This window comes from Microtus pennsylvanicus, chromosome 11, assembly GCF_037038515.1.
Source record: "Microtus pennsylvanicus isolate mMicPen1 chromosome 11, mMicPen1.hap1, whole genome shotgun sequence".
In the NCBI taxonomy this organism is placed as follows: domain Eukaryota; kingdom Metazoa; phylum Chordata; class Mammalia; order Rodentia; family Cricetidae; genus Microtus; species Microtus pennsylvanicus.
This window is the reverse complement of record NC_134589.1, coordinates 52,805,847-52,868,499: the sequence shown is the minus strand read 5'-3', so window position 1 is coordinate 52,868,499 and position 62,653 is coordinate 52,805,847. Positions and strand designations below refer to the sequence as shown.

At 48.7% G+C, this 62,653-nt stretch overlaps 5 protein-coding genes across 11 annotated transcripts in view; 1 reads left to right on the top strand and 4 right to left on the bottom strand.

Moving 5' to 3' along the window:
* Positions 1–2,073: 2,073 nt before the first annotated feature.
* On the bottom strand, positions 2,074–6,467 carry Odf4 (outer dense fiber of sperm tails 4). The gene is made up of 5 exons (XM_075941812.1): positions 6,421–6,467; positions 6,004–6,305; positions 2,892–3,065; positions 2,459–2,593; positions 2,074–2,255 (listed from the first exon to the last, which is right to left on the bottom strand). The coding sequence occupies exons 1-5, from the start codon at positions 6,465–6,467 to the stop codon at positions 2,074–2,076; spliced, it is 840 nt and encodes a 279-aa protein (XP_075797927.1).
* A 7,874-nt stretch (positions 6,468–14,341) lies between these two features.
* Arhgef15 (Rho guanine nucleotide exchange factor 15) lies at positions 14,342–29,102 on the bottom strand. Of its 4 annotated transcripts, XM_075992091.1 has the most exons (17): positions 29,017–29,102; positions 28,538–28,669; positions 26,630–27,288; positions 26,038–26,370; positions 25,738–25,792; positions 23,869–23,927; positions 23,579–23,790; positions 23,332–23,492; positions 23,069–23,221; positions 22,385–22,514; positions 19,216–19,290; positions 19,017–19,109; positions 18,779–18,939; positions 18,525–18,677; positions 18,087–18,169; positions 17,874–17,978; positions 14,342–15,835 (listed from the first exon to the last, which is right to left on the bottom strand). In XM_075992091.1, the coding sequence occupies exons 3-17, from the start codon at positions 27,237–27,239 to the stop codon at positions 15,684–15,686; spliced, it is 2,535 nt and encodes an 844-aa protein (XP_075848206.1). In that variant the 5' UTR covers positions 27,240–27,288; positions 28,538–28,669; positions 29,017–29,102; the 3' UTR covers positions 14,342–15,683. The 4 variants fall into 4 exon arrangements, with proteins under 4 accessions (XP_075848206.1, XP_075848208.1, XP_075848207.1 ...); XM_075992093.1 differs by lacking the exons at positions 28,538–28,669; positions 29,017–29,102 and adding an exon at positions 28,084–28,155; XM_075992092.1 differs by lacking the exons at positions 28,538–28,669; positions 29,017–29,102 and adding an exon at positions 27,412–27,494.
* A 10,334-nt stretch (positions 29,103–39,436) lies between these two features.
* Slc25a35 (solute carrier family 25 member 35) lies at positions 39,437–44,549 on the top strand. Of its 4 annotated transcripts, none has more exons than XM_075992088.1 (6): positions 39,437–39,561; positions 40,830–41,276; positions 42,760–42,825; positions 43,239–43,391; positions 43,694–43,828; positions 43,977–44,296. In XM_075992088.1, exons 2-6 carry the CDS (start codon positions 40,902–40,904, stop codon positions 44,148–44,150), a joined length of 903 nt encoding a protein of 300 aa, XP_075848203.1. In that variant the 5' UTR covers positions 39,437–39,561; positions 40,830–40,901; the 3' UTR covers positions 44,151–44,296. The 4 variants fall into 4 exon arrangements, with proteins under 4 accessions (XP_075848203.1, XP_075848201.1, XP_075848202.1 ...); XM_075992086.1 differs by lacking the exon at positions 39,437–39,561 and adding an exon at positions 40,056–40,406 and having other exon boundaries at positions 43,977–44,527; XM_075992087.1 differs by lacking the exon at positions 39,437–39,561 and adding an exon at positions 40,333–40,412 and having other exon boundaries at positions 43,977–44,549.
* Positions 44,521–45,853, bottom strand: Rangrf (RAN guanine nucleotide release factor). The gene is made up of 5 exons (XM_075992090.1): positions 45,712–45,853; positions 45,506–45,622; positions 45,173–45,326; positions 44,998–45,083; positions 44,521–44,779 (listed from the first exon to the last, which is right to left on the bottom strand). Exons 1-5 carry the CDS (start codon positions 45,786–45,788, stop codon positions 44,659–44,661), a joined length of 555 nt encoding a protein of 184 aa, XP_075848205.1. The 5' UTR covers positions 45,789–45,853; the 3' UTR covers positions 44,521–44,658.
* Positions 45,854–58,540: 12,687 nt separating this feature from the next.
* The window catches only part of Pfas (phosphoribosylformylglycinamidine synthase), a 20,035-nt gene continuing 15,922 nt past the window's right edge, over positions 58,541–62,653 (bottom strand). Inside the window, exons 21-28 of the mRNA XM_075992085.1 lie at positions 62,344–62,499; positions 62,049–62,168; positions 61,287–61,432; positions 60,798–61,005; positions 60,601–60,692; positions 60,401–60,515; positions 59,236–59,559; positions 58,541–59,145 (exon numbers count right to left, since the gene is read on the bottom strand). Of these exons, the coding sequence (XP_075848200.1) occupies positions 58,835–59,145; positions 59,236–59,559; positions 60,401–60,515; positions 60,601–60,692; positions 60,798–61,005; positions 61,287–61,432; positions 62,049–62,168; positions 62,344–62,499 (1,472 nt within the window). The 3' untranslated portion in view covers positions 58,541–58,834. The remainder of the gene's footprint in view (positions 59,146–59,235; positions 59,560–60,400; positions 60,516–60,600; positions 60,693–60,797; positions 61,006–61,286; positions 61,433–62,048; positions 62,169–62,343; positions 62,500–62,653) is intronic.

Below are 62,653 nucleotides of genomic sequence, written 5' to 3'. Positions count from 1 at the left end.
AAAAGACATTTCAACATGACCCAGTATGAAGCAGAGTTGGAGTTCATTAAAGAGGTGTTTTTATTTTCTTCAAGACAGGGTTTCTCTGTAGCTTTGGAGCCTGTCCTGGAACTAGCTCTTGCAGACCAGGCTGGCCTCAAACTCACAGAGATCCGCCTGCCTCTGCCTCCCAAGTGCTGGGATTAAAGGTGTGCGCCACCACCGTCCAGCTCATTAAAGAGTTTTTAAACATAAATTTAAGCACAGAGATGAGCAGAGATGGAGCCATTCAGGGAATGAGTAGACACAGCCAGGATGACTTCTAAAGTTCCGTGTCACTGAGTTGCAGAGGAGCCTCTGCTTTTTCCGTGCACGAGACCCTAGAGCGCTTCTGGCTGTGCCCTGGATGGCATTACAGCTGGTAAAATAGAACCCAGCACCAGGGTTGTGGGGGAAGTTAATGTCTTCACAGTAAACAAAGCCTTAGCCTTTCTGTAATAGGGCACCAGACTTTAGTAGGTCCGCAGACCTTAGCACAACTGACTCCATGATGAAAGTACCATTCACCATAAAACTCATCATGTAAACAGGCACCACCCGCTAAATAAAACTGAAACAAAGACCTAATCCATCAAAGTCCATCGTGCTGGGAAAGTCTGTAAATGTACTAACCTTGCTTTTTGGCTTTTGTAGTTCTGCTTCTGGCTGACTGTTCTTGTTAACTGAAGTGTGTCAACCCAGGGCATGGTTTTTGTTCTTAGAAGCTCACCCTGAGAAAGGCGCAGGGCTATCCTGAATATTCAGTGTAGGCCCTGGCTGGCTAATGAAGACTTTCTATTGTCTAAAAACAATCATCATGACACAAGTTTAATTTGTCAATTAAAAAACAACACCCAAGTTTTGGGACTGGAGAGATAGATCGGCGGTTAAGAGCACTGGCTGCTCTTCCAGAGGTCCTGAGTTCAATTCCCAGAAACCACATGTTGATTCATGACCATCTGTAATCACTCCATCTATAATCATATAATCACCACCATCTATAATGCATACATGCAGACAGAACACTGTATACAAAAGAAAATCTTTAAACAAAGAAAAGTAACATCCAATTTTTAAAAAGAACTATTTAATTAAAGTGCTTCCAGATTCCTGTTCCTCAGACTCTATATAAAATAATTTTATTACTTCACAGCAGGGCTGGAGAGATGGCTCAGAGGTTAGGAGCACTGACTGTTCTTCCAGAAGACTCAGGTTCAATTCCCAGCACCCACATGACAGCTTACCCCACCCACAATATCTGACACTTTCACACCAATTCACATAAAATAAAGTTAAATAAATTATTTCAAGGCAGTAAGTTGGAGATAAGTTTTTATCCAGCAATGAATAGCTCATAAACTGGGTCTTACTAAATGGGGTGGGTTATACATAGACTTAGAAAGTGCTGTCCTGGCTAGCCCTGGGATATTTGTCTGTGATCCCTGTAAAAGCTGCAGTTGATTTTTTCAACCAGATGCATGTGTTGTTTGGCTTGTTATATTTTAATTTTTCTTTTTGAGGCTCTAGTCTCACTATGTAGCTCAGGCTGGTCATCCATCCCCCTGCCTTAGCCTCCTGGGATTATAGGCATGAGTATATATACTTATTCCTATACCAAGCCTGGCTAAGTTTACTTTTGTTTTTCTCTTTTCATTGCTATTGCGTCAAACTCAAATTCATATGAATGCCAGGTAAGTGTTCCAGCACAGAGTCCCTCCTACCTTCCCACAGGTGTGCTATGGTAAGAGCCAGGATGAGTAGGTTTAGGGACCGAAGGGTATTGCAAAGTTCATAGACAGGAAGAACTGGGAAGCAAACATAACAACAAATTTTGTTTTTCTCCCTTCCTCTCCCTCTTCCTCAACGACCACCACACATGATGAAGAGGGATGGACAATTTATTCCACATCACCACCTGAGCCACAGACAAGGCCAAGTTGAGGGAGAGGAATGCAAAGCTGGTCCCCAAATCCTCCTGTGCTCATTCTTTGTCATGGTGAGGACAGACTTAGCCCAGGCTGGAGGGGTAGGGTCCTGAGAAGCTTTTAGATAAACCTAATGGCTGTTGTTATCCTTCTGCTCATCAGTATCGGGGATGTCCTCTTGGCTGTTGGAGGGCTGTACAGTGCTATTCAGAGACCTTGGCCACATACTTTTGCCAAGACTGCTGATGATGGAAGAGGAGCTGTCCGTAATCACGCTCCAGAAGTTTTTATGGTTGAGGTAGCAAAGGATCCCTGGGGGGGGGGGGGGACATAAGAAAAAGGAGAAAGGAGAGCTGCATGGAAGGTGAGGTGAGCCAAGGGGAAGGTTAAGTCCCTATGGACCCTTGTGGTGGGCGTGAAGCAGAGGAGAGGTCGCCTTGCCCCTCCTTCCACACATCCTCTGTTCTGACCCACCCAAGTCCCTTCCTTCCCCAGGACCCTCCCTAGCCACTCACCACAGCTGAGATACAGGACGAACACCAGCCAACCAATGAAATAGCTCCACCCGATGGGGACCGATATGTTCTTCTTCAGCTCGTAGATCCAGAGGTTAACAGGGAACAACAGGAGGGTGAGGAAAATGAAGGCGACTGGGAGGCAGGAGTGGAGAGATTTACTCTCACCTAAGAATCGCACAGGAGTGCTGCCTCATCTGCTGACTACAGCCGCCAACCACTCACGCCACTCACAGTCTCACAGCGAGTCCTGGTCCTGGAGGCCTGAGGACATCAGCCCTCCTGACTCCCGGGTTCCAGACATAGTTTATCTCCACTCTCACTCTCTCCTCCCAGCGCCCCAAACGCTCGCTCCACCCCTAGAGAAGAGGGAGACATGCCCAGGATGATGTGGGTTAGGGAATTAAGAACCTTTTTCAGAGCTGGGGGGCACCTTCACAGAAGCTCAGGATGATCCCAATCAAGCCAAAGAAAGGCATTCTCTGCAGGCGGGGCAGGTACGGCAGGTGCAGCCAGGCGGTAAGGACAAAACCCAGCCCCATGGCCAGGGTGAAACTAATCTTAGCTATCCCCAAAACTGGATGGGTTGTCCACAGCTTATAACTGTCTGGGAAAAAAATAACAAAACAAGAACTCAGGATTGACAAACATGAATTGCAATCAAATCAACAAACATGAGGGAAATACTCAGGTTATTCAAAACCAAAGAAATGCATCAGGTTATTCAAAACCAAAGAAATGCAGAGTTAAAATCATAAAACAAAAACTTTCGCTCAAGTAAGACTCCTGATCTAGAGACTGCTTGGCAGTTCCAACCACTTGAACATATGAACAAGAGTCAGGTGGCTCACTCCTATGAGCTCAGCACCGGCAATGGGAAGGCCGAGGTAGGAGGATGGACCTGGGTTTGAGGCTATCTTGAGCTACAATGGTGAGTTACAGACCAGGCTGAACTGCAATGTAATGTTTCAAAAAAATAAAAATAGCCGGGTGTGGTGGCTCACACATTTAATACCAGGACTAGAGAGGCAGAGGTAGTCCGACTTCTGTGAGTTCAGCCTGATCTACATAGTGAGTTCCAGGACAGCCAGAGCTGCATAGTGAGATCCTGTTTCAAAAAAATTGAAAAAACTAGAAAAAATTTAAAAAGCCAGGCATGTAATCCCAGCATTCCAGAGGCAGGCAGATCTCCGTTAAATTCAAGGCCAGTCTGACATATATATATAATATATATATATATCATAGCAAGTTCCAGGACAGCCAGGGCTACAGAGAGACCCTATCTCAACAAACAAAAGAAAAAAAATCGGGACTCAAATAGCAATTCTTAAAAGAAAAAAATGTGCAAATTGTCAGCAGACTTACAAAAGCGTTAGTGGCTCTTCCTTTTCAAAAGAAATCTTGCAGATGCTCTTAGAATTTTAGACCCTGAAGCCTGGAATGAGTGGTAACTGGCCAGTTTCTGCGGTTGCCTTCAAAACATCTTCCCTTTGTCCCCATGCAAAGTGGCTGGCTTCTTCTGAATGAGTCTAGTTTCGTTGGTGACCATGGCATCATGGGCCGGGCCATGCCTTTCAAGTTGCTTCTTTCCTCTCACGACCGCATGTTTTTCAAACCCTTTACTCTGTTTTTGCCACTCCCAAGTCTCACTACAATCTGCCTAAAAGAAGCCAGATTCCTCCCGCAGACCAGTTCTAACCGCTTCCTTCCATGTGAGCAGATGTGGTCACAGCAATGACTCCCACCCTCACTCTTCTGTTGCCTCTTCATTTCTGTGGCTAATAACCCGATGGAAACAACGTAAAGTGAAAACATTTATTTTGGCTCTTGGCTTCAGGATTCAGTTCATGGTCACCTGGCTCTAGATAGTGGGGCTATCATTGTGGCAGGAGCATGGGGCAGAAGCTGTCACTTGTTAAAGGACAGAAAGCACGAGATGTGGTGGCACCCACCCTTAATCCCAGCACGTGGGAGGCAGAGGCAGGAGGATCTCTGTGAGTTCTTGTCCTACTGTATAAAGCGAGTTCCAGGACAGCCCCTAGGGCTACACAGAGAACCCATCTCCAAAAACCAAAAACGAAACCAAACAAAAAAGCAATAAGTGTATAAGTCAAGTGTGCTGGCTCATGCCTGTAATACCAGGTCTCAGGAGGCTAAAGATGGCTGCCAGTTCAAAGTCATCCTGGGCTACATAAAGAATTCTAGAATAGCTTGGACTACAGAGTGAGGCCCTGGCTCAATTAAAAAGAAAAAAAAAGAACAAACAAAAACCAAGCAAACAGGAAAGAATACATACAACAATGTAAAAACCTATTTTAAGCTTCCTTTGGGGATGTGACTCACTGTGGCGCTCGGTGTGTGCGGGGGAACTAGGCTAGGTTCACAGCACCACAGAGCAAGAAGCATAGAATCCCATATCTGCCTTTATGAAGCTTGTGCTTTCTCCTGTATGTGAAAAGCACTCAAATACTGCCATTTCATGTGCCAGGACCCTGAGCAATGTACTAAATCTAAGCTCCAGTCTTCCCATCTACAAAATAACGCCAATTATCTCCGTCTCTTGTGGCCGGTGGACAATTCGGCTGGAAAAACAGCAGGCCATAGATGATATTTTTTTTAAAAGATTTATTTATTTATTATGTACACAGTGTTCGGCCTCCATGTATGCCCGCATGCCAGAAGAGGGCACCAGATCTCATTACAGATGGTTGTGAGCCACCATGTGGTTGCTGGGAATTGAACTCAGGACCTCTGGAAGAGCAGTCGTTGCTCTTAACCTCTGAGCCATCTCTCCAGCTCCCCATAGATGATTTTTTTTGTTATTCCACATTTGTCCTTAAAAAGCTATGTGCTCTAGACCTGCTTTTGGCTTATGTGAAGGAGAATGAGCAGGTGGAGACTGGCGTCCAGAGCTGGACCCTTCTGAAGTGGTGAGGGCAAGAGCATGAAATGGAACTTGACTCAGATATAAATTCAGGAAAGGAAGCCAACAATCAAGGGGAAGTGCAGAGCTGAACCACAGAGGCATGACGTCAGACGGAAGGGAAGGAAAAACGGCAGGAACTGGGGAATGATTGCAAGACAACATTCAGGGGGTCATCTCAGGGCTCTGGGTACAAAAACCAGGGCACAGCAGAGCCTAGGTGAAAGATGATGTCGAGCAGAAATGATCCAGACATCTCTCAAAATTCTGCATAACAGCTTTGACTGCCTTGGAACTCTTTCTGTAGAGCAGGCTGGCCTAGAGTTCACAGAGATCTGCCTGCCTCTGTCTCACAAATGCTGGGATTAAAGGCGTGTGCCATTACCATCCGGCTCATGTTGACATTCTTAAAGCAAAACCCTTTGGGGTTTACCCAAAGAGATGACATCTTCTGCCGGGTCAGGTGAATTAGCCAAAGAAAGAACATGATCCCTAGAGATCACCTTGCCAGCAAAGCCATCTTGCAGTGCAGACGAAGATGGCTGATAGGAGGGAACAAGACTGCGGGGGTCACCACTGAGGTGAAGGCAGGCTGGACCTGGGCTGGGGTGAAGGGACTCACCTTTCCCACTATCTGAGCTGGAGCAGCTTTTAGACATGCAGGTGTACAGGAGCCCTGTGGACATTATATGGATCGAGGTGTAGAGTCTATTGGTGATGTTTTTGGGGTAACGCTGATGGAAACGACTCTTAGAGGGGTACAGCCATTTTTTGGAGAAGACCATGACCAGAAGCAGGAGGAAGGCCACCAGGCTGAATTCTGAGGCCACCACCTGGGCTATCCAGCGAGAGCTGTGCGTAATTCTCCACTTAAGGGGTAATTGGGAGTTGCGGCGTTGCTCCGTAACTGACCGCCTGTTTCTGCTGGGAGAAGGGACAAAAGTCCTGCACTGCCCAGCCTACCCCTCCTCCAACCCCCTCCCGGCCTCCTTCTCTTTCTAGGCCTCTGGAGCCTACTCTCTCCCATCTCGACACTCACCTGGCTCTTATCGTCTCGATCTCTTCCTCGGTCAAATCAGTTTCCATCACAGGCCCAGTGTTTGAGGAAGAATGGGGGAGCCTCTTTTCATGCACCTGATCTCCAGATCCAAGAGAAGGCCTCACCCCATTCCACTGAGCAGGCCTAACTGCCGTGGAATATTGCTGGGGAGCAGTGAGATGGGGGATGGGCTGTGGATTCAGCTCCAACCCTTCCTCGAAGTTCTATTCCTCTGGCTCCAGCCCCCTAACTGTGGATCAGACAAGATGCCTCTTTCCTGGCTGCTGCCTCCCTTTACCCAAGGTGATGATTTCTGAGAGAGCCCATTTCTCTTCCCTAACCCCAAAGGCTCACTAGCAGGGGAAGGAAGGGAGAAAGACACGCCTCTAGAAAAACCCCAGTCCCTCCTTCCTTCTTGGACCGCTCCTCCAAACCTGTGTCAGCCTTCCCACTACTTCCCCAGCCTCTCCCCTCTCCCTGTCTCACCTTTCTATGAGTTCCAGACAAAAGTGGTCAGCAGGCTCCCCCTTCACTCCCTCTTTCTCTTGGCAGGAACTTCCTATGGAGCCCAGACTGGCCTGGACCTCCCTATATATTTCAGGATGACCGAATTAAAAAAAAATAAATAAAAAGGAAAGGACATGACTGGTCCTAGATATGGTGGAGGAGAAAGTTTATTGTAGATAAAAGGGAGAGCGTAGGCAGAGACAGGGACCTCTGGGAGAATCCAGAGTGTGACGAGACATTGGGAGGAGAAGGGAGAGGGAGAGAAGGGAGAACCAAGCCCAAAAGACAAGGGATAACCAAAATGGCTATGCTATATAGGGAAGGGCAGCCTAGTCCCTGAGCTGGAGAAGTTGGGGGTGGGGTGGGCAATGAATATAGGGGCTGAGGGGTGCTGGAAGAACCTGGCAGCCAGTGTCTGCTGTGATGTGTTAAATGGGCAGCACAGACATTTATCCTGGTTTGAGACCTGACAGTGACCTCATAGCAATCCCCTTGCCTCTGCCTCCCAAGATGCTGCTGCTGCTGCTGCTGCTGCTTCTTCTTCTTCTTCTTCTTCTTCTTCTTCTTCTTCTTCTTCTTCTTCTTCTTCTTCTTCTTCTTCTTCTTCTTCTTCTTCTTCCTCCTCCTCCTCCTCCTCCTCCTCCTCTTCCTCCTCTTCTTCCTTCTTCTTCTTTCTCCTCCTCCTCCTCCTTCTTCCTTTTTCTTCTTCCCCCTCCTCCTTCTTTCTTCTTCTTCTTCTTTCTTCTTCTATTTCTTTTTATGTGCACTGGTGTTTTGACAGCATGTATGCCTGTGTGAGGGTGCCAAATCTTCTGGAGTGGAGTTATAGATGGTTATGACATCTACAACTGGAATTATAGATGGTTTCCTGTCATGTGGGTGCTGGCAAATGAACCTGGGTCCTCTGGAAGAGTAGTCGGTGCTCCTAACCTCTGAGTCATCTCTCCAGCTTCATCCTCGGCTTCTTTACTTCTTTTCTTCTCTGTACAGAATGAAGGTAGACCTGAGGTGTCACATAAACTGACACCTCTTGAGTATATGCACACATCTCCTCCTTGTTAGAATATACCCGTGTTCTCCTGAGAATTAATACTAACTGGTTTTCCTTCTGTGCGGTTACACTCTTGGATCTCTTCTTTTTTGTTTGTTTGGGTTTTTGTTTTTGTTTTTTGTTTTTGTTTTTCAAGACAGGGTTTCTCTGTGGCTTTGGAGCCTGCCTAGAACTAGCTCTTGTAGACCAGGTTGGCCTCGAACTCACAGAGATCCGCCTGCCTCTGCCTCCCGAGTGCTGGGATTAAAGGCATGTGCCACCGCCACCCGGCTGATCTCTTCTTCCTTTTTCTGTTCCTAGCATTGTCTTCAGGACCCACTTGTGGCTCCTCCAGCTCCAGGTGGTACCTTCAGCATGCTCGTGATGCAGCCGCACAGCCTCCCTCCCCCCCCAGTCTATTCATCTGGAAGGCAGACAGTAGGCTTGTCTCAAGGACTCCATTGACTTCTGAGTGAGGTAAAGAACTGAGCCCTTGCTGGCTCCCAGGCTATGATATTGTTTCTGTTAAATTCCATTTATAGTTGTTTTGAAAGTCTCACCAGCAAACAGAGAAAAGGCACAAGCACAGAGGACAATTCCTGGCCAAATCCTGTGTATTAGTTACTGCAACAGAGTTCAGTGAGTGTAAGCAAAAGAAGTGTTAACTCCGAACCTCAAGGTTAAAGGAGCAGCCAGATACCAGGAACCAGGAACAGTTCCAATCGGGGACTCGGTCCTCCCACCCTGACCTCCCCACTTCCCTGAGTAGCCTGGTGCCTCTCTGCGTGCACACAGTGAGAAACCCAAGCTGTGCCTCTACCACTCATAGCCCTTACAGTGGAAAATTCTCTATTTCTTCTGTAGCCCTGTGGGGATAAGGGCTGTCCTCAGAACAGCCAGCCAATCCGAGGCTGAGCCCTGAAGCTGCCAGGTGGGGACAGCCCTTACATGCAGGGGCTATCCAGATTTAGATGGTCGCTCTGCAGAGCCAGAGATAGTCAGTGTTGTCAGATCCTTTGGGGGGTTTCCTCAAATTTCCAAGTCTTTCTAATAATAACAAGCAGGTCTCACAGCAACTCCTGGAAGACTCTTGGAAATGTGTTTCCGAGGAACACACTCCTGGAAGATTATGCCATAAATACCACTTTTTATAGAGCTTACAAATAGCACCACTAGACACAACACGGTTTACACACACACACACACATACACGCATGCATACACACACACAACCACACACACGTGCATGCACACACATCATTGCATAGTATTTTTTTCAAAAGCAGTGGAAAATAAGCAAAAGTATCCTACGATGGTGCCTTTTCAGAAGAGGCAGAAGAGCGGACCAAGCGGCCACCCGGGCATGTGCATGCAATTGCTAATAGGCTAGTTCCTGGGTGACGTGGCAGGCACTCACACACAGAGACTATTGATTATTGAGATTTATTTGTTTTTATTTTATGTGTATGAATGTTTGGTCTGCATGTATGTATGTGTGCATCTGGTGTTCTCAGAGGTCAGAAAGGGGCATCAGATCCCCTGGAACTGTTGCTACAGATGGCTGTGAACCACCATGTGTGTGCTGAGAATTGAGCCCAAATCATTCTGAAGAGCAGCCAGTGTAAACCACTAAGCCACCCCTCCAGCCCATAATTTTAAAAAAAAATTTAATTTTTCAAGACAGGGTTTCTCTTTGTAACTGTCCTGGAACTCGTTCTGTAGACCAGGCTGGCCTTGAACTTACAGAGATCCATCTACCTCTGCTTCCCAAGTGCTGGGATTAAAGGTGTGTACCACCACCGCCCAACTAAAAAGAAACGTAATCATTGTTGTTCAGTGGACCAGCAAGACGGCTCAGTATGTAAAGACACCTGCTGCCAAGCTTAGAGACCTGATTCTGAATCCTATGGCCCACACAGTAGGAGAGAACCAACTCCCGTAAGTTGTTTTCTGACCACACTTACTCATGCAGAGTGATGGAGAGAGAGAAAGAATAAAATGATAAAATGTAACTTAAAAATAAATATATGTGGGTGCTGGAGAAATGGCTCAGTAGTTAAGAACACATGCTGGTCTTCCAGAGGACCCAGGTTCAATTCCCAGATCCCACACAGCAACTTATAATTGTAACTTCAAGATTTGACACCTCCAAACAAGCAAACATGCAGGCAAAACACTAATGCACATAAAATAAATAAATGTAATTTAAAATTTTTAAGAATTACCTTTCCAAAGGTAACTGAAAACAGCTCAGGCCAAGAACGCACCCATCATCCCAAGGCAGGGGAGATGAAGGCAGGGCATCAGAAACTCAAGATGGTCCCTGGCTAGGTAATGAGTTTGAAGCTTTCCGAGCCTACAGGAGACCCTGTCTCAAAAGCCAAGAAAAACCCAAGCGTATTTCCACACATCTTTAATCCCAGCACTGAGGAGGAAGAGGTGGGTGGATCTCTGCGAATTGGAGGTCAGTCTGGTAGACATCGCAAGTTCCAGGCCAGCCAGGGCTACATGGCATGACCCTATCTAAAAAAAAAAAAAAAAACAGGAGACGGGTGGGGGTGTGCAGGAAAGAAAGAGGACAGTTCAAGAGAGGAAATGTAATCTTAGCAGCTTCCAGCTTAGCGGCAGAAGGTTTATGTAGTCACAATACATAAGGTAAACACTGGTGGATGGATTTCCACTCTTAGCATCAACAGACAGACAAAGCTTGGAAAATAAAATAAGGACAGACACAAGTAAACACAGCAGCCTCCACATTACCCAATAAAAAGTCTGAAAGAGTAAAACAAGGAGATCGGGGAAGGGATAGATGGCAGATTCAGGCTCAGTGAATACATTTCCTAAATTTTTCAACCCCTGACTGGAGTAAGTCACATATCCTATAACAAGAGCTGGACATTTTTTCTGTAAAGTCCAGATAATAAATAAGCAGGTAGCTGGGTGATGGTGGCACACACCTTTAATCCCAGCACTCAGGGGCAGCGGCAGGCAGATCTCTGTGAGTTCGAGGCCAACCTGGTCTACAGAGTGGGTTCCAGGACAGCCAGAGATACGCAGAGAAACCCTATCTCAAAAAACCAACTGACCAAACAAACAAACAAATACTCGGGGCTGGAGAAATGGCTCAGCAGTTAAAAGCACTTACTGCTCTTTCAGAGGATCCAGGTTCAGTTCCCAGCACTTGCACGATAACTCGCAGTTGTGACTCCAGTTCTAGGGAGTCCAACGCTTCTTTTGACATTCACAAGCTGCTCTACACAGATGGTGCCCAGACATACACTCAGGTACACCCCACATACACACTCACACATACACACACACACACACGCACACACACTCATACACACACACACACACATACACACACACATACACACTCTCTCTTAAGCTTTTTGAGTAAGTCTCTATAACTACCCAACTTGGTTAATGTAGTCTCGAAGTCATCACAGACAGCTGTTCCAATATATAAAACGTAGTTTTATAGCCTGGGACTATACTTTGTCCTCCCCAATCCTTTGTGTAACCTCCAGCTCCCAGTGGGATTAGGCTCCAATTGTCCTGGTTGCCTCCGGTTTTGATAGCCCTTGTTGATCTTTGGCCCGTTCCTGTCTCACTTCCTTATGTCTCTCTTAACTGTGTCATGGGTTCACCTCCCCCCATAACTTCCTACACTCTGATCTTTGTCTAGTGGTCTGCTTCTGAGGAAATCCGAATAATGACATGCCACGTTTTAAAATACTGTACTAGCTAATACATAGAGGCATGGCTCTGTGTGGGTACAGGAAATACAATTTATTTATTTATTTTAAAGCATATGAAATGCAATTTAGAAAACATACACACACAGGAACAACTCAGTTTCTTTTTGAGCAGAATGAGCTTCCACACTGATTTTGTGTGGCCTCTATTTTATGCAGCTTCTACTCAGACTTAAAACCAAGGGTGAAGTTAAGATTTTCTCCCTCTATGTCAGATAAACTTAGATGACTTTCCCCAGCTTGTACTTTTAAATACCTTTTAAATAAATATATAAATATTGGCTTTTTCTATCTTAAGCTTCAGGTCTCCTAACTTAAACTGGCTTTTTTAGGCTCCATTGGAGGACCCTAAAAGTGGATTCACCTGGGCATATATTTCTGCAGGATTTATAAAAATCAGGCCAGGTTTGGTAGGTCACGTCTATAATCACAGGACTTGGGAACCTGAGGCAGGAGGAATGCTGTGAGTTAGAGGTCATACACAGAGGGAGACACTGTCTTAAAAACAAACAAGCAAAACCCAAAAAAACAAACTAACAACAACAACAAGTGTAGTAATATGGAGTGGTGGGGCTGCGTCCCCAACACCCCAGCAGCCTGCTCGGCTAGCTTTTGCCCCGAAATAACAACACACAAACTGTATTCATTTAAATACTGCTTGGCTCATTTCTACCTAGCCTTTTCTAGGCTAACTCTCGCACCTGGACTAGCCCATTTCTTATCATCTGTATAGCACCGGTCTTACCGGGAAGATTCTAGCCTAAGTCCATCCTGGGTCGGAGCTTCATAGCGTGCATCTTCCCTGGAGCAGGGAGCATGGCGTCTCTCTGAGGCGTCCGCTCTGGAGAGGAGAGCTGTCGAGTCTGACCTCACTTCCTCTTCCTCCCAGCGTTCTGTTCTGTTTACTCCTCCCACCTATCTTCTAACCAATGGGGACCAAGCAGTTTCTTTTTATTTAACCAATGACCTTCCTCCATCATTTGAGGCAGGAGGAGTGCTGTGAGTTAGAGGTCATACACAGAGGGAGACACTGTCTTAAAAACAAACAAGCAAAACCCAAAAAAACAAACTAACAACAACTAACAAGCAAAAAAACAAAAACAAAAACCCAAAAGCTAGGTATAGTTGTTATGTACCTTTAACCCCAGCACCCAGGAGGCAGAGACAGGAGGATCTCTGTGAGTTTGAGGCCAGCCACCCTGGTCTGTATAGAGTGTATCAGACCAGCCAAGTGACATAGTGAGACCCTGCCTAAAAAGAAAAACAAAGCAAACAAACAAAAAGAAACGCAATCAGTTATTGAGCTCTAACTGAAGGAAGATGAGTTATAAGGAAGCTTTCGGCTCACCTTTAGTGACTACGGTAAGTGGACTTCAGTGATCCCCTGCTTTTGCTATTCATATGTTTATATAAGAGATATTACCTTTTGAATACACACTTAGTGATTGAAGTGTGTGTGTGTGTGTGTGTGTGTGTGTGTGTGTGTGTGTGTGTGTGTGCCTATGTGTGTGAGACACAAGCAGTCTGGCTGGCCTCAGACTTTCTGTTAAGTCAGCCGTGGACTCTGGATCTTCTTGCCTCCACCTCACCAGTGCTGGGGTTCGGATCGGTACCACCGCACCTCATTTAGTGATTAGGTTCTAATGAATGGCCAAAGTGATGGGCGGCATGGCCGCTACTCGGTTAGTGGGGGAACTAAATGCCGCCAACAAGTCGGTGGGTTTGGAAGCAGATTCTTCACATGAGAACCCAGACCCTAGGTTATCTGCTCGACTCCGCTTGGCTTGACCAGGGCTATTTTGAGCTCCATTCTGGTTCAGATCTTGTTTGCTTGGTTTATTTGAATCTTGCTAGGAGCTCAGGATGACACTGAACCAAAGACTACCCTGCTTAGCCTTCTAAATGCAGGGAGTCCATATCTGTGCCACCATCTCCCACCGGTTTGGTTCTTAAATGTCCCCTGAAAGGCATATATTGAAGGCGTAATTGAGGTAGGTGGTGGGAGGAACTTTTAGCACATGGGGTCCAATGAGAGCATGCCTTTGAAGGGGATATTGGAACCTCAATCATTCCTCCTTTGGTTCCTATCCCTTACAAGCTGTGTTTGTCTGGGTGCTCTGGTCAAACCATGCAAAGCCAAGTGAGGCCGGACAGTCATCACAGGACTGTTCTGGATTACCTCGTCTGCTTTCCTGGTAGGCTAGAAGCAGGGAAGAACAGCTAGGTGGTCTGTGGAGTTTATGACCAGGAGGTGGTCAATAAACAGGTGCAGAATGGAATTAAACACAGAGACACGTGGCTAGTCGGTGAAAGGCCCTTGTTGGTGACACTGTGCTCTGATCTCTTACTGTACCCTCTACACCGCTCCAGCTGTGCTGAGCCTGCCCTGCCTTCTTTTCCAGCCTTCAGCAGCCCCAGCTGCAGCTGCTCGAGTCCACCACAGGCAAAGATCTTAGGAAGCTGTTCAGAGGCCGACACACTCCGAGCAGGCCTTGCTCCGGGTCTCTAACCCTAGTTCCAGTGGAACCGACGCACCTGTTCTTGGCACCGCTGCAGCCAGCCCTATCCCCATATAAAGCCATTGTTCATAGACCATTGCCCGCTCAAGCCTTGACGAGCCTCTGGGTAATGCCACCAACATTTATTGAGAGTTTCCCATGTGGTTGGCACTTTTCTGGGTGAAAGTGTGGACATGCCAAGTGCCCTCTGCCTTCAAGTCCCCAGAGTCATTCCACATCCCACAGCCACCAAGGCAGGTTCTGTCTGGGCAGGTTGTCATACATGAAGGAAGACCACTGCACAGTTGTGAAGAGGGAGCCTTTGCCCAGGCTTGAGCTCCAACCCTAGCAATTGTCTGTCCTACTGTGGTAGCCCTCACCTCTCTAGCATGAGGACAGGTTCTCAGCATCAGAAACTGGTTGAGGCTCAGAAATGCCACCAGCTCTCTGGGACTCATTCTGTAGCCTGCTGCTGAGGCTGGCTGACGTGATGACAATTCAAGTTGGGAGATATGCAGAGAGGCATGGAATATGGAGGTCAGTGTTTGGGATAGGAAAATACCCAGACTGCAGAGGTTCTTTCATCCCAGCTACTTAGTTCCTCAGCGACGTGCCAGACCATTGACTGCTTCAACTGTCATGGAACCCAGGAGGACCCAAGAGACCCAGAATCCATGGCTCTCATCCATGGCCCTAGGCTCTGGCCAAGCTATACTCAGCACTCTCTTTAGAACTCAGGCCAAATGTCTTCTTGGGAGAAAAATAACAAGGAAAATGAAAAAGAAGAAAAAGAAATGAAGTTTCCAGTCACTGACATGAGTGGTTCTCTCTCTCTCTCTCTCCCTTTCTCTTTCACACACACAAACACCACCGCATTCAGCAGAACTGCCTTCCTAGATACACATACACATGAATGTGTACACATGTCCTCTGAGACACACTCTGGATTTTTCTGGAACAAAGGAAGTGGTTTGGAAGGGTATAGGAAGTAGTCCAGAAACAGAAGGATTAGATTAATTTAACGCTTTCTATACTCAAAGGGTAGGATCAGTGGCTTCTGTAGAACCAAGTAGAATGACTACTGGTCTCTTGGGTCCAAACCACCATCTTCTTTGGCTGAATGGGCTCCTACCCATCCCTGTTGTCTTCAGGACTGCTCCGGTAACGCCATTTCTCAATGCATTGCCCGGCTTCTTCTTTGGTGACAGTCGACAGCCGGGGTCTCAGCCTTGGACACTGTGCTGTCTCCATTGGCAGCACATCAAGCCATCCTCATTCTTCCCTGCTGTGGGCTCAGATGGCCTGCTTCATTAGCTGCTCGGTCCTGAAGCTCTAGCTCTGTTGGTGCCACTAGAGGTAGTGTTTCCATTGAGAGCAAACAGACGGTGGAGGGATACGGATAGATGGGCACACTTCGTCTTCTCCATGCTGCGGCCAGTGTCCCAGTCCGTGCCCTCTCCCTAGCCTGCGTTAGGGCTGAGGGGTGTCAGAAGTGCCTGGAGAGGGTCCCACAGCCTCAAAGAGCTTCTGATGCTGGCGAAGATGCTTCCTCCTTTCATGTTCTCCAGTGACTTCACACACCAACTGGGCAGGGAAGGCTCCAGGAAGCCCTTTAAGCCAACCTGGGGAAAGAAAAATAGGCTTGTGGGGAGCAGGGGCCGAGGTTCGGTGGCTGGGAAAGCAGGCCCTCTGGGGTCTCAGGTCATGGTGGGTTGGGAAGTAGTGGAGAAGCAGAGTCGAGCATTCAAACTCAGTTACCACCTCTCTCAGAAGCATCTGGAAGGGGCTGTGACAGTTCTAGGTCAGGTCCTGTCATGACTGCTCTTGTTACCTCAATCAGAAGAACTTCTGGGCTTGAGAACTGGCTCGGAAGTTAAGAGAAATTGGTGTTCTTCCAGAGGACCCAGGTTCGATTCCCAGCACCCACATGGAAACCCACAACCATCTTTAACTCCAGTCTCCAGGGACTCTTCTGACCTCGGCAGGCACCAGGCATACACGTGTGCACAGACATGCATGCAGGCAAAACACTCATACACATAAAATAATAAAAAGATAAATCTAAAAAACAAATAATAAAAATAAATCTAAAAAAGAATTCTTGCAAGGGGCTTCGGGATCTTATCTGTTATTCCCTGTGACCTCATTTGTTTCCAGCTCCTCTTCTGGATCAGTCTAGGCACACTGGCCTCCCTGCAGCTCCTCTTCTGGATCAGTCTAGGCACACTGGCCTCCCTACAGTTCTTCTGGATCAGTCTAGGCACACTGGTCTCCCTGCAGCTCCTCTTCTGGATCAGTCTAGGCACACTGGCCTCCCTACAGTTCTTCTGGATCAGTCTAGGCACACTGGCCTCCCTACAGTTCTTCTGGATCAGTCTAGGCACACTGGCCTCCCTGCAGCTCCTCTTCTGGATCAGTCTAGGCACACTGGCCTCCCTGCAGCTCCTCTTCTGGATCAGTCTAGGCACACTGGTCTCCCTGCAGCTCCTCTTCTGGATCAGTCTAGGCACACTGGCCTCCCTGCAGCTCCTTTATTGCACACCAGGTCCTGGGCCTTCGGTCAGCTCGTGCCCTCCAGCTGGTCTACTCTTCCTACAGGCACTGAACACCTAGACCGAGCACCCTGTCAGGCTCACACATTGCCTCCTAGTGAGGTCTGTCTCACCTGACTATTTGAGATCCTACCAAATCCCAGAACTCCCTCCTGCCTTACTCCATGCTTTTTCCAGGGCACTTATCCCCTTCTAACATACATAACATATTATTTATACTTACTTATCCCATTTAGACTTGTTTTGTTTGAGACAGTGTCTTGGTATCTAGTTGTAACTGGTTCAGAATTCACTATAAAACTCAATCAAACAGAAATCCTCCTGCCTCAACCTCTTCAGCACTGGGACTACACATACGGGCTGTAAAAAATGAGTTCCTATTATTGGAATTCTTTTTCTTTCTTTTTTTTTAAAGGAAGGGTCTCATCCAGGCAGTGGTGGTGCATGTCTTTAATCCTACCACTTGGGAGGCAGAGGCAGGCAGATCTCTGTGAGTTTGAGGTCAGCCTGATCTAAGAGAGTTCTAGGACATCCAAGGCTACACAAAGAAATTTACCTTGAGGGGAAAAAAGAGAGCAAAAGAGTCTCACTGTGTGGCTCTGGCTGTCCTGAAACTCGCTGTGTAGAACAGACTGGCCTTGAGCTCACAGAGATTAATAGCCTGTGCCTCTCAAGTGACAGGATCAGAGACCAACATCAGTGCCCCCATGCCCGGCTCACTTAGCCTTTATTGTCTGCTCCCTCTGTTAGGAAGTATACTCCAGCGGGGCGGCGGTGGCATGGGCCTTTAATCCCAGCATTTGGGAGACAGAGGCAGTTCCATGAGTTCAAGGTTAGTTTGGTCTATAGTGTTAATTCCAGAACAGCAGAACAGGTTCCAAAGCTACAGAGAAACCCTGTCTCGAAACCACCATCCCCTCAAAAGAGTATACTCCAGGGCTGTGGGGTGTAGCTCAGTACAGCACTAGCCTATCACGTGTAAGGCCCTGGACTCGATCCCAGCGCTGCCAGGGGAGAAATGCTTCTATCAGCAGAGCTTAAAACACTGTGTTTGGCTCATGGTGCTCAGTGAATATTTGCTGAGCGAGTACATGAAAGGCTCTCTCACCTTCAGGATTCTTGTGGGGATGCTTGCGGGGGGCCTTGGAATCCAGGCTTTGCCCCTCTGTCTTGGAAGGTGGGGGTGACTCTGAACTCAGCTCCTGGGAACACTCTGGTGGAGAAAGGGTAACACTACAGTGGGATCCCCTTTCTTTTCAGTTGTTATCCCATATCCCCCTTAGGACTCCCATTTTCCCTCCTCCTCCTGGGAGATACTTACCACAGTCTTCATAGATGGTGTCTGGGGAACAGGGAAGGGGACCTGGGGTGGGAAAAGCCCCCAGCCAGCGCTGCATGTCTGACCTAGTGGTGAACATAGGAGGTTCACAGTTGACCCAAGAACACTCCTTGGGGATAAAATAGGGGCCATGGAGGACAGAGAAGAGCAATAGAATATAGAGAGATCAGGTGACCGTCCTAGGGTGGCTTTCTTGTTTGCGGGTTTTGACAAGGCTGCTCAGACAGGCCTCAAACTTATGGTCCTCCTGCCGACTTCAGTCTCCCCGGTGCTGAGATTATAGAGATACGCCACCATGTTGGTTTGTTCTCTCCTGCAGTGCCGGGGCTGAATCCAGGGTCTCATGCATACTGGGCAAGTTCTCTACCACTGAGCCACATCCCCCAACCCCCAAGAGTGTTTTCTAGAGTCATGACTCACAGTGAGGCGGCTTGGAGTAGCCTGTGGGTGGGGCGACCCTGGTGGTTGCTTAGAAGGGAGAGGCGAAATGTAGGGGGTCCAGATGGGTCAGGAACCTGCTGGGCCTGCACCAGGGAGCGATGGGCATAATCCAGAACCTGCAACCGCTGCCCACTACCCAGGGAAGAGGGCGTTCAGAGGAGAGCAGGTGCGTCCCGCTAGTTGCCTTTTCTCCACTCTAGCTTGGGCTTGCTCCCCTCCCACGCAGGACCCACCTCTTGGGCTGAGTGATAAGCAGCAGATCGCTGAAGAGCAGCAGGCAGAGGGGAGTGAAGCGGGGGCGGGAGGTGAAGAGCACACCCCCCCTCCGACATCCCAACTCTGTCAGCTCCCCCTGTAATTCCAGGCGCCGTGACCAGGAGACCAGGGGTAGAGCCTGAGAGGAGAAAAAGAAGGGTTTAGCCTCGCAGCATGGTGAGGAAAGGCAAGACCGAGAGTCTGAGCAGAACTAACCTTGACCTTGTGGAAACGCAACCTTTGGGTGAGGCGGATCAGTTCTTCTGTCTGCTTCATGCGCCCCACCTCAGCGCTGCAGCGCTCAATGATCTGGTGAGGGGAACTGAGTCACCTATCCCAGCCAGCAGCCCCCTGCTCCCTTCCACTTCCCCTCTACCACTTGGCACCTTCCCTCCTCGGTTTCCATCCTGCCCACCTTGCTCACGGCACCCAGAGCCTTCTGGGCGTTCTCCTGGCGACTGGACCCCTCCTCTGTCTGGCCCAGGATGTTCTGGAAAGAAAGAGGGAAGGGTGACTGAGATCTCCCGTTGTCCTGAAATTCTGAGGCACTGTGGACCCGGCCCAGCTTTGCCAAATGTTCCATTCAGGATTCACAGGTCTCCCAAGATACCCCTCAGCAAGGCCATGAGACCTACCGCTTACCAGCTGCCAGAGCCTGAGCAAAGTCCTGTTTCTTGCTTCCCCACTTATAAGATGCAGCTGATATCTATTTAGTACATTAACAATATTGTGAGGATTCGAGGTGATATTTAAAGAGGACTTAGCACAGTCCTTGGCACAGCATAAATGCTTGGTGGGGGGTTCTTTTTTTAAAAAAAAATAATTACTAGCATAACAAAATAGCAGGGCAGTTAGAAATGCCTGGATTTCTGCATTTTTGCTAAACAGCCCTGGCTGGCCTTGAACTCTAAATCCTTCTGTCAACCCTCGCAAAGCTGGGATTATAGGCATGCACCACCACTTCTGGCCCCATCCATTATTTTTGCATGGCCTAGGCCAAGTTACTGAAACTGCACCCAGTTTCCTCCTTATAGAGTCACGTAAATAATGGTTCCTGGGCCGGGCAATAGTGGCACACGCCTTTAGTCCCAACCCTCAGGAGGCAGAGGCAGGCAGATCTCTGTGAGTTCAAGGCCACCCTGGTCTATAGAATGAGTTCCAGGACAGTGTCCAAAGCTACAAAGGAAACCCTGTCTCAAAAAAACTAACTAACTAAATAAATAAATAATGGCTCCTGCTCTCATACACTGTACACGCCTGTTATCCCAACACTAGAAGCTGAGGCAGAAGACTGCAAGTTTGAGGCTGGCCTGGGCTGCGTAGTGAGTTTTAAAACAAATAACAACAAAAACAAAAACAAGCAAACAAAAAAAAAAAAACAGCAACAAAAAGAAAAACCAACTGTCTCATAACAAAGAAAGAGAAAAAGAAGACAATAGCAGCAGCAGCATCTAGTTGAACACTCTTTGTACTAAGATTTCAGTACTGGAGCTGGAGAGATGGCTCAGCAGTTAAGAGCATCGGCTGCTCTTCCAGAGGTCCCTGTGTTCAATTCCCAGCACCCACATGGTGGCTCACAACCATCTATAATGGGATCTGTTTGATGTGGGATGCCCCTCTGCATGCTGTGAATGTTTTATTACCATTATTAATAAAGAAGCTGCTTTGGCTTCTGGCAGGGCAGAATAGAGCTAGGCAGGAAATCAAAGCTGTAGGGAGGAAAAAAGAAGGCGGAGTCTGGGAGATGCCAGCTGCTGTGGAAAAGCAAGATGTGAGGTAGAAAACACGAGCTTTGTTTTTTTGGGTTTTTTTTTTTGGTTTTTTTGGGGGGGGGGGTTCAAGACAGGGTTTCTCTGCGGCTTTGGAGCCTGTCCTGGAACTAGCTCTGTAGACCAGGCTGGTCTCGAATTCACAGAGATCCGCCTGCCTCTGCCTCCCGAGTGCTGGGATTAAAGGCGTGCGCCACCATCGCCCGGCCAAAACCACGAGCTTTGTGGTAAAACATCGAATAATACAAATGGATTAATTTAAGTTGTAAGGACTAGTTGATAATACGCCTGAGTTAATAAGCCAAACATTTTTAATTAATATTAAGCATCAGAGTGGTTATTTGGGAACTGGTGGGCAGAAAAGAACCCTCCAGTTACATCTGACACCCTCTTCTGCCTATCTTCATGCAGATAGAGCACTCAGACATAAAATAAATAAATAAATAAATCTGAGGGGAAAAAAAGATTCCAGTACTGCCAGGCACGGGTGCACACTTTTAATTCCAGCACTCTAGGGGTGCTGGTGAAGATCTCTTGGAGTCAGGCCAGCCTGGAATACATAGCAACATAGCACGCCAGCCATAACTACATAGTGAGATTTTTGTCTAAAAAAGAAAAAGAAAGAGAAAATTCCAAAACTGGAGGAGGGAGCTAGAGAGATGGCTCAACAGTTAAGAGCACTCAATACTCTTTCAGAGGACCCGAGTTCAGTTCCCAGTATGTACAGGGTAGCTCACAACTGTCTGTAACTCCAGCTCCAGAGGATCCAGTTCACGTTTCTAACCTCCATTGGCAGCAGGCACGGATACATACATGCAGGCAAAACACACATAAAATCAAAACATAAAAATCTTTTTTTTTTCCCTCAAGGCAGGGTTTCTCTGAAGCTTTGAAGCCTGTCCTGGAACTCATTCTGTAGACCAGGCTGGCCTCAAACTCACAGAGATCCACCTGCCTCTGCCTGTAGAGTGCTGGGGTTAAAGGCGTGTGCCACCACTACCCGGCTCATATAAATCTTTTTCAAAATTCCCATACTAGGTGAATTAGTCAAAGGGAAGTCTATACTTTGGGTTGAAAGGTGTTTCTCTGGCTCAGAGGGTAACAGTTTTTGTGGGACCTACTTAGAGAAATCCAGAACTGGCTCCTGCAATGACTTAGCAGGGAAGGCATTTTGCAGTCAATCCTAAAGACCTGAATTTGATCTCCAGATCCAGGTGATGAAAAAAGCAAACTGACTTCTGCACGTTGTCCTCTGACTTCCATGTACACACACACACACAAATAGATATAAAAAATGTTTCGTAAAACCCCCATTTTTCCCTCAGTATTATTCCAGTAAGGAACTTTTTCATTTATTTAAATTTTATTTAGTTAGTGGCACTGGAGAGCATATCCAAGGCCTAGTCTAGTACACTCTAGGCAAGCTGTCTACCACTAAGCTACAGTGTTCAACCCCGACGTACAGCCACCATAAAAATTGAATTTTATAGACACTCTATAAATCTGCGTATTTACCATGGCCCTTTGAAGTCCACAATCACTGGAATATCTAAGATTTATTTTTTCATTCCTCCCCAAACCCACTGCTTGTACCTTTGGAGATCTCAGTTAGTTAGAGACTGAGTCAAAGAAAGTCTAGACGGTTCTTTCTGCTCCCCAGAGGCGTTTAGGGAGCTGAGGTTGGAAGAGGTCTCCCTGAGAGAAAGTCTGTGGTGATGGTGGGATAGGAAGTGATGATAACTAGACCAGAGGCCTTGGAGAGAGTTTCCATCGCAGAGTTGGTAGGACGGAACAGGCATCAGGCCAGAACAGTACCTGCAGCAGCATCCGGAGCCGGGTGATTCGCTGGAAGGGCAGTAGCAGGAAAGATGGCAGTGGGAGCCGCTCACATTTGGGGAGGCTCTGCAGCCTACGCAGCTCCGCAGAGAAGCGCACGTTAGTGTCCCTGTCAAGAAAGCCCAGATGCCTAGGAGTTCCCTGAAGTAGGGGCCTCAAGCCTCCAGCCAGCTCTGGTCTCAGACTTAACATGACTTCATAGGTTCCTCCAACTCTGAGATACAGAAGTCCCCCGTCTCTGTAGTTTTATTTTCATAATTTCAATTACCCGGCACCATTCAATGGAACATTCCAGAAACAATTTGTACGTTTTGAAATGAATATCTTTCTGACTAGCAACGGTGCCCCACCCTATCTCATCTGGAACACTAATAATTCCTTTGTCCAGTGTATTCATGTCCATATACTACACACCTTAGTAGCTGTCCTATCTGTATTATGGAGCTGTGTTCTCATTATCTTTAATTCACTTACTAATGTCCACCAAGTGCAAGAGTAGTGATGCTGACAATTTTATTACATTATATTGCTCTAGTTTTTCTATTTTGATTAGCCATTGTTAATCACATACTGGGCCTAATTTATAAATCATTTTCTTGCAGATGGATGTATAAGGCTAGTACTATCCACCAGTGGTCTTGGAACACAAACCACTGTACTCACATAAGGCGGCTATAGGTCTCCTCCTGATACTGTTGGTTCCGTACATAATCCACATACACTGAGAAAGGACCAACCGCGTGGGCATGCACCACATCACACAGGTCGCTGATGTGTGGGGAAGAGCGAACCCGGGACAGTAATGTCCCTAGAAACCTGAAAGCATAGAGGAGCCAATAAATGGAGGGACAGGAAGTCTGGGAGGAAAGATTTGGGAGAGGAAGAAAGCTAAAAAGGCCCCATTCAGCAGCCCAAGGCCCACTGACCGCTCACTGACACCCTGGACGCGCTGCACATTGGAGAAAAGTGTGTGGTGATCCCGAGGAGTGAGTGTGTCCCGAAGAGCCCGGCTCAGGACGAAGGTGTCAGTCAGTAGCCTCAGGGAGCGTAGGTAGGAGGCCTCTGAGGTCACCACCTCAAACAGGCTCTAGACAAGAGAGCAGGGCCACAGTAGAGAGCCAGCCACCTCACAGCCAGCCCCTACTCAGGTCAGTCTAGCGCTGTGGTACCCACCTCCTGCATGCGCCTTTCCTGGGGGCTTAGACTCTCTAAGAGACCACTGGCTCGCACAGCCGGGAGCTCCTGCCATAGAGTGTTTCGAGGTCCCGGGAGCCTGGAGAAGGTGGGAGCTTCTCCGGGATTAGCCTGAGAGGGGCTCCCGTCCTCACTCACACCCCACAGCTCCTCTGAGAGCACAGCTGCCCTGTAGGTCTGGTATAAAGGTTCTGGAAGGTAGACAGGGAACATCAGGAAGGGCCAGGGATCAGAACCCTTCCCTCCTGCCTGGCACAGGAGAGACCTACCATCCTGCAGGGGCAGCTCCCACTGCTGCTCCTTCAACCCCTCCAGCCCTTCCTCATCCCTGTGGAGGAAGGAAAGAAGACATGTGAGATCCATTCCGAGGGTGTGATTCACAGGATAGCAGAGCAGAGAGATACAGAACTCAAATGCACACTGTGTGGAGGGGGTCCTGAGAGCTCCCAGGTCAAACTCCAGATGTTCCTATGTGCCTGTCGGAGGGGAGACCCTCGGCAAAGCAGGCCCCAACCGTTCCTGCTTCCTCCACTACTGTGCAGTCGATACTTCAAGTCCCTCCCTGCAGCCCTCTCACACAGAAGCGCTGTCTAGAAGATCTTCTTTGTGGCTCAGTCAAACGCCACATGGTCAAACTCTCACTCCTGTGGCTCACTGGCTCTCCTCTCTTGGTAATCAGCCATTCAGCCATTATCTCAAGCTAAAAGTTGCTGAAGGAAATATATTCTCTCTCTCTCTCTCTCTCTCTCTCTCTCTCTCTCTCTCTCTCTCTCTCTCTCTCAGGTTTTTCAAAACAGGGTTTCTGGGGCTGGAGAGATGGCTCAGTGGTTAAGAGCACTATCTGCTCTTCCAAAGGTCCTGAGTTCAATTCCCAGCAACCACATGGTGGCTCACAACCATCTGTAATGAGGTCTGGTGTCTTCTTCTGGCCTGCAGACATACACACAGACAGAATATTGTATACATAATAAATAAATAAATATTAAAAAAAAAACAGGGTTTCTCAGTAGCTATGGAGTCAGTCCTGGAACTTGCTCTGTAGACCAGGCTGGCCTCAAACTCACAGAGATCCGCCTGCCTCTGCCTCCCAAGTGCTAGGTAGGATTAAAAGCATGTGCCACCACCGCTTGGCTGTAGTAAATACTTTCTAAACAAATCAGCATACCTGGATTATTACTTCTAATATGAAAACGATCAATCTAAGATGATCAACAAGACTAGAAAGCATAAGAGATGGCCATGTTTGCCCAATGGTTTTGCCAACAATCATTTTAATTGAGAGTTTGAAAAGACTCAGTGGTTAAGAGCATGTACTACCCATACAGAGGACCTGAGTTTGATTCCCAGCATCTACATCAGGTGGGTCACAACTACCTGTAACTCAACCTACAAGGGAAGATCCCACTGTTTTGGTCTCTGTAAGTACCTGCAGACACACACACACACATACACACAATTAAAAATAAATCTTAAACCAGGCAGTGGTAGCACACGCCTTTAATCCCAGCACTTGGGAGGCAGAGGTAGGCAGATCTCTGTGAGTTCAGGGCCAGCTTGGTCTACAAGAGCTGGTTCCAGGGCAGTTAGGACTTTTACACAGAGAAACCCTATCTCAAAAAACAAAACAAAACAACAAACAAAAAACTTAAAAAATAATGTTAATACAGACTCTCAAGAAGATAAGAAAATTAAAGGAGAGCTTGACTCTGCCTTTGATGCTTTGGTTTTTGTTTTATTTTTGGTTTGTTGTTGTTTTGAAAGTGAACTGTGATATATATCCCAGGCTGGCCTCAACTCCTGATTTTCCTGTCTCAGTCTGCTGAGTGCTGGGATTATAGCTTGTGCCACTAAACCTAGCTTGAGCCCAGAATTTTTGCAATATTATTCCTCAATAACCGCATGGAACAGAACCTAGCTTATTCCTGCTTCTTAGAGAAAGACTCTGAAGCCCAGAAAAAAGAGAATTTATTTAAGGCTGCATAACTAGTGAGGAACAGAGATCAGATTAGAAACCTGGGTTCCTCTGGAGCCCTGCCCATAATATAGTATTTGTCTGTCCTTGAAGTTAGTCTGTCCTTGCATGAGAGGCAGCGTGAGGTGAGGAGAGGAGTAGGAACACGGTTGGGGGAGTTGAGTACCTTCCCTCCAAGGCTGCAGGAGGAACATTCTGAGGCGCTTCTTCAGGTCTGTCCCCTGGAGAGAGAACTCAGAATGACCAGAGCTAACCTTCAGTCTCCCAGCCCAAGACACTGAGCCCCAGCCCCAGCGAAGACTGACCCCCCTCAGCTCCTGAGCAGCAGCTGGGAGAAATGGGAAAAGCTTGGTAGGGTTGTAGCGGTCTCTCATCCTCCACACTGTGCCCTCAAAGCCCAGAGGCCACTCCAGGCCCTGTCCTCTCTCCCTACCTTCCACGTTCTAACCCTTCCATGTCCTTGTACCTGTCTGGATCCCATCTTCTGAAGGCAGTTCCAGGTCCGGCTGTGGAAGCTCCCCGGAGGGGCTGGTATCCTGCCTGACTCGAGTCGGCTTGGGGGGCTTGAGGGGAGGTAGGAGTTTGCGCTCGGCAGTGGAGCGGTACGATGTGAGGACGACTGGAGGGTGGCTGATGACCGGTGGGTTGATGCGGGAGCGGGAGGCTCGCAGTGGGGATGCCCGGCAGGGGGCCCTGAGGATGTCGTCAGAACTCCCCACAGGCACCCATCGGAGCTCCAGGCCAGGTTTTGCTACATGGCAGACACAGGGGCAGCATGGAGGGCAGGCCAGGGCAGCGTCTGTAGCAGAAGGGATTGTCTAAGGAGAAAGTTCTTGGGACCTGACTCATCCCTGCACAGACTCTTTCCCCACAAAAAGGACTAACCCCAGGTATCTGTAGATCTCATCTGCCCTGTCTGCAAATGCAGAGAAACACAGAAAACAGATTTCTCAAATACAAAATCTACATTAGAAATGCTAGCCCTTTAGAGTCCCGGTTTTTGAGAACTGAAAACTAAGATGATCCAGCTGTGTTGAAGCTACTCAACACACACTTACCTGGAGTGCCATTCTCCTGGGACCCATTCCCGGAAGGGATGGCTTGGGGAGTCTCTCTCTCCCCATTCACATCCGTGCCCCCTTGGGAGCATCGCTCCAGGGAGTCTGAGGACTGGGCTTTGCCTTCAGCCCCCCATTCAAACTTGCCAGCCAGTCTGCGAACCGTGCCAGGGGCCGAGGCAGAGCCATCCTGGAGGGGCATAGGGAGCGAGGGCAGAGGTGTTCGCGGAGATCCAGAGGGCTTGGGTGGGGGAACTGGAGAGCATGAAGGAGCTGGTTCTGGGGAGACGGAGCGCCGGGACACTGGGCTGGGACTGGGTGTGCTGGAAGGCGAGTCTGGGGAAGTCTGAGAGTCCAGACTAGCTCTGGAAACTGATGGGGGCAGAAGGGCAGGGGGCTTCAGGGAAGATGTTGGGGGCTCCCAAAAGATGGAGGTGCGTATTGAGGTTGATGCATCATTGGGGATTTGAGGAAGTGCTTTCGAAGAGGAGCCGTTTTGGGGAGGCCCCGGGGAGTGTGGAGCCCGATGGCGAGAAGGGGGGCGGGGGCGGATGATCCGAGGGGGCTTCAAGGTAGGGGGCGTTGCTGCAGGAAGGGACTGGGCTGACATCGTCTTCTGAGTGTTTCCAGGGAGGGAGGTGTCCTGTGGAAGTCATCCCCTGAGGAGAATGGAGGGAGAAAGTACAGTGTCCCCCGTCCCCCGTGGATAGACTGAGGCTGGAGAGAAGATTGGTGTGTGGTACACTTCCCTCCCTTCCTCCTCATCACACCTCTTCATTCACCTCTCACCCCTCATCCTGCCCCTCTCGGACCCTCCTGGGCAGCTTTTCTTTTTTAAGATCAAACTTCTGATCCTCCTGCCTCAGTCTCCAGGGTGCTGCCTTGACCAGCTTCTCTATCCTTTGGCTTCTGCTGCCACAGTCGGGCTAGGGGACACAGTGGGGCTAAGAACAAGCTGTTGGGGAGGACAGAGAGGCAGGGGTAACTGAGGTCAGTAAGATGCCATGCTGGGAACTCAGCTTGCTGGTCCAATCATCATATGTAGGAGTTTATGGGAGTTACTGTGCACTGTTTTGTAGTCCTGGATGGGTGTGCCCTGGGGGTATGCTGGGGAGCAGTGGGGTCAGCGGTGGCTCTTGATGTGTCGTGTGAGTATAGTGTGCGCGTGTGTGTTCTATGCTATCTGAGTAAAGCATGTGTGTACGAGAGTGTATGTGAACACGCACGCACGCACGCGTGCAAGCCAGTGCCTGAGCTGAGGGATGTATCACTGTTTCCCTGCTCTGGCTCCCCCTCCCCCTCCCATTTCCCAGTTCCCCTCTCCGGACTCTCCCTTTCCGGATTATTTTTAGTCTCCTTTTCCTGCCATGAAGATTCCTGGAGCCTCTGACCCCAGGAGACCGGAGGCCCCAGCCTGGTCTCTTCTGCTCCCCATCCTCCTATCCCTGCCACACCTGGGTCTGGTCACAGAGAGAAGCTCCAATGGGAGGCTGGGTCCTGCCCGGATGCCTGGGAGGCCGCCGCCACTCCAGGCCAAAGCATCAAATCAACAACCCTGGAACTGGGACTGAGACCTGGGCTTCTCTTCCTTTTGACAAGGAGGATGAGGACCAGAGCTGGGACACAAGAGAGACCCTAAATTCTCTGCATGATCAAAATAGCCTTCCGGGTCCCAGCTGAGGTTCTTGAGAAACGACAGACATCAGGGACCCCTTAGGTTGCAGCTCACTCAGTGGCTCCTACACGCTGCCATGAAGCCCCTCATTGGGCAGTGGTCTCCTGCTCCACAGCCTCTGCCCCTTCAGGGAACTCACTCTTCCCCACCCCAGGTACCTACGTTTACTTCCTTCCCCACTCCCAACTCGGGCCTTCCACAGGGCCCAGAGAGTCGGGGCCCCAAGCACTTACCCTCCAGTTCCCTCCACTCTCCGTCACCTCCTAGGGCTGAGTGAGTAGGGGCAGGAAACAGGAATCCGATCCTCCTCCCAACCGGACACCACCACCCCCAACCACACCAGGCTCCACATGCGCACACAGGGCCTAGAGGATGTGAAGAATCCGGCATCCAAGGTGTTGAAGGTTAGAAAAGGCTGGAACCCAGGTATGGAGAGAGAGTTGCTTTGTGTGCACACCCTCACCTGCCCTGCTAAGTGGCGGTGGTTGAGGTGAGAATGGGGTGGTCCTAGCAGGCTGGGCTGACAGTGCGCATGCCTATCCCTCTCAGCGAAGGGATGTCTGGCCATCGCTCCTACCACTTGCACAACTGTCTGTCTCCCCAAACTCTAACCTATTGCCTTGGTGTGAGCCAACCACACTTGACACAAAGGGAGCCTCTCTTCTCCTCCCTCCCACCTGCAAATCCCTCCCACCCCCATCCAGGAATTTACCTTTATGGTTTGGGGTAGTTTCTGTTTTCAGCCTATCTTCCTGGCCCCTTGGAGCACCAAATGCTGCCCAGTGTCTCCAAATAAATATCCCTGTGTCTTTGGGGCGGGAACCGAAGGCCCAGATTTCCATCTCCACAGAGGAAGCCAGTTCCTCAGCCCCACCCAGCCATTGTGTCAGGCCAGGGGTGGGAGTGAGGAGGGAGGTGGGGAAGGGGATCTTCAGATTCTCGCAGGGTGATTTGTTGCTCACTTCTGCATTCCCAGGGTCTCCTCTGGGTCCCGGCTCTGACTCGTTGTCACACTGGGAGGTTCCCACAGTGATTGGCCCAGAATCAATGTCTGGAGAGAAGGGGAGACAGGTTGTGGAGTGGCTCCCACCACATACCTTTAGTTTGCTCTCGGATTGGGAAACCGAGTTCCCAGGGTTGGAAGTGTGTGATAAAAACAGCTGAAAGGGGTGGAGTGAACCACACCCCAGCCTAGGAAGGAGGCTGGTGGAAGCTGCAGGGGCTAGTCAAGAGAGGTCCCCCAGCTGATGGCATTGGCTGGGAGCACATACACACACGCCAGGCCAGACACAGGGAAGAAGAGCCAGCAAGCTAGTACTGAAAGATGTTTTAAATACCTTTTTACTCAGTGTCTAAAACCTAATGCCTTTCTAAGGGACTTCAATCTACCCTGTTCCCCAGCCTCTCCCCTCAGGCCTGCTTCTAAGGATCTTCTGAATTGTGCCTGATGCCTGGAAATCTTCCCAAGAAATCTCGCTGAAGCATTCCTTCCCCTCCATTCTGGCAGCTGGAAGAAACCCTCTCAAAGAGGGCTGTCCTGGCCACTCTAAAATTTCAGTCCACTGGCTGCCTGCTGAGGCCTTGTCTCTAAAAGGTGGGGCGGGGTTGGGGGGGGTGGACGACTCAGGTTAAAGGTGTGGATTAGCAGCAGAGCTCCTCTCAAGCACTGTGCACTGTGCGAGGCTCCGACACAATGGAGTGCTGCAAAGGGAAAGAAACTGACCAGGGGGGCTAGAGATGGCTTGGTGCCTAAGAGCTCTTCCTAAGAATCTGCATCAGTTTCCAACAATGCATAGCTCACCTATAACTCCGGCCACAAGAGATCGCACAGACACCCTTGCTTAGCCTCGAAGGGCACCCCCACACAGCATACATGCACACAGACACACACACATGCATATAAATATAATCATTAAAAAAAGAAAGTAAGGACTGAGATGTAGTGGCATTTCATTTGTATTTTAATAAATAAAACTTGCCTGAAGATCAGAGAGTAAAACAGCCCCATTGGTCAGCCTTACAGACCAGGCAGTAGTAACACACACCTTTAATCGCAGTAGCCACAGTTTGCCATAGAAACCGGGTGGTGCACACTTTAATCTCAGCTCTAAAGAGGGTTATAAAACAGAAGAAAACAGCTCTCAGACACAGTATCATTCTGAGATTCCTGGAGGCAGGATCGCCATTTCGGTCTGAGTTTGAGATAAGAGCCAACGGCTGACTGCTTTGCTTTTCGGATCTTCAGGTTGAACCCCAGTTTCTCTCTCTGAGCTTTTGTTCATCATGCTTCACTGAGAGATGGCTCGGCAGTTAAAGACCAGTCTGAGTTCTCAGTTCCCACACTGAGCCGTTTACAACCACCTGCAACTCCAGTTTCTGGGGGATCTAACACCTCTGGCCTCCACAGGCACCTGTACTCACACGCACATAACCATATAAAAGCATGTACACACACAATTAAAAATAAAATAAATATTTTTCAGAAAGAAAGTAAGAAGGAGCCAGGCATAGTGGCACATGCTTTTCATCCCAGAGCTCAGGAGGCAGAGGCAGGCGGATCTCTGTGAGTTCAAGGTCAGCCTGGTCTACAGAGTGAGTTCCTGGAGAGCCAGAGACTCTGTCTAAAAAAAAATAAAAATAGAAAATAAAATAAAGTAGGAAGGAAATAAATAAAAGAGGCGAGGGAAAGATGACTGGGGGTGATGAGGCACCCAGCATTTGAGAGGTACAGCTGGGAGGCATCCTTCCTGAGCTACAGGACGAGACCCTTGCCTTAAACAAACACACAAACAAAAAGCATTGTCCTCTGATCTCGACATTTGCACACTGGCACAAGCCCCTCTACAAACACAACGATAGTAAGTAAAAATAAACATTTAAGAGGAAAAGAAGAAAAATAAATTGCAATCCATTCTCCCATACCATATTCCCAAACTTCCTTTGTGTGGTGTGTGTGTATGTGTGCATGTACATGTGTATTTGTGTGTTTGCACATGTGTGAGTTGACACGGGTTCATATGCATGTGGGTTGACATGGGGTGTCTTTCTTGACGGCTCTCCACCTCATATGTATTGAGACAAGGGCTCTCACTTAAACCCACAGCGTGCCCGTTCATCTACTCTGGCTAGCCAGTTTATCTGAGGGCTCTCTGGGATGAGCTGGCACTCACGCTGATCTAAGCCCAGGTCCTCACATTTGTGCAGCAAGTACTCCAGCTCGGATCATCTCTCAGCTCCAACATCCCTTCCCATGGCAGTCAGTCACACCAGTACCATCCCATACGCTGTATTTACATATTGTGCCATACTTAAAGTGAACTCTCTTTATATGACAAAGTAACCCCAAATACAAAATCTTTGTTTTATTTAATAATGTAATGTATCCCAAAAGTTCTGAAACTGGGTCAGGTACACAAAAGGTACTCAACAGAAGCTTAGTTCTTGTTGTGTTTGGTTTTTTGAGAGAAGGCTGTCTCTAAGGTTGCTCAGTCTGGTCCTGAACTCCTGGGCTCAGGCAATCCTCCTTTCTCAGTTTCCTGAATGTTTGGCTATAATTACTACAGACACTCACCGCTGTGCCAAGCAGATGCTTACCACTTGATGATCTAAGCCAAATGAGCTGAATTTTCACCCAAGTGTACTCTTTCTCTTAGCCTTGTTGTTCACAGAGTACCTATAATGTGTGTTGAGTACATTAGTTTCCCATTACACAGCACCCTAAGCCAGGCACCCACCCAGCCCCCATCTATAGGCACTTTGGGTATTTCAGGAGAGGAAATACTTTCCCCTAAGAGTCTTGGAGACCCCCAGCAAGAAAACCAGACACTTATGTAGCCAAATAAGTCAGGTATTTACTTATTTTGACTGAAATGTTAGGGGGCTTTTTGTTGATTGTTTATTTGGGGATGGGTTTTTTGTTTTACTTTGGTTTTTTTAGTTTTGCTGCTTATAAAAGTGACATTATAAAAAGTATATACTATAAAAGGTATACACACACACACATGTAACTGTCCTAGCACCAGGGAGCTAAGGCAGGAAGATAAAGTTGAACTGCCACCAGGTGGAGTCTGAGCAAGCATTTCAGGTGTCGCTCTGGCAGCCAAATTTCAGTCCTATGCCTTCCAAGACGTGGCACCGCCCTCTCTGGTACCATGGCTTTCTCACTGGCATCTGGGACCTTTGTGCTCTTTCTCCAGCTCTTCTCAAATCTGTTGAGGGACTTCAGCAGGTGATGTAACCCTCTTACAATAATTGAGACAGCATGATTGGACTGGAGAGATGGCTCAGTGGTCAAGAGCACGTGCTATTCTTGCAGAGAACCCAGGTTTGGTTCCTGCACATGGTGGCTCACAAACTCCCTGGAACTCCAGTTCCAAGAAATCCACTGCCTCTTTGGACCCTCAGCCATGCTTGTGGTGCAAATACATAAGAGAAGGTAAAACAGTCATATGCATAAAATATAAAAATAACAACAGCAACAAATTAATCTGGGCATGGCGGCGTATGCTTTTAATTACAGCACCTAGGAGGCAATTTAATCTCTGTGAGTTTGAAACCAGTCTGGTCTGCACAGCAAGTACCAGGCCAACCCAGTCTACACAGTGAGACCCTTTCTTAAAAAGAACAAAACAAATTGACCTGAAAAACTGTGGGTAGAATCTTTTTGTCCGCAGAATCAGCATATGTAATTACATAGATGTGAGGGAATGAAATGTACGTATGTCAGGTTGGGTGAATTCGGGAGCCATGTACCTGCGATCGTATCTTCTCTAGCGTGATGGACTTTACCCCTGAGCCATGGGACAAAATAATCTTTTTCTTCCTCACATGGTTGTTGCTGTTTTCCCTGAAGGTAAAGGCATTTGGTTTGTGACCCTGGTGACCTGGGTTGGATCCCTGGAACCCACATAAAGAAACAACTCCACGAAGTCATCCTCTGACGTCCACATACGTGCCGTGGCGTTTGTCTTTGTGAGCACACACACAAATAATATTGTTAGTATTATTAAAAATGCTTTCTTGGGCAGTGGTGGCGCACGCCTTTAATCCCAGCACTTGGGAGTCAGAGGCAGGCAGATCTCTGTGAGGTCAAGGCCAGCCTGGTCTACAGAGCGAGTTCCAGGACAGCCAGAGCTACACAGAAAAACCCTGTCTTGAAAAAAAAATCTTCAAAAGAGCAACATGAGGCTTCAAAGACCAAGAGTGCAATGTTACGCTTCAAAAATGATGTATTTGGGATCTGGAGAGATGGCTCAGAGGTTAAGAACATTGCCTGCTCTTCCAAAGGTCCTGAGTTCAATTCCCAACAACCACATGGTGGCTCACAACCATCTATAATGGGGTCTGATGCCCTCTTCTGGCCTGTAGGCATACAGACAGAATATTGTATACGTAATAAATAAATAAATATTTTTTTTTTTTTTTTTTTTTGGTTTTTCGAGACAGGGTTTCTCTGTGGTTTTGGAGCCTGTCCTGGAACTAGCTCTTGTAGACCAGGCTGGTCTCGAACTCACAGAGATCCGCCTGCCTCTGCCTCCCAAGTGCTGGGATTAAAGGCGTGCGCCACCACCGCCCGGCTAATAAATAATTTTTTAAAGAATGATGTATTTGATTAGGCATGGTGGCACATGTTTTTAATCCCAGCACTCAAGAGGCCAAAAGGCAGAGGCAGGAGGATCTCTGTGAGTTTGAGGCCAGCCTGGTCTATATTGTGAGTTCCTGGGCAGCCAGGGCTATTCAGAGAGAATCTGTCAGGGAAAAAAAAAGGCATATGCTTGGGTGTCAGGTTGAAGAGGGTAAACATCTGATGGTTGATCTTGTCAACTGTGGACTGAGATTCTTGCCCTGTGAACTGAGATTCTGGACTGAATTTTTTAAGTCATTTTCTCTGGTTCCTGACCAGCCTTGCCTGTCAAGATGGACTCTGTCCCTTGAGCCATGATCTTGAATGCACCTTTCCTCCCTTAATTTGTTTTGTTTTGTGAGTTACATGGTCACAGCAAGGAGAAAAGTAACCAGAGAATGGTCTAAGGTTGGAAGCCTGCATCTTGTGATGGCTTTTAATTTTCTGCGATGCTGGTGGTGGAGCATAGTGCTTTGCACACTCTGGGCAGAGTGCTCTAACACAGATTTACACACCAACTTTTCTTTTCCTAAGACAGAATCTCACTATGTACCTCTGGCTGTCCTTAAACTGCAGAGTCTCCTGCTGCTAAGTGTTGAGATTACAAGTGAGCTAGCAGCTTCCTTCCTTCCTTCCTTCCTTCCTTCCTTCCTTCCTTCCTTCCTTTCTTCCGTGTTCTGTGTGAGGGTGCCAAATTCCCTGAAACTGGAGTTACAGACAGTTGTGAGCTGCCATGTGAGTGGACTTGAACCCAGGTCCATCTGGAAGAGCAGTCACTGCTCTTAACCACTGAGCCATCTCTCCAGGCCCAGGAAGCAGCTTCTTAAAAAGCTAAGCACATCAGCCCAACCTAGATGTAGTAGGGAGGGCCTTGGACTTTCCACAGGACAGGGTGTATTGCCCTCTCTTAGGATTGGAGAGGGTGGGGTGGGAGGGTGGGTGGAGGCAATGGGAGGAAACTGGGAAGAGGGGAGGGAGTGGGAATTTGGATTGGTATTTTTTTTAAGTAATAAAAAAAAAGCTAAGCACAGTGTGAAGTGTCTGATCCATCTACCCCACGAGTCATGGCAATGCTGACAGCTGCTCCCCCCCTCCCTTTGGCTACTGGTCGAAAGGTCTTTGTCATCCAGAGCTGCTAGAGTGGGACTTTGCCTTCCACTTCCTGTGGTTCTCTACTTTATCATCCAGGAAGAAGGAAGAAGCAAAGGTGTCCCCTGCTGATCACCAAGTCCCTTTCCAAGGGATTTGTTTTCTCTCTAAGGCTACAAGGCTAGATTGCTGATTTGTAACCATCATGTTGCCTTAATAGAAATTCTAGAATTAGAGGTTGAGAGTAGATTAGTAGACCAGGGCTTGTCTACTTAGGTGCAAGCTCCTGAATGCCATCTCCAGCACAAAAACAAAACAAAAAGTTCGCCCCAAATATGATCCTAGCACTCAGGACAGCCAGGTCTACACAGAGAAACCCTTTTTAATTATGGCAGTTTCTCAAACTTCCTTTGTTTTCCTTTTCTTTTTTTCTTTTCTTTTTTTTTCTTTCTTTTTTTTTCTTTCTTTTTTTTATTGTTTGTTTGGTTGGTTGGTTGGTTTTTCGAGATAGAGTTTCTTTGTGTAGCCCTGGATGTCCTGAAACTAGCTCTGTAGACCAGGCTGGCATTCAGAGATCTGCCTGCTCTGCCTCCTGAATGCCTCTGCCTGCTCCAGAAGACCCAGTTTTAATTCCCAGCACTCATGTGGCAGCTCACAAGCCAACCATAATTCCAATCCTAGGGGCTTCTGATGCTCCCTTCTGGCCTCTTTTGGCATTGCATGCACATGTGGACATACATAGACATGAATAAAAAAATAAATATTAAAAAAAATAGAGGGTCTTTAGAGCTGGCTTAGCAGTGAAGAGCACTGGCTGCTCTTCCAGAGGACCGGGGTTCAATTCCCAGCACTCAAATGGCAGCTCACAACTGTCTGTAACTCCAAGATCTGATCTAACACCCTGCGTACATGCATGCAAAACACCAGTGCAAACAAAATAACGTTAAATAAATTATTAATAAATAAGTAGATGGATAAATAAAATAAAATACAAATAAAACAAAAAGGGCAAGAACACCTACATTGAATTCTTCTGTATGGGACACAAACATACAAAAGCAAATCATCACACATCAACACGATGGGATATTATTTTCTGATAAAAAGAAATGAATTACCAGACAAGTGTGACAGTGTAGAAGGATAATCTTAGCTATATAGTGATACTATCTCAAAAACTAACAAAAGGAAATGGTATATATCTAACTACAAAATGGATGGAGTTGGGCATGGTGGTGCATGCCTTTAACCCCAGCAATCACAAGGCAGAGACAGGTGGATCACTGTGAGTTCAAGGCTAGCCTGATCTACATAACAAGTTCCAGGACAGCCAGAGCTGTATGGAGAGACTCTATCAATAATAACTACATTAATTATAAATGAAAATTAAGCATATATTTCTAAACCATGGTAACTTATGCTTGTAATCCCAGCACCCAAATGACAGGAGAATTTCAAGTTCTCCATCAGTCTGAGATACATGAGACCCTGTAGGTGGAAGCTGTTCGTTTGTTCCCAGTCGCTCAAACCCAAAATAATCACACAGAAACTGTATTAATTAAATCACTACTTGGCCTATTAGCTTATGCATATTTCTGGCTAGCTCTTATATCCTAAACTAACCGATCTCCATTAATCCGTGCATCACCATGAGGTCATGGCCTACCAGCAAAGTTTCGGCAGGCTCCGGTAGAGGTGTCTGTCTCCTGCAACAGCTACATGGCTTCTCTCTGACTCTGCCTACTCTCTCTCTCTACATCTCTGTTTGGATTTCCCACCTGGATATATTCTGTTAAGTCCTTGACGGAAAGCAGCCTCTTTATTCATTAACCAATAAAGGCAACACATATACAGAAGGACTTCCCGCACCAAGACCCAGTCTCAAAACAATAAATAATAAAATATAATAAGGGCTGGAGAGATGGCTCAGTGGGTAAGAGCACTGTCTGCTCTTCCAGAGGTCCTGAGTTCAATTCCCAGCAACCACATGTTGGCTCACAACCATCTGTAATGAGATCTAGCACCCTCCTCTGGTGTGTGGGCATACATGGAGGCAGAATGTTGAATACATAATAAATAAATAAATCTTTTAAAAAAATAAAATATAATATAATAAATGAAATTCACACATACACACACACACACCAACTCCAAAAGACAAAGGCATAATAAATTGACCAATAGAATAAAACGTGTTGGACCTTAACTCAAAATATAAAACAAACATTCATGAGTCCATAATGATATCAGTCATATAAATTAATGTGTAGGGGGCTGGAGAGATGGCTCAGAGGTTGAGAGCACTGACTGCTCTTCCAGAGGTCCTGAGTTCAATTCCCAGCAACCGCATGGTGGTTCACAACCATCTGTAATAAAATCTGGTGCCCTCTTCTGGCCTGCAGGCATACATGCAGACAGAACACTGTATACATAATAAATAAATAAATAATGTGTAAATATGTAAATAAGTGTGTTATCTGGGAAAAATATCCCATACAGAAGAATTCAGTGTAGGTGGTCTATTTTCATGGAAGGGAGAAATAGATCTCCCCCCTTTTGTTTGTATTTTATTCCATTTATCTATTTATTTTTTATGATTTATTTAATTGTTTATTAATGTCTTTTTATGTACACATGTACATGCAGTGCCAGCAGAGGCCAGAAGGGAACATCAAATGGCTTTAGGAGTGGAGTCATGGTTGGCTTGTGAGCTGCTATGTGAGTGCTCGAATTAGAACTGGGTCCCCTGGAACTGGCAGAGGCACTCAGGAGGCAGAGCAGACAGATCTCTGGGTTCAAGAGCAACCTGGTCTATAGTTCCAAGACAACCGGAGCTACACAAAGAAACCCTGTCTGTAAAACAAGCAAAAAACAAAACAAACCAATAAACAAAAAAACCAAATCAAATAAAACTGGGTCCTCTAAAAGATCAGTCAGTGCCCAATCCCAGGACTCAGGAGAAAGAAGCAACCAGAACTTGGAGTTTGAGGACAGTCTGGCCTAGTTCCAGATCAGCCAGGGCTATGTAGTGAGACTCTATCTATCTATCTATCTATCTATCTATCTATCTATCTATCTATCTAGCAATCAATCAATCAACCAAAAGCAATAAGTTATTCTTAAAAAAGAAAACAAGGAGCCGGGCAGTGGTGGCGCACGCCTGTAATCCCAGCACTTGGGAGGCAGAGGCAGGCAGATCTCTGTGAGTTTGAGTCCAGCCTGGTCTACAAGAGCTAGTTCCAGGACAGGAACCAAAAGCTACGGAGAAACCCTGTCTTGAAAATCAAAAAAAAAAAAAAAAAGAAAGAAAGAAAGAAAGAAAGAAAGGAAGAAAACAAGGGGAGCTTGAGAAACTGCCATAATTAAGAAGGAGCAATGACAGCGAAACATGATTTAGCATGTGATCCTGAAGGAAAAGAAGTCAAAGAAAAAAACAAAAGAAACCTGGCTAACATCTGGACTTGAGTCCAAAATAATGTTTTGATGTTGTCTCATTACTCATAGCAGTGTATAATAGTGGAGAGTATAATAGGGAAAGCTGCATACGGAGTATCTGAAAGCACTCACTATCATTATAATTTTTGTGCAATGTTCAGAAAATTAAAATGAGCTGGGTGGTAGTGGCCCATTCTAATCCCAGCACTCTGGAGGCAGAGGCAGGTGGATCTCTGTGAGTTAGAGGCCAGCCTGGTCTACAGAGCAAGGTCCAGGAGAGGCTCCAAAGCTACACAGAGAAACCCTGTGTCAAAAAACAAAAAAGAAACAAAAAATTAAAATGTCCAGAAAACTTATAAAGGTTAAGATTACTCTTGGAAGAATAACACCTTAAAATACGTCCATCTCTAGGGCATCTGGTATTAAAAGACAGAAAGTGTAACGTTGGCACCCTGGGGACTCAATGCAAGACAGTCAGGGTTCTGCCTGCAGGCCTTCTGGTTCAGAGGATTTCCACGCGGCTCCCCGGTCTGTTGCTGCTGCTATAGGACCACACTTAGAAGAACCACAAGCTTCAAACTCAGGATGTGAGACCAGGTGTGGTGTCACGCTGTCACTCAGTAAGGCAGCAGGCCTGAACTCTCCAGCACTCCACCCACTGAGGCAAGAGTTTTTTGAGTTTGAGGCCCCTGTAGGCGACACACAGCAAGGTTGTCTGACAAACAACAAATTATAGGACTCAGATCTGGCCCCCAGAGCTCCTAGCAACTTCCGGACGGGTGCAACAGGAAAATTAACAACCGCTAAATGAAAACAATAGGTGCCGTGTTTGAGGAACAAAGCTGGACCGGGTTGAAGCGGACAATTTAGAAAAGCCAGTAGATGTCAAGGGCATCCTGACGTGGACACCACCAAAGAGGGCAGGGACCTCCAGGAAGTGGGAAGAATTCTGTCAACTCCCGACTTTCCAGTAAATTTAACTGAACACAGCCCAGCCTTTCGCTTGCAGCAAGTCCCACCAGATACCGCTCCCGTTTTCCGAGGGGTTTCTGAGAAGATAGTGACTTGCCGACCGTCAGAGAGTAGGAAGATGCGAATCCGAAGTCAGCGGTAAGTAGAGTAGTTGTTACTCAGGCGACTCCTCCGCTTCTTCCTGCCACCCAGATGACAAACCTACACCCCTGCCTTCTTGCTCCAAGCCTTCCCTCTCCCTCCGCTCTTTTCCAGTTTCTTTCCCGCGGGTTCTTTCATGATTAACCACACGCGTGGAGACAAGTTTGCTCTGTGTAATCTAAGCCTTGCCGGAGGGGGGAATGGAAATCCTTGTCTTGACCTGCCCGGCCTCCTCTAGGTCATTGTGAGGATCAAGGGCTTAATAAGATCAAGCTTCGTTCCCGGGCTCTCCCGCAGCCCCAGCAGCTGGCCACACCCTAGTACTAGACACTACAAACATTTTATTTGGCCTTAAGGGATGGGTGCTGTCCAGCAGGTGTGTCCCGTCTCCCAGGCGGGCGGAACCGCTGTTTCCGGGCTGTCCTGGCACCCGAACCGCGCTGGGCGTGGCTGCGGTCAGACAACCCCAAACCGAGATGACCTGGGGTAGAGGACGAGCGCGGCGAGCCCGCCGTCCGCAGGAGGAGCTGCCCAGCTCTCGGCTCTCAGCCTCTGCGTCCGCTCAGGAACCCACGGCCCGCGCCAACTCCGGGACAGCGAAACCTCCGCGCCTCGGGCACCCGGCGGAGACCGGTCGCAGGCCTCGCAGTCGGGCCCACGAGAGTTAACCAACCTGCTCCAGCGGAGGCCGAGGGCCGGGCCGCTGAGCACCTCCCATTGGCCGCCGAGCCGGCTCTGCGCTCATTGGCCGAGGCGCTCGGCTGCGGCTCTTGGAGAGTCCCCATTGGCCCTGCGTTCCACCGACCGGAGAGTGGCGGCCCGGCCTCCGCAAGCTACCCCGGGTAAAGGTGCTCCAGCTCCGTAGCTACCTTGCCACGCTCAGTCTTAGCTGGAATCTTAACTTACTTCGCAGCCCTCCTCTTGCTTGTCGCCAAGGCACCTCCGGGTCTTTCCTCTGATCCTTTTCTTCTTGTTGCTTTTCTTTATCCTGCCTCTCCAGCTACCATTTCCCAACTCCGCGTTTTCCTTAAATATTCCTCGTCCCCCTAGCCTGTCATCCCAGGCATCCCCACCTGCCACCGTCTAACTTCTGCTCCTCCTTGACCTCAGATCCCTTGGTCAACAGGGCCTTTTCGCCAGACTCTCCGACACTCCTCTTTCCCCCTTATTTGCCACCCTCTGACTCCCAAATTCCCACTAACCTTACTTCACTTCTTGACATTTGACTCTAACACTTTAGCTTTCTAAATTTCTACCTGTTGCAGCCTGGACTGCAAAAAGCCAGGTGTTGGCCTTGATATCCCTCCCTGCTTCCTGAGGCCGGTGCTACCCCTACCATGGAATTCTTGATGAGTGGTCTGGCAGCCTGCGGGGCCTGTGTGTTCACCAATCCCCTGGAAGTTGTGAAGACCAGAATGCAATTGCAGGGAGAACTGAAGGCTCCCGGAACCTACCAGCGCCACTACCGGAACGTCTTCCATGCCTTCTTCACCATTGGCAAGGTGGACGGCCTGGCTGCCTTGCAGAAGGGCCTGGCTCCTGCGCTCCTGTACCAGTTTCTGATGAATGGCATCCGACTGGGCACCTATGGGCTGGCGGAGGCTAGGGGATACCTGCGCACTGATGAAGGCATCCACAGTCCTATCCGCAGCGCTGCAGCTGGGGCCCTAGCTGGGGTCATGGGAGCCTATCTGGGAAGCCCAATCTACATGGTAAGAGGGAGTCTTGTCTGGGGCCTTCATGAAAGACCCTTGGTATAGGGTGGGAGCCTGCGCTTCATAAGGGCATTGGTGACAGGGTGCTATCTCCCTGTAAGCAGGAAAAGCCACAGGAAACTGCTGACGAGCTTCAAGACCTTCGATCTGCCTTATACACACACACCCAACTGACTGCAATGTGCTGAGATTACAGATTTTTGCTTTGGGGGAGTTCTTTGAGTGGGGGTGTCATTTGTTTGTTGAGGCAGGGTTTCTTTCTGTAGTAGTGTCAAAACTTCCGTAGCATAGCCTGGCTTCAAACCCACACTCCAACCTAGGCTTCCCAGTGCTGCAGTTAACAGGTGTGCTCCACATCTGCCTACAGCTGGGCTTTGGAATCAGAGTGGGGAACTCGGGTCCTGGCTTGGAAAACCACTCACTGTTTCCACATCTATAAAACAGGAATAAATTATAGGCTTTTGTGTGGTTGTCAGGAGGATTAAAGGAGATAAATGAGATGTACATGTGAAGCATTAGTATAGGTCCTGGCAGATGGTAAGCATTTGACAATATTTCTTTCCTATTTATTTGTTTGTTTGTTTGAGGACACAGGGTCTGGCTACATGGCCTGGGCGGATCTGAAATTCACTGTGAACCCAAGCTGGCCTCTTGATCCTTCTTGCCTCTGCCACCAGAGAGCTTTGAATACAAACATGTACCACCATGCCCAGTGATTGGGTAGCTTTTGTTGTCTGGTTATTGCCTAACCCAGAGGCTGACTTTGTGTCGGCAGGATGAGGAACTGAGTGACAAGCCTCAGTGAGTGCAGGATCAGGTTCTGGGCATCACAGGATTGCAGTCTCACAGTTTACTCCTTTGAGTTATCAAATGTAGGTGAAGGGTTGGGAGCCTGAGACCCAGAGACGGTAGGTGCCCGGCTCAAGGTCACACAGCTGTTTTTTGTTGGGACTAGGCCAGGCTTAGTGTAACCGAAGAGAATGAGATGATCTATAGGACAGCCAACTTGGTCTCGCTCCTAGTGTATGAAATTTGAAGACAAAGGCATCTTCAGAGTCATCTGAACTCATAAGGCTTTGGGCAGTCTGACAGGGAGGCTGGTGGAGGTGGCAGCTGGAAGTCTGACCTGGAACGGGAGCTGACAAAAGAGGCTGGACACCCTCATCTTGCCTAACATGAAATCTTAGGAAACACTGCCATTCTCCAAACTCCACTCCCCACCCCCAGCCCCAAGGGAAATAGGATGTGGAGGGGGGCGGGGTATCTTGCAGTGCTAGGAGGTCTGTCCCCTGGGACTGCAGCCAAGGGACACAGAGTCTCATGACCAATTTGTTAAGTGGGAACAAGAATAATTATCAGATTAAAAGAATATATTGGTTGCTTAATACCCTAGAGGAAGTGCGAGGGGTTTGGGTGTTTTGGTCTCCATGGTGGGGAGATGACCACGGGGACACAGGCTATGATACTCTCTTGTCCCCAGGTGAAGACACACCTTCAGGCACAGGCAAAAGCTGAAATTGCTGTAGGGCACCAATATAAGCATCAGGTGAGGGTCCCCCAAACCACTGGAGTACCCAACCACCTCCCCCATTTTCTCCCAGCTTTCTGCCTGTACCTAGAAGCCCCAACCCTAGTCACTGCTCTGCCCACCCCCATCCAGTCCCACTCGTCAGGCCCTGGAGCCCATCCTGACCCTCGTGTATCCTTGTCCCTCCAACCTCCCACACCTGTTTTTCCTGCCCCATTCTCTTGACCTGCTAATGCTGTCACTTCCATACCTCCAGCCTGAACTCCAGGTTGGCAAGTGTCAGTAGACACCTGAGGGCCCCTATTCTGGCTCTAAGCCTACACTGGACTGGTTGTCTGGGCAACAGGTGCATGCACCTTGTGTTATCAGGAGGCAGTCCCTGATGGCGGGGTGACTGAACCCCAACCCCATGGTCTTCCCCCCCCCACCAGGGCATGTTTCAGGCACTAACCGAGATTGGCCAGAAACATGGTCTAGTGGGGTTGTGGCGTGGGGCCGTGGGCGGCCTGCCCAGAGTTGTCGTCGGCTCTTCTACCCAGCTGTGCACCTTCTCATCTACCAAGGACCTCTTGAGCCAGTGGGAGGTACTGCCAAGGAAGGGGTGGGACCATCCCTGGAATGGGGAACAAGGGTGGAGAAAGGGAGGTGGGCTCTGGATGGGATGGGAGCAGCAAGAGGGCTTGGGGTCATTGACTCCTTAGACAGGGTTCTGTCATCTACTAGAAGGGGTACCTAAGCCCTCTAGATACTCCTCCTCCAGTGTTATCACACTGTGTCATCTCTGGTGGTATGGAAGCACCCAGAAATTGTGTTCCCAGGGCAGGGCCAGTCCTACCCTAAGGTCGAATGACTGTGTGGTTGATAAAATTCTTCCTCTTTCTTATAGATCTTTCCTCCCCAGAGCTGGAAGGTGGCTCTGGCGGCTGCCATGGTGAGTGGCATTGCAATAGTCTTGGCCATGACACCCTTTGATGTGGCCAGCACAAGGCTCTATAACCAACCCACTGATACCCACGGCAAGGTAAGGGAGTGCTATAGGGTAGGGTTCAGGCTGCCAGGGAAAGCTGGGGGTGGAAAGCAGTTCCTCGAGTGCTGCCTGCAGAGGTGTCTGACCCTGGTAGGCTCTGACCTGCTCCTCCTCTGCTCTCCCTCCCTCTGACATGCTCCAGGGCCTCATGTACCGGGGGATCTTGGACGCTCTGCTGCAGACGGCTCGGACAGAGGGCTTTTTTGGCATGTACAAGGGTATAGGTGCCTCCTATTTTCGCCTTGGCCCCCATACTATCCTCTCCCTCTTCTTCTGGGATCAGCTGCGCTCCTTCTACAGCACATACACTAAATGAGGCACGCTCCTGCGCTCCAAATCAACACTCTTTGGGCACCAGCCTCTACTACTTACTATCTCGGTGACTATTTACTGACCGATTGACTTCTCGTGAACCTAAGGGGTACAGCCACACCCACTGCCTCTCAGTTCTCTTAGGTTTGAATCATTCTGAGCAGTAATTTCTGTCTTTCCCCATGGATATTGCTTTAAATTGCCACACAGGTCCCCACACCCATCTCAGGGTTGAATCAGACACTCCAAAGTATATTTCTACTGCCATTCTTGGGTCCCTCCTGCTTCTGTACACAGCTTTAAAAGTCCCCCAAGACCAAAGGGAACTGGGGAGATCCAGGTGTCCTCTCAGATTCAAAGCCACAGAAACTGTGTTGTTTATAAAGCAAGTTTATTTCCGCAGAGGAGGTGTCTTATGTTTATGTCCAGGGAGGAAGCAGAAAGAAACTCCCCCTCTCAGAGCTGGGTCCCCGAGTCCTCAGCAGCAGCAGTTATGTTGTGTTCCGCCATCTTTACTGGGGACCAAAGATGTTGGGGTCGTGAAGAGTCAAACTAGTCACCACTTGTTCAAAGTTACCCAGGCTCCAAGGTGGACATGACAGATTCTCAGGGCCAAGAGACCTGCTGTTAGAGCTTAGGGAACGGGTAGAGAAAGTCCAGCTTGAGGTTTGCAAGATTACACTTCCTATTTCCCAGAAGACCAGGAATCCCTGACCCCCAAGCCCTTGGCTCATTTCTGCTCCCTTGAAGGAGTCCACCAGCCAATCTTCCCGTTTGACCCACCCAAGCCTAACTGTTGGGGGGGGGGCGACACCCACTTGCGAGCTTCCCACCCTTTCCCTAGTCCTTACGGGGGCTGATTGAAGGTGAGCAAGAGGTCAGTCTGGTACTGGGGCAGCCGAAGCAAGGCCTGATGTAGTGTGACATCCTTTGCTACCTAAAGGGATCAGAATCAGGATGTTTACAAGGATGGTACGTGGAGCTATCCCTCCCCCCACTCCACATCCCCTTCGCCGTGGCCCTCACCTGGTTTTCTTTAGCTACCTGCTGCTTGCCAGAAAGGAACCAGGCGTCTTGGCAGCTGCCCCTCAGGGATAAGTTCTCCAAACAGAGAGGCTGCACAGATAACACGTGCACGGCCCTAGCCCCCTGCACCCCGCCAACGTCCTCAAAATGGTACCTAGAGTGGGGGGGACAGGGGTAGGGAGGGGCATCACTGAATAACCCATCCCCGCCCTCGAGTCTCACTCTTCTGGCTAGTCGGCTCTCGCCCTTGGAGTTTTCGTCCTGAATAACCGTCCAGCCACAGGCCCCGCCCACCTCCTTGGCTCCTGGCCTCCCATTGGCTAGCTTTCTCACCGAGCAGCCGCTTCGCCCCGCACGTGGGCCTGCAGCTCCAGAAGTTCCACGATCAGACTCTGGTCGGTCACGGGATGGCAGAAAACTTCTTGGTTGTCCGGGACCGGTCGGAGGTCGCTGGAAAGGGACAGGGACACTCTAGTTGTCTCTGGCTTCTTCCCGCAACCTACCCGACCGGCCTCCGGGGCGCGCCTGGGCTTTCTCACCTCACATCAATGGCCCCAGGCGGGAGGATGGCCGAGAAGGCGCCTCCGAACAATGGACAGTTTCTGGTGGGCTCCATTGATCTGGGACTCGAGTCTGGACATTAGCGAGGTTTTAAAGAAACCTATATGGGCCTTTGAGGCATCTCTTCCTCTGGGGTTCCGGAGCAGCCACCGCCTCCTCCCGGCCTACTAAGCTCTGGGACCTTTAAGTTCTAGCCACGCCCTGCGATTACGATGACCAATCAGCGCCCGCGCTCTGGGGGCGGAGCTATCCTTGAAGGCTGTGCTCTAAAGTCCAGCTCTTTGGAAGGAACCAGGTCCGGAGTAGGGTCGGGTCTGCTGTCCGTTCTGTGTTTAGGATTTGTGAAGCCGGTGTATGCCTGCGCCTGCTTCTTCCTTTGAAAGGAAGCACCTTCTAGGAACGTCACTTGAGACCGTCCTTAAGAACAGCTGTCCGGCCGGGCGATGGTCGTGCACACCTTTAATCCCAGCACTAGGGAGGCAGAGGCAGGTGGATCTCTGTGAGTTTGAGGCCAACCTGGTCTACCAGAGCTATTCTTGGACAGGCTCCAAAGCTACAGAGACCCTGTCTCGAAAAACAAACGAATGAATGAATGAGTGAATAAATAAATAAATGAAAATAAGAACAGCTGTTTGCCAGGCTGTGATAATGCATGCCTTTAATCCCAGCACTAGGGAGTTCGAGGCCAGCCTGGTCTACAAAGCGAGTTTCAGGGACAACCAGGGTTACACAGAGAAACCCTGTCTCGAGGGTGGCGGGGAAGCTAAGAACAATTGTTCAATTAAAGGTCCTATAGGTGGGGTCTGATGAGTAAGGGGAGAACCGTTTGAGGGTGTTCTTGGGTTACGTGACCCTGGATGGGTTGACAACCAGACTGCTCAATTCCCGGATCTATGCTGGGAATTAAGGGAAACCTCAGATCCAGGTGTGGGGGGTCTGGGTTAGGGTTCAGACCTCAAACTTTGATACCTAAACTGAGGATTATGGTTCTAATCTCCTCAAATCTTCCCTTGGGAGGCTGAGGGTAAGCTCTCCCCCAGTACACCTGGATCAAAGCACAGATTAAACTGTTGTTTTTCTTTTACAGATTTTTAGAGTGTTCTTTAAGTATTTGTTCAACTTTATCCTTCCAGTTAGTTTCTCCATTCATCCCTGATCCCCAGCACCTGGCATAATGTTTAGACTGTAATAAGCCTAGGAGTATATGGTTACACTACGGAGTACCAGTGCCAATGCCTGGGAGCCAGGAGGCCTCCCGTGCCCTCAGTGGATTCTAAGAGCAGCTACTTCCCAGTTGAGAACTGAGTACTGGATTTCTCATCCCGGCCACATGAACCCTTATAATTTACTGGAATGGAGCCGAACATTACGTGTTTGTTGATGCCAGCCATTACCTTTGTGGGCCTGGCTATACAAAGGGACACCTTACCAAGGCGGAAAGGTACCAGTGGAGCTTGATTTGAGTTTGATTTACAGAGCTCCTGAGGGCATCCTAGAGGTATTCCAGCCAGGACCTAAGTGTAAACACTTGAAGGTGAGAAAGTGTACTCTAAAAAATAAAAATATACAGAGGGGGGGCACAAGTAGATGGGATCCTCTGCCATTAAGTTCTCCCTCCTTCCCTCTCTCTCCCTTCCTCCCCTTCCTTTAACTGCAATTGTCCCACCGTAGCCACCACACCCAGTTTGGACTCCGTATTTCTTACGGTAGGCATCTGGCTTTTCTCCCAGTTTTTCCTCATCTCTAAAGCACTGTTAGGATTGAAATGTGCCCAGATATGGTGGCACATGTCTTTAATTCGAGCACTGGAGAGGCAAAAGCAATCAGATCTCTGTAGTTCAGGACCAGCCTCTTCTACATAGTGAGTTCCAGCCAGCTAGGGTTATATAGTGAGACTCTTCCCCAAGAAATAAACAAACAAACAAATAAATAGAATTGAGACGTGGATATAGTTAGTCAATATGTTTTTGGGTGGGTAATATGACTAGGTTAACTCCCTAAGAGAAGAGGGGCTGCAGACCCCCATGGGATAGAAGGAACCTGGCCGAAGAGGGCTCTCCATGCAGACCTTTCTGCCCCTCCTCCCCACCCCCCACCAGGAGCAACAACAGCTCTAATTGCTTTGTGCACAGCCAAGCAGATCAAAAATCCTTGAATAGAGACCTGCAAGGACACAGATGTTATTAACAAGATCATAGCACTGCTTACCAGGAATGGAGACCTGTTCACAGGCCAGGGAAGGGAGGAGAAAGCTACTTCAGCTTTTCCCCCATGGAGTTCCTGGTAGGCCTCATGTTCAGCCGTGGGGCTACAGGTAGCTGGAGACCCTTGCTTTTCCCCAGTCTCTGAGCTGTAGGACAGGATGGTAGTGAGCAGAGTTGTACCAAGGCTCATGGCCAGATCTCCCCTGTGGTGAAAGGCCCCTTGTCTTGGCAGTTTTCCAGATCTCTGCTATTGGCTTGCTAACCCTCTCTTGGTATCTGCTCTCTTCCTCTAGCCTTCTCAGTGCTGACACCCCAGTGCGTCCAAATTCCCTAAGAAATGAGCCAGTTTGTTGCCATTCAGTCTGAAAAATATCTGAGCCCAGTGAGACCCTCGGCCCACCCAGCTGCAGCGGGGGGTGGGGGGAGTGTCATAGACAAATCTCTGGCACACAGCTGCTCTCCTCATGGTGTGTGTGTGTCCAGCCCGCAGCATGCTGGTGGCAGCAAGCCCACAACTGGGACAGGGGATTCTGTGCTTGGGGATGGTCCCTTTCCTTTGAAGGAACCAAAAGACAGACTGTGAGGGAGCTGGAAAGATGGACTAGCAGTTCCCAGCCCCCAATAGTGGCTCACAACCATCTACAACTCCAGTTCCAGGGGAACCAGTGCCCTCTTCTGACCTCCTCGGGAACCAGATACACGTGTAGTGCCCACAGGTGAAGGCTCATAAAATAAAAAATAAACCTAAAGGAAAAGAAAAAACTCCGACCCCCAGAGATACAGCATCCAGTGGCAAACATCCTTTTATGGAAGAGTTAAAGCAACATATTTCTTGTGTGCAGGAATTTTAAGCCTTCCATCCTACCATGGGTCCCTTTGATATTTTGGTGAAATTCATGAATACTTACCCAGAAAAATGTTTGTAAATTATAAAATAAAATGTTTAAGAACACAAGAGAAACTCGTTTGTTTTGTTTTTCATTATGTAGTCTTGGCTGAACTGGAACTCGATATGTAGACCAGGGTAGCTCCAAACACAGAGAAGTGTCTACCCTTGAATGTACGTGCATTGCATGTGTGCGTGTGTGTGTTACTTGTGGAGTTCAGAAGAGGGTACTGGATCCCCTGGAACTGGAGTTAAGGATGGTTGTGAGCCACCATGTGGGTTCTGGATACCAAACCTGGGTCCTCTGTAAACACAACAAGTACTGAGCCATCTTTCCAGTCCTGCGGCTATTTTCTTTTAAAGACTTATTTTTATTTGTATGTGGTGTGTGTGTGTGTGTGTGTGTGTGTGTGTGTGTGTGTGTGTGTGTGCCAGGCTGGAAGAAGGTGTCAGATCCCCCCGGGAGCTGGAGCTTTGTGAGCTACCTGAAATGGGTGCTAGGATACACACTCAGTGAGTCAGCTCTCCAGCGTCGTGGTGGTGGAGTTTTGTTTTTGACAGTTTTCTAAAGGTTACTTAATATGGATGAGTCTTGTATCTGCATGTATGTGTGTGCACCACCTGAATGCCGGCTACCCACAGAGGGTGTTAGAGCCCCTGAAACTGGAGTTACAGGCCACCATGTGGATGCTGCTGAACTGGGTCTTCTGCGAGACCAGCCAGTGCCATCGCTAAGCCATCCTGGCAGCCCCGAGTTTCCTTTGAGACAGGGGTGTCTTTGTCACTACAATGTATGCCAATCTGGCCTTGAATTTGAGGTAGTCCTTCTGCCTCAGCCTCCCAAGGGCCAGAATTTCAGGTGTGCCACCATGCCTCACTAAAAACATAAGCATATTACTATCATTTTAAAAGATTTACTTATTGCCAGGTGGCGGTGGCACATATCTTTAATCTCAGTACTCGAAGGTAGAGGCAGGCGGATCTCTGTGATTTTAAGGCCAACCTGGTCTACAGAGTGAGTTCCAGGACAGATTCCAAAGCTACACAGAGAAACCCTGTCTCAAAAAAAAAAAACAAAAACAAAAAACAAAAAAACCCCAGCCATTCTGCTCTGCCCCACCAAATATATTATGTATTATTCATTTATTTATTTGTTTTTGTTTCCTTGCTTGTTTTTGGTTTGTTTTGGTTTTTTGAGACAAAGTTTCTCTGTGTAACCCTAACTGTTCTGGAACTTGCTCTGTAGACCAGACTGGCCTCAAACTCAAAGAGATTCTCCTGCCTCTGCCTCCTGACTGCTGGGACTAAAGGTGTGTGCTTTTTTTTTTTTTAGTTCTTTTGAGACAAGGTCTGAACTCAGGCTAGCCCATAATAGCCTCCCTCGGGCAATGAGACTGCTAGAATGACAAACATAAGCAGCCCTGCTAGGCTAAAGTAGAATATAGTACTTAAATACACTGACCAAAATCCAGAGCTTAATCAGGCTTGGGAGCTGGGACCAAACTATAGTCCTCTACAAGAGCTCTTAATGTCTGTATCTCTCCAGCCCCAAGAAAGTAAATCTTTTAAGAAAAGAAGTTCAAGGCCATCCTTGGCTGCATTGTGGGTTTCTGGCTGAGGACAAGGCTTAGTGAAGAGGCTGTTAGGTTGCCAACCAGGGCCAAAGGCTAACTGAGAAGCCTATTTTACATAAAAAGCGGATATAGCCACCAGGTTTTCCCTGCATCCCTCAGTCCCTACCTGCTACAAGGTATGGCTGGCATACCCTACCACAGCCTAGGGACTGGGCTGTCCTTCCTCCAGCTGCCGCCCTTCCTTATATAATCCAGCCATTTGGGTACCTGGTCTCCCCCCACGCTCTCCATTTCTCTCTTAGCCAGTCTCTCCAGGCCCAGGCTGGTGTGTGTGTGTGTGTGTGTGTGTGTGTGTGTGTGTGTGTGGTCAGCAGCTGCTCTCCCCTCCCCCACCACATGGCTCAGGGTCTCCCAGATGCACCTGCCTCTGGCTATTCTTTTCATCTACAATCAACGTTCTCCTTCACCTTACCTAGGAGCAGTTGTGGCCTTTCTCTTTTATTTCTTTTTCTCATCCAAGTGCCTTAGGTTCAATCCTTACTACTGGGGGAAGAGATTAGGAGAAAGTAGGAAAGCAGATGGAGCAGCCCCTTTCTTTCCCATTCTGTTTACATTGCCTTCAAAGCCAGTCAGAGAGGAAGCAAGGCCATTTTTCCTGGCAGAGCCCTATTCAGATAATTTTATTTTCATTTCCTCTAAGCACAAGGTAAACATCATAGTTCATATTTTTCATGCAGGTGTGGTTACTTAAGGCCTGTATTTCCAGTACTCTGGAAGCAGAAGTAGGATCTCCTCAAATTTGAGGCCATCCTGAGCTACATAGTAAGTTTCAAGCTAGCTGGGGCTATACTGTGAACCCCTCCCTCAAAAAGTGCCAGGCGGTGGTGGCACACACCTTTAATCCCAGCACTCGGGAGGTAGAGACAGGTGGATCTCTGTGACTTCGAGGCCAGCCTGGTCTACAGAGCGAGTTCCAGGACTGCCAAGGCTACACAGAGAAACAGTACCAGGGAGAACTGATGAAAACATCCTACTTATTCTTGTGGGCCTTGTCTCCAGGACTCAAATGCCCGCCACAAGTCCTCCCTGACATTACTGCTTTGGAACCCAAGCTTCATTATGAGCAGTACCGGGGCAGGCCCGTTCAAATCCCAGTACTGAGAACTCGGGGACAACTACTCCATAGCCAGGGCTCCCCCAAAGCAAGTTACGTACCCCCCACTCCGTTCTGGAAACCCTTCTGGAGACTTCTCGTCAGGCTCTTACCTGTCTCCGCATGTATTCCAGAGGTGGGAAGACAAGATGTGGACAAGCTAATGAACGACAGGGTGTGTGGTATCAGATCCCAACCTGGTGGCCTGCTGGAGTCTGAGGAAGGGTATGGAGGTGGTTCCCATCACAGCTCTTCAGAGCCCCATGGACCTCACTAGGGAAGAGGGACTCACAATATGACAGGGTGAGTGGGGGCTTCCTTGGCCCACAATCCAGGATCCTTGTTCTCGGATCCTTGAGAACTGCTTCGATGCCATCTGTTTTGGAAACTATAAAGCTACACACAACTGAATCTTCTCATCTGTTTTATTTTGTTTTGATTTTTGGCCAAGGTCTATTCCTTGTAGAGTCTCCCAGGGGAGCTATTGGGAGAGTGGGCAGGGCCTACCACACTGTAGTGGCAGAGAGAGGACTTTGCCTCTGGGCAAAGATTGGGCCAGCCGCGTTAGGACTCAGTGGGGGAAAGAACAGAGCTCTTTTCTGCTGCCCTGGGTACTTTCCAGGGCATCCCAGGGTACTCTGGCAGTGGAAAAGCCACTCGACCGGTTAGACCTGACCTTAGTAGCCAGGCATTTCTCAGACCTGCTACCCCCCCACCCCAGATAAACTTCCTCATCCATCCCCATCCCAGGGCCTCAATCCCTTCTAACTGCCTCCTGGATACCCCACGGGCATACCTCCTTCAGCACGTCCCATTGTTACCGCAAGCTTGGTAATTCCGGTAACTCCGTAAGATTGCTTCCCAGATGTTGCTCCTGTGGCCACTAGTGAAATGGTCCAGCGGGCAGGCCAGGGCTCTGGGCTTCATTACTGTATTACTGACTTGCCCTCTTCTCCACCAGCTCCTTCCTTGTCTCCTCTTCACACTTACCCTCCGCATAGCTCTGTAGACCAGGCTGGCCTCGAACTCAGAGAGATCTCCACCTCTGCCTCCCAAGTGCTGGGATTAAAGATGTGTGAAACCACCACCAGGCTCACTTTTGGTTATTTAACTTTCCACTGATTCTCAAATGCTCCCATTTCTCCATCTCTAATGCCAACTACTGTTCCAGGCAATACTCTGGTTATGTCGTCACTTATAGCTCACAGTCAGACTCTCTCTACCTCTCATCCTCTTCCCTTCTCCACAGCTTCCACAATCTCTAGGTCCCAAGTCTGAGGCTGAGTGTATAACTCAGTACAGTAGTGTGAAGTCCTGGGTTCGAGTGTAGACACCACATAAAGCCAGCTGTGGTACTGCACGCCTATAACCTCAACCCTCAGGAGGTGAGGGCAGGGTTCAAGGTTCAGCTACACAGTGAGTTTGAGGCCAGTGTAGATTACTTGAGCTCCTATCATCAATCTGTTCACACCGCCCCCTGCCTCCACCTCTCTGACTGCTTTCCCACTGCTCTTTCTTGTCCCGGATGTTCTGCTAGGTCCCTGCCTGGCATGCTTTTGGTCTGTGTCTGCTCTTCGTGTTCCAGGCAGATCATTTTCATTCATTCAGTTCCTCCGCGTAGGAACCCTCGGCAAACATCGACCGTTTCCCACACCCTCCCAGCACTTTATGCAAGCAAATGGCTGTGTTCTTGTCTCCAGAAACCTGTGCTGTTGAGAACCCTCAAGGTAAAAGAAAGAAATCACTTATCCCAAGTCAGCTTCACTCCAGGGTAGCACAGTGCCAAGGTTCTTCACAATCGTTAACACCACACAATTGTTCCGGTTTCACAGGCCCTATCCCACCCTTTCTCCAGAAGCCAGAACAGGCAGGTGCTATTGCCCGTGTTCTTTTGTGCCGGATGACCCTATGCCAAAGGCAATCCTAATGGCCAGTTTATTTGGACTAATTTCTTGAAGCCCTGGAGATGCTGAAACCCATCCGGCAGGCCCCTGGATCTCCACCTCTGGCTGTTTGCTGCCCCCAAGTGTCCAACGATAGACTGGAGCGTTCTTGGCTGTTTAGCACCACAGGGTCTGGAGATTATCGGGTGTGAGGCAAGGACAGTTAGACCCTGGGATTCTGGAAGCAGCATCTTGTCCTGTCGGCAGCCTCGCTGCTAGCCTGGCACCACCTCGGTTTGTGTCTCAGTCCCTGTCTGTGCTGTAGTGTGTGTATGAAGATCACAGTGGTGACTTGGAGAAGGTGACTCCAGAAGGCAGCCCTCATCTGGTAGCCCTCCAGTCCGTAAACCTCTGGCTGCCTGCCTACATCCCTGCAGGTGCTCCCTTGCAGCACCTGGGCACAGACTGAAGGTGATAGTAGTGTGCCTAGTTCTGTGATACACCCTCCTGCAAGACTGAAGAAAGAGAAGCAAGGGAGAAAGGGGGAGGGGGAAGAGGGAGAGAAACTAATGTCAAATTAGTGTCTTTCATTGGCCTGAGGACAAGAACTCTGTAACTCTGAATGACTGGACAAACCAACAAAGGAAATAAAAAGGGGAATTGCACTCAGGGAACAGCAGAGCCAATCTACCTACAAACCCAGCACACACACACACACACCCGCGACACAGTTTCTCTGTAGATTTGGAGCCTGTCCTGAAACTTGCTTTGTAGCCCAGGCTGGCTTTGAACTCAGAGATCCGCCTGCCTCTGCCTCCCGAGTGCTGGGATTAAAGGCGTGCGCCACCATCGCCGGGCTCACTGTCTGGTTTTTTGTTTGTTTTCCAGGACAGGGTTTCTCTGTAGCTTTGGAGCCTGCCCTGGAACTTGTTCTGTAGACCAGGCTGGCCTCGAACTCCAAGAGATCCGCCTGCCTCTGCCCCCCGAGTGCTGGAATTAAAGGCATTAATTAATTAATTAATTAATGGCTCTGTAGTTAAGATCACTCAGTGCTTTCTAAAGGACTCTGGTTCATTTCCCAGCACCTCACAACAAACCAGCAACAGGTATCAGAAGAGGGCATCCTATCCCCCAGAACTGGAGTTATAGATGGTTACAAAATGCCATGTGGGTACTAGGAATTGAACCCAGGTTCTCTGCAAGGGCAACAATTGCTCTTAACCACTTATCTCCTTGGTCGTCATACCTGAATCTCAAAACCACCCTTTACAGTAGTAACTAAATAGTATAAGGAAGTCTGTCCTAGGCTTCATCTTGTCAACACATTTCCAATCAAACCCTTGTTATACACAGGAATGAGACTGGGTCGCCAACACTTCCATTCATGGTGTGCTTCCTTTGAAGGCCACGGAGCATCTTTTCTCTAATTTCCTTCCTTCCTATCCCATTTTCTTTACAGGTGGGTAATTAATTTTATTTCCAGGTTTTATTTTGAGAGTCTCCCTTGGCTGGTCTGGAACTCACTGTGTAAACCAGGCTGGCCTTGAACTCAGAGAACTGCCTGCCTCTACCTCTTGGGTTCTGGTATTAAAGGAATGCCCCACATCTGGCTTTCTTTTTTCTTTCCCAGAGACAGGGCTTCTCTGTAGCACTGAAGCCTGTCTTGAAACTCACTCTAGACCAGGCTAGCCTGAAACCCGGAGATCCACCTGCCTCTCCTGAGTGTTGGGATTAAAGGCATGTGCCACCACTGCCCGGCGGTAACACTTGGCTTTTAAGTGGGTTGTTTTCCTAAAGCTCCCATCTTTAGAGCTATATGCTGAAATACGGCTGAAGAAATAGCATTTCCTGCAAAAGTGGAGGCGGGAAGATGTGGGTCACACATCAGCCTTCACTGGCTAGGTGATGAGTGATGGGTGTTCTCTAGAATGCATGGCTCTACTTGTCTGTTTGAGATTTTCCATTAACAAAAAGTTCTTGAAAGTATCGTTGACTGGTTTTGGGATTAAAGGCCACACCATCATGCCCAGCTGCACATGTGCCATGCACCTACGTTTAACTCATCAGACAGCTTTGGAGAGTCGGTTCTTGTGGGCAGAGACTGCTCATTCATTTGGGTGTGGTCGCCCACACCCAAAAATAACAGAAACCATATTAATTAGAACACTGTTTTGCCAATAGCTCAGGCATATTTTTAGCTAACTCTTACATCTTAAACCAACCCATTTCTATTAATCTGTGCATTGCCACTAGGCTGTGGCTTACTGGTGCCAGCATGTACTCCTCTGGCAGCTATATGGCATCTCTTTGACTCCCCCTATATCTCTTCCAACCTGGATATATTCTGCCCTGCTATGGGCCGAAGTAGCTTCTTTATTAACCAATGGTAATAAAACATATTCATAGTATATAGAGGGGAACCCCACATCATCTCCCTTTTATGTCTAAATAAAAAAGGAAGGTTTTAACTTTAACAAGTAATTACATATAGCAAAACAGGTATCAAGCAAGGATTTATTACAGTATTTATATCTACTTTATCTTTTATCATAACTAAGGAAAACTATAACTATTCTGCAACTCCATCGAAGACCCCATAGGATATAATATTAACTAAGTTAACAGGAAGTGCATTGTATGCAACTTCCCAAAGTCTAGAATTGTCTGACAGAGACATCTCACTGCCTGGACAGTCTTCCTTTCTATCATGTAGGTTCCAGGGACTGAACTCAAGCTACTAGGCTTAGAAGCAAATACCTTTAACCACTAAATCAGTGTTTCTCAACCTACGGGGTCAAATGATCATTTCATAGGGGTCACCTAAAATCACCAGAAAACACAGGTATTTATATTATGATTTGAAACACTAGCAAAATTACACTTAGGAAGCAGCAATAAAAATAATTTTATGGTTGGGGGTCACACATGAGGAACTGTATTAAAAGGTTGCAGCATTAGGAAGGTTGAGGATCACTGTATTAAGCCATTCTGCCATCTCGAGTTTAAATATAAATATATTTATATATAAAAATAAGTTTATCTAGGCCGGGCGGTGGTGGCGCACGCCTTTAATCCTAGCACTCGGGAGGCAGAGGCAGGCGGATCTCTGTGAGTTCGAGGCCAGCCTGGTCTACAAGAGCTAGTGCCAGGACAGGCTCCAAAGCTACAGAGAAACCCTGTCTCAAAAAACTAAAAAAAAAAAAAAAAAAAAAAAAGCCTGGCTAGCCTGAGACTCACTCTGTAGGCAAGGCTGGCCTTGAACTTACAAAGATCCACCTGCCTCTGTCTCTTAAGTGTTGGGATTAAAGGCATGCACATACCATGGCTGGTAAAATACATATTCTCATACATCATCAGAAGGGAATGTTCACATGTTCAAATGGTACTCAGAAGATCAGATCCAGCATTTGATAGAAGACCAGGATTTAAAGATTACTCTCACGTGATTTCAAGACCAGCCAGGACTAGACAGGCTCAAAAATACAAACAAAATCCTAAGAACCACTCTGCTTAAGAAAGGTATTTTTGCAAAACAACAAAAAAAACCCAAAAACCAAAACAAAAAAAACCCTCATCTATCTCCACATCCCTTCCTTCGTATGGTGCTGTAGGGAAATCAAATTAGGAAATTCACACAAGCTAGGCAAGAGCCCCACCACTCCGTTGTGCCCACAACCTGCAATTTACACCACTTTACTACTGGTCGCTTCCCAGGGCACCACTTCTGCAGAGGCACAAGTGCTCTGCCTCCCCCAAACTCCGACACCTTTAGAAATCATAAGACACAGAGCTGGAGAGATGGCTCAGGGGTTAAGAGCACCAACTGCCCTTCCAGATGGACCAAGGTTCAATTCCCAGCACCCATATCGCAGCTCACAACTGCTTTTAACTCCTGTTCCAGGGGATCGGACACCCTCATACAGACACCCATGCAGGCAAAATACAATGCATACAAAATTTTAAAAATCCAAAATGCCTGTTTTTATAGGGAAAACCCTTTAATCATGATAGAGAACATCACAGATCACTTGACTCTGGTGGACAAGTGACTTCTGAATACATTTATTGAGGGAACAAAGCAGGGAATGATGGGAGATGGCTGTCAGCAAGAACAGCTGCTTCCAGGAAATGTGACCTGTGACCATGGGATGATTGGAAGCAGGTGAAGCTGGCTGGGCACGGCCCCTTTGCTGTCCCTTTCAAGTTGTGACCAATCAAAGGCAATTTATCATTAAGCTTTCCTCTGCTAACTGGAAAATGCCTCAAGTACCTTTCTTAATTTTTATGAGAATTCAGATTCATCAATTACCCAGCACTGCCTTAGCTTTGCGGTAGAAGCTAAGCCGCTATTATATAAATCCTAATGACTACAAACTCCACTGGGGCAGTACCAGTGCTTGGCACCATCCCTGATCAAGTAACAAGAAGAATGAATGACAGCTGGTAGTATTCCAGTAGGAAGGGAGGCGGCGTCTAAATTAGGAGAATAACAACCAGGAATGTGATGGGAGGCAGCACAGGTCAACTGTAAGCGTGGCCAGAAGCAACAATTCCTCACAGCTAGCAGAGCATGTCTGAAAAAGAATCCAGAATCTGCTCTTGAGGTTAGAAAGGGGCTGGTACATTAAACCATGACCCCAAACCAGGGCCAAGCACAGCGCCACTCACCCAAGAGGCTGAAGCTAGGGAATCTTGAGTTTAGGGCCAGCCTGGGCTACAGCCTGAGAGCCTGTCTCAGCCAGGCGGTGGTGGCGCACGCCTTTAATCCCAGCACTCAGGAGGCAGAGGCAGGCGGATCTCTGTGAGTTCGAGACCAGCCTGGTCTACAAGAGCTAGTTCCAGGACAGGCTCCAAAACCACAGAGAAACCCTGTCTCGAAAAAAACAAACAAACAAAAAAAAAAAACCAAAACCCTGTTCAGAGCTCCAAACGAGAGAATGAGGGACAAGGTGATGATCGCGGGAAGGAGAGCCTGCAGAACTCTGCCTACCCTATACTGTCAGCTGTCCCTAAAGCCAGAGGCTGCTTGCTGGAGACTCAGGCGAAACTCAAGAACTGAGAGCAGCTCCTGCAAGGGCAAAGCTAAAATGAGCAATGCACCCGGTGGTGGTGGTGGCGCACACCTTTAATCCCAGAACTCGGGAGGCAGAGTTGGATCTCTGAGAGTTCGAGGCTCTGTGAGACCGATTCCAGGACAGAGAAACCCTGTCTTGGAAAAAAACAAACAAAACAAACAAAAAATAAATAAAATGAGCAATTCAGCTGAGATGCCCCTAGCACTTTGGTTCTTGTCCGTACAAGATGCTTCTGGGAATCATGTGGGTACTCCTGAAGGCAATGGGAAAAAGGGGGCAGCAGATTCAAAGGATGAGCTGTGGGCCAGGGTGGTCACGCAGCCTCCTTAGCTCCTGTCCTCCTGTGTCCAGTTCCAAGCATTCACGAAGAGTTGCTGCCAAGGGGAGGTCGCAAGAGCATCAAAGGGAGAGGGTCGCCAAGCCCACTGCCAAGGCCTCACAGCCCGCTCAGGGTGTGGCATGAGCGCCAGATGACGACCATCTTGGGAGCAGATGCCAGCTATGCCCCCTGGAGATCCATTGGGGTTCAAGGGGTACTGTTCTGTGGGATTCCCATCATCATCTGCCCAGTGTAGCGGCACCAAGCCCCTGGCCTCGATCTTGGCTCTGAGTTCAGGAGAAGAAAATGCCATGTAACCTGGAAGCAAAGAAGAAAGGAAAGTGAATGCTAAGCATCTTCAGGCCCAGCCCCAGCTCCCATAGCCTCCCCTGCCTTCCCCAGCCTGACCTTCCCCGTGAGCACTCCACACGGGCAGCACAGAGCCTTCCATCCCGCGAAGCATCAGGGCTGGACCAGGCTCCACACGCACGGTGGCCCACCGGGACTCAAACCGCCCAGAGAGATTGTGGCGGAGCAGGAGGCCTGGCTTTGTTGGTTGCGAATCATGGCCTGACTCATCTTGCTCTTCACTGGGGTCACCTCCTACCCAGCCCAAAAGAGCCAGCAACTGACAGCCATTACACACTCCCAGGCTGAAGGTGTCTGGCCGCCTGCGGAAGCGTCCTAGCTCTTCCCTGGCTCGTGGATTAAAGGTCACTGCAGCTGCCCACCCTAGGAAAAACAAGACAAATCGAGATGTAAACAGTTTAAGAAAAACAGAAGCAGGGAATGAGGGCAACAAGAAAACTGCTACAAGAAAACTGCTAACAGTCAGGTCCTCTCTACAGACCCTGGGGCAGCCTTACCTGCTTCAGTCAGATAGTCTGACCAGGGATCTGTGATTTTCTTTATGCTAAACCAAAATATTTTTTTTTTAATTTTATGTAATTGTCTAAGACTCAATAGTAAGATTTCTGTTGGGTGAGCCAGGTGGTGGTGGCGCATGCCTTTAATCCCAGCACTGAGGAGGCAGAAGCAGGTACATCTCTGTGAGTTCGAGGCCAGCCTGGTCTACAGAGTGAGTTCCAGGACAGGCTCCAAAGCTACAGAGAAATCCTGTCTCAAGAAAAAAAATTTTAGTTGGACATGGGTGGCTCACACCTGGAGCTCCCAGTACTTGAAAAGTTAACGTAGGTCCTAGGACTACTCTGTGAGTTTGAGCGGCCTAGGCTTTCATGAAACTATTAAAAAAAAAAAAAGATTTCACACACAAAAACCTTTTGGCCTCTCTTGCGGTTGTGGTGAGCCATCTTCCCACAGGACAGGACAACCTGATCAAGTAGAAGAGCAGCTGACTGTTCAAATGAGACATATGCCCTCCAGCCTTGTACAGCCCTGGGAAGCCAGCAGCATCGTGTCAGGGATCCGTGGTTCTTTCGCTGACCTCTGGTCCTGAACCAGAGCACACTGCCTGTCTTTGTGATGGTGACAAGCCAGCCCTGGCCATGCAGAAGGAGCCAAAGCCCTTTTCAAGAAATGTGGGAATGGAGCATGCAGCCGTCTCCACACTGACCTTTGGCAGAGCCCAGCACATCTGCGTAGCTGAAGCCACCCACAAAGGCCACACCGCGGAAGGTGTCCAGCCCGATGGCCCCCGAGCAGAGATCCTGCATGGTGACATCCCACACCTAAAAGGACAGGGAAGAGAACCGTCAGAAGGCATACAACCAAGACCAGATCAAGATCTCCAGCTCAGCTAGCCACCGTGCTTACCTCAAACCCGGCCAAGTGAAAGGCGTCAGCCATCTCTCGGTCTCCATTACTGCCTTCCTCTCGCAAAATGGCGACTCGGGGGACGGGACCACCTGGAAGACATGTCTCTGAGCAGATGGTTACCCACCCGCTCCAAACCCCAGATACCTTCCCCAGAGAAGGTCCAGGTACCCAAGCCCCCATGTCCACTCCCTTACCAGGTTTACAGGGCACAGAGGCAATGGGAAAGGTGGGTGGCAGGCAGTAGCGGGGCCCTGTCCGCTCCTTTAGGCCCTGTTTCTCTTCTTCCACACAGCGTGGCTCTGCCTGCAGCAGCTCTAGCTGGAAACTGGTTTCTTCCCAGAGGGCTCTCAACTGCCCAACAGGCTCCTCTACAACGACAGTGCCATTCACGGACACTCGGACCTGGAGAGGGGACACTGATTAAAGACCAGGAGAAAGTATGGCCCCATGATAGTTTCAGAGTGGCAGCTTCTTCTTTTGGTTTTTCAAGAGAGGGTTTCTCTGTGTAACAGCTCTAGCTGTTCTGAAACTCACTTTGTAGACCAGGCTGCCCTTGAACTCACTGAGATCCGCCTGCCTCACCCACCAAGTGCTGAGATTAAAGGCATGAGCCACCACCACCCAGTTGGAGTGGTATTTTCTTACAGGCTCACATTAACACTACCCTCTCCTTGGCTTCTCACCATGGCCTGGGGTCCAGCCTCGCCTGTGTGGCCCAGTTCCAGACACTGTAGGCCAGCACCCTGGTACCGCAGCAACACTCCGGCTACATCTGCTTCCTGTACCTCCAACACCAGGCCTGGCTCCTCCGCAAACAGCACAGGCAGCGCTGGAAGGGAAACAGGGGTGAGCCAGGATGACCAGGATGCTGCCAGGACCCAAGCAGGCGGGGTCTGGATGAGGGGTACATGGAAGTTGCACCAGGAGCTACAAGAGGTCTTAGAAAGACCCAGTTCAGAACATGAAGAAAGCATGAAAGAGACAGCTGAGACTCAGGAGCAAGGGTCAGGGAACAGAAGTGACATAGACACAGTGTTAGAAAGACAAAAAGATGCAGAGGGCCTGGGGCTTAAGGACAGAAGATAACGGGAGAGAGAAAGAGGGAACTGACAGATACAAAGGCCCAGGACTGCAGGACTAAAGCTGTGGACTCACTCGGAGGTCAGTCACCAGAGCAAACACCAGGTTGGTGAGGGCTTCAGATACAGCCAGCCTGGCAGCAACCTTGCAGTCCAGCAAGCTCTTGACTGGCTGCTCTCCCAGGGCTGTGGCGGCCCCTGTGAGCTCCTGGTGGCTCAGTGCCACAACAGCCACACCAGCCAGAGGAGTCTGCAAGGGCCCAACACACTGCTGTTGGGCCACAAGGCCACCCACATTCTTTACACCAGAAGGTCTACAGATAAAGAAGACAGCCCAGGCCTTAGGCTAGACCCCAAGCTCCTCACCGTCGATCCCGGGGGCAGACACATCCACCTCTATCCCACAATTCCCAGCAAAGGCCATCTCTAGCAGGCAGGTGACAAGCCCTCCGTCGCTGACATCATGGCCTGAGCAAAGACGGCGATCTGGAGGAAGAAGGAAAGTTCAGCCACCTCAGGCCAAGCCTCATGGCTCCACAGCATCTGGAGAGCCAATGGGACGGCAGGCACTCGTAGGAGCGAAGAGCCTGAACCCCAGGCACCCCACTTGTTCAGGAGGAGAGCGTCTGCCATGGGTCTGCCACAGACTAGGCCCACTCACCTTTCAGCAGGCCCTGGGTGATACGGAAGGCACGCACGAGGTTCTCGGGAAGGTCTAGGTCAGGAGGGTGCTCCCCAAGCTGGGAGAAACACTGGGCCAGAGCCGTGCCTCCCAGCCGGTGCTGTCCAGGGCTCAGAGGCACATAGAGCAGATGACCTAAGGAAATGAGGGGAGATCAGCTCAAGACCTTGCCTCAGTATTCCCAGCACACAGAGACATCACCAACTGCCAGTCCTAGAAAGCCAACATAGCTCAGGGCTGGGATGAGGGGGACCAGGACACATGAAGCAGACCCCAAACCAAGGACCAA

Bases quoted from the DNA above. Each gene is read 5' to 3' on its own strand.
- Odf4 (XM_075941812.1), bottom strand. From the start codon at position 6,467: ATGGAAACTGATTTGACCGAGGAAGAGATCGAGACGATAAGAGCCAG. The intron at 3,066-6,003 runs GTGAGTCCCTTC...TTTTTTTCCCAG, and splicing joins CAGCTCAGATAGTGGGAAAG to ACAGTTATAAGCTGTGGACA. The intron at 2,594-2,891 runs GTGCCCCCCAGC...CCTGCCTCCCAG, and splicing joins CATCCTGAGCTTCTGTGAAG to TCGCCTTCATTTTCCTCACC.
- Arhgef15 (XM_075992091.1), bottom strand. From the start codon at position 27,239: ATGTCAGCCCAGTCCCTTCCTGCAGCAACGCCCCCTACCTTGAAGCCC. The intron at 26,371-26,629 runs GTAAGTGTGTGT...CTTCTGCTACAG, and splicing joins CCAGGAGAATGGCACTCCAG to ACGCTGCCCTGGCCTGCCCT. The intron at 18,170-18,524 runs GTGAGTCATGAC...GTTCACCACTAG, and splicing joins CTACTCCAAGCCGCCTCACT to GTCAGACATGCAGCGCTGGC.
- Slc25a35 (XM_075992087.1), top strand. From the start codon at position 40,902: ATGGAATTCTTGATGAGTGGTCTGGCAGCCTGCGGGGCCTGTGTGTTC. The intron at 41,277-42,759 runs GTAAGAGGGAGT...TCTTGTCCCCAG, and splicing joins TGGGAAGCCCAATCTACATG to GTGAAGACACACCTTCAGGC. The intron at 43,829-43,976 runs GTAAGGGAGTGC...GACATGCTCCAG, and splicing joins CCACTGATACCCACGGCAAG to GGCCTCATGTACCGGGGGAT.
- Rangrf (XM_075992090.1), bottom strand. From the start codon at position 45,788: ATGGAGCCCACCAGAAACTGTCCATTGTTCGGAGGCGCCTTCTCGGCC. The intron at 45,623-45,711 runs GTGAGAAAGCCC...GTCCCTTTCCAG, and splicing joins CCTGGGGCCATTGATGTGAG to CGACCTCCGACCGGTCCCGG. The intron at 45,327-45,505 runs GTGAGAAAGCTA...CCCCCACTCTAG, and splicing joins CGGGGCGAAGCGGCTGCTCG to GTACCATTTTGAGGACGTTG.